The sequence below is a fragment of the Bubalus kerabau genome, chromosome 22 (assembly GCF_029407905.1).
Source record: "Bubalus kerabau isolate K-KA32 ecotype Philippines breed swamp buffalo chromosome 22, PCC_UOA_SB_1v2, whole genome shotgun sequence".
Classification (NCBI taxonomy): domain Eukaryota; kingdom Metazoa; phylum Chordata; class Mammalia; order Artiodactyla; family Bovidae; genus Bubalus; species Bubalus kerabau.
Window position 1 is genome coordinate 3,956,450 of NC_073645.1, and position 72,089 is coordinate 4,028,538.

The 72,089-nt window shown below is 38.0% G+C and overlaps 1 long non-coding RNA gene across 1 annotated transcript; it reads left to right on the top strand.

Annotated features, from left to right (window-relative positions):
• Positions 1 to 415: 415 nt before the first annotated feature.
• LOC129636535 (uncharacterized) lies at positions 416 to 30,004 on the top strand. The gene is made up of 3 exons (XR_008706985.1): positions 416 to 529; positions 23,374 to 23,505; positions 29,426 to 30,004. It is a non-coding gene; the product is annotated as an uncharacterized LOC129636535 (long non-coding RNA).
• Positions 30,005 to 72,089: the final 42,085 nt, after the last annotated feature.

The following is a 72,089-nucleotide window of genomic DNA, read 5'->3' on the forward strand; positions in this document are numbered from 1 at the left end:
CTGAAGCAACTTAGCACACATGCAGAGTAGAGTGAGCAGAGATTTTTTTCTGGGTGAGCAGAGAATTTTTTCTGAGTGAGGAAACTTTCCTCACTATAAATTAGAAGTTTTTGAGAGCTGAAATGCAGCATATTTTGTTTAAAAAAAGAGAGAGAAGGAAGTTGTAAATCGTCACAGTTTGTAGTGTCAAAGATGAATGAGTAGAAGACATCATGGACTATAGTACAAAGAAGCAGAATAGAGCACGATGAAATCTATGTAGCAAACATTCCGTAAGCTTTTACTGTGCACCTTACCTTTGCATTATTTCGATTCTTTTGGCAAGTTTCTGAAGTACTATTACAAAATTAATTTCATAGATGAGGAAACTTTGACTGGTTATGAATGTGCCAAAGCTATGAAGTGGGGAGAGGCTGATCAAGATGTGCAAGCATATTTAAGACTTCAACTCCATGCTCCTTGCTAGAGATCACACTGTGCTTCATGGTCAAAAAGACGTGTGTCTGGGAATGAGCTCATTGCTGGTGAGGTAAGTAAGTCATAGAAGGTTTAGTGTTGTTATCTTAAGATGTATCTTTTTAGGGGATTCTGTTCCACTGTTTTCTGAGTAACTAAATAGTAACCGTATATCTGGAATATCAAAGATATATGTACCATGATTCTTGTGAGAAATCATATGCAATATATTCCCATTGTGCTATTTATGTTTGCTTTATAATGTGTGTGATTTCTGTGGTTGAAATGAGTCTCATAAATTTCTCCCTACCCATTTTATTAGGGAGAGAGCAGAGCTGGGTCAGTACTCCTATCCCCAAGCTATTTTAGCTGCTCTTATGTGATTTACCCATTCTGGGCTGACCTTCATACTTTCGTCACCCCAGTGTCCCCAGTATAACAATTTTAGGGCCCATTATAATTTTAGTCTTTTTTGTTTATTTGTATCTTCCTAATCAATTCTTTACATATAGAAGGAATTTGAATATTTGTTGACTGAACAGATGAATGATTCATCTATAGAGGACTACTCAAATTTCAGTGCTGTTATTAACATGGAATTCACTGCCTTCTTATAATACAAATAGTAATGTTAACAACACATTGGTGAATGGCCACTTTTCTTTTTTTGACCAGTGCAGTAGGGTTAAAAACTTTCAGTTCAGTCACTCAGTCATGTCTGACTCTTTGCTACCCCATGGACTACTGCCAACTCCCAGAGCCTACTCAAACTCATGTCCATCAAGTCGGTGTTGCTATTCAACCATCTCCTCCTCTATCATCCCCTTCTCCTCCTGCCTCATAAACTTTGGATAAACATATTTTCAGGCTCTGCCTTATGGTAACAAGCTGAACATATGCATTTGAAATCCCAGTGGAATATTAGTAAAGAATCGGTGGTGTTTTAGTTGCTAAGTCATGTCCGTTTCTTGCAACCCCATGGTAGCCTGCCATGTTCCTCTGTCCATAGGATTTTCCAGGTAAGAATACTGGAGTGGGTTGCCATTTCCTTCTCTAGGGGATCTTCCTGACCCAGGAATTGAACCCAGGTCTCCTGCACTGCAGATAGATTCTTTACCAATGGAACTACCATAGAAGCCCAGTAAAAAATTACAAAAGATGATAAAATCTTTAATCATAAAGTATCAATAGTTGAAAGAGATGTTAATAGAACTTCTCTAAGACAAAAAGCTTATGAAGGCAGAAAAGTACTGCAGAGAACTGATTTTCCCAGGGAACCAGTGATGTGGTGGAGCCAGGTCTCAATGACCTGGAATTGTGATCATCTCTTCCTAACTGTGACTTCACAGATACCATGTGGGTAGCTTGAAATTGGCCGTACTGGGAGCACAAATCTGGGCTATTTTCCTTCTCATTAGCTACTGTACATTTACCAGTACATCATTGCAAAGAACCCCATAGAAAATTCATGATTTTGATAATCTGGTCCAAATGGTAAGAATGAGTGAAAGTCGCTCATTCGTGTCCAATGATTTGTGACCCCATGAACTATACAGTCCATGGAATTCTCCAGGCCAGAATACTGAAGTGGGTAGCCTTTCCCTTTTCCAGGGGATCTTCCCAACACAGGGATCGAACCCAGGTCTCCCACATTGTAGGTGGATTCTTTACCAGCTAAGCCACCAGGGAAGTCTAAGAATACTGGAGTAGTAGCCTATCCCTTCTCCAGAGGATCTTCCTAACCCAGGAATTGAACCAGGGTCTCCTGCATTGTAGGCAGATTCTCTACCAGCTGAGATACCAGGTAAGAATGAGGGTGTGCTAAAAAAAAAAAAGAGTAGAATTATTAAAGGTTTAGACCAGCTGTGACAAACATTTTACCTTATTTCTATCTTACCATAGTTCACATTTGTGTCAATGCCAAACCCTAGAGGGTTCTCTCTAAAGCAGTGGTTTTCAAACCCTAGTCTGCCTCATGATAACCTGGAGCCTTGTTCAAACACAGATCACTGTGCCTTGCTCTCAGTTTCTGATTTAGTAGCTCTGGAGTAGACAGCAAGAATTTACAGCTCTAACAAGTTCTAGGTGCTGCTGCTGCCACTGCTATTCTGAGGAGCATGCATTGAGAATCAGTGTTCTAAAGAAATTAAAGGAAAACCTTAGGGTGGGTGTTGGCATTGTGAAGTGAAGTACATCTCATTTGACCCATGTGGTTGTGTGGGGGAGTCTGTCCACTGACTTCTTGCTCTGCATCCTAAAGTTAGCCTCTCAGGCAACAAACCCTTTCCATTAGAGATAGCTCAAGTTGCTTTGCCATTCAGTTAATAGGCCGGTTGAGGAAACAAAACCAGATATTCTATAGCTTCTTAGAATCAACCTTATTTTTCCTGTAGTGAATGAATAATTTTATAGACCTGTCAATGTAACTTTTGTTTATTACCATTTTCAACTTTATGATCAACTTTTCATCAAAACATAGATAATGTAATTAAGCTTACAAAATAAAATGTATATGCTATTACTGTTAACAATGTGAAAACAGAAAAGGGCAGAAACTGGGAGATCACAGTTAGGAAGACAGGCAGGAAAAAAAGAATAGAAACAAAGATTTTGCATAGTGAACAACTTATTATTTAAAGTTGATATCCAAGTATAGAGTTTTTTATGTATAACACTCAACTTTACCAAGGCAAGCAATAGAAGAACTGAAAAATTTAATATCTCTCAAAAATAAAAAAGATTAAGAACAGGTATCCTAAAGAAATAAATCCTATTTTTTTTTATAGTAGGGAATAGATAGAGGGGTGAAAGTCAATGAAGAAATAAAAGGAGAGCTAAGGATATTATTTAGTGCTCTGAAGGTAACAATCAGAAGTAAAGACAAGTAGTTAAAGCAAAGAACTCTGATGACTGAATAGTTGGCTTGGCAACTAAGGAGAACATTGGTGCTTCTCATTGCAAAACTTGTGCTATCTTATAACTCAAATGGGCATGTGAATATACTGTCTTTAAAAATGTCATTTACATTAAGATGAATTCTTGGTATGGGCCATCTTGAGCATTTATAGTTTATAGCTTAGTTGGAAATGGACAATGGATACTGAGACTTTTTCAGATTGAAGTATAGTTTATTTACAGTGTTATAGTTTCAGAGAAATTAAGTTATATATTATTTTTCAGTTTCTTTCTCATTATAGGTTATTATAAGTTATTGAATATAGTTCCCTGTGGCACAATAAATCATTGTTTCTTATATATTTTATATATATAGTACGGGGTATCAGTTAATTTCAAACTCCTAGCTTATCACTTCCCTGCCCCTTTCCCCTTTGGTAGCCATAAGTTTGTTTTCTATTGTCTCCAAGTCTGTTTCTGTTTTGTAAATAAGTTCAATTGTATCATTGTTTAGATTTCACATTAAGTGATATATTTGTTTTTCTGTCTGACTTAACTTCACTTAATATGATAATCCCTAGATCTATTTATGTTGCTGCAAATGGTGTTATTTCATTCTTTTTTATTTCTGAGTAATATCGCATTTTGTGTGTGTGTGTGTGTGTGTGTGTGTGTGTGTGTGTGTATACCACATCTTTATCTGTTCATCTGTTGATGGAAGTTTAGGTTGCTTCTGTGTCTTGGCTATTATAAATAGTGCTGCTACAAATATTGGGGTAAATTTATCTTTTAGAATTTGAGTTTTCATCTTTTCCAGATATATGCCTAGGAGTGTAATTGCTGGATCATATGATACCTCTCAGAGAAGGCGATGGCACGCCACTCCAGTACTCTTGCCTGGAAAATCCCATGGATGGAGGAGTCTGGTAGGCTGCAGTCCATGGGGTCGCGAAGAGTTGGACGTGACTGAGTGACTTCATTTTCACTTTTCATTTTCATGCATTGGAGAAGGAAATGGCAACCCACTCCAGTGTTTTTGCCTGGAGAATTCCCGGGACAGGGGAGCCTGGTGGGCTGCCGTCTATGGGGTTGCACAGAGTCAGACACGACTGAAACAACTTAGCAGCAGCAGCATGATACCTCTATTCTTAGTTTTTTGAGGCACCTCCATACTGTTTTCCATAGTGATTGTACCAATTTATATTACCACTAGTGGTGTTGGAGGGTTTCCTTTTCTCTACATCCTCTCCAGCATTTATTATTTATAAACTTTCTGATGATGGCCATTATGACTGGTGTGAGTGGTGCCTCATTGTAGTTTTGATTTGCATTTCTCTAATAATTAGCAATATTGAGCATCTTTTCATGTTCCTGTTGGCCATTTGTATATCATCTTTAGAGAAATGTCTGTTTATATCTTCTGCTCATTTTTTGATTGAGCTATTTGATTTTTTTATATTAAACAGTAGGAGTTATTTGTGTATCTTGGAAATTAATCCCTTGTCAGTTGCACCATTTGCAAATAGTTTCTCCCATTCTGTAGGCTGTCTTTGGATTTCATAGTTTCTTTTGCTGTGCCAAAAGTTTTCAGTTTAATTAGGTCCTAATTGTTTATTTTGCTTTTATTTCTGTTACTCTAGGAGATGGATTCAAAAAATATAAATTGCCACAATTTATATCAAACAATGTTCTGCCAGTGTTTTCCTCTAGGAGTTCTATAGTTTCTGGTCTTACATGTAGATCTTTAATCCATTTTTGAGTTTATTTTTGTACATGATGTTGTGTGTGTGTGTGCTCAGTCGTGTTCAACTCTTTGGACTGTTTGTGACCCCACAGACTGTAGCATGCCAGGCTCCCCTGTCCATGAAAATTTTCAGGCAAGAATACTGGAGTGGGTTGCATTTCCTACTCCATGGGATCTTCCTGACCCAGGGATCGAACCTGCGTCTCCTGTGTCTCCTGCATTGGCAGGCAGATTCTTTACCACTGCACCACCTGGGAAGCACATATGATGTAGAGAATGTCTTAATTTTATTATTTGACATGTAGCTGTCCAGTTTTCCCAGCACCACTTATTGAAGTGACTGTCTCTTCTCCTTGCCATTATTGTTCATGTGCTCAGTCACGTCCAATTCTTTGTGATCCCATGGACTAGGGCCCACAAGGCTCCTCTGTCCATGGAATTATTCTCTCCTGGCAAGAATACTGGAGAGTGTTGCCATTTCCTACTCTGGAGGAATCTTCCTGACCAGGGATCAAACCCACGCCTCCTGTGTCTCTGGCATTACAGGCATATTCGTTACCCACTGAGCCATGACCGTGTCTTGGTTTAATGGACCTCAGTGCATAGGTTTACTTTTGGGCTCTGTATTTTATTCCATTGATCTATGTGTCTGTTTTTGTGCCAGTATCATACTGTTTGGATTACTGTAGTTTGAAGTTATGGAGTGTGAGTCCCCCAACTCTGTTTTTCTTAAGATTATTTTGCTAATTGTGGTCACACCTTTACTGAATTCATTGATGAGCTCTAGTGGTTTATGGTGGCATCATTAGAATTTTCTATATATAGTATAATGTTATCTGCAAACAGTGACACAGTTTTACGTCTTCCTTTCCAATTTGGATTCCTTTTATTTGTTTTTATTGTCTGAATCCTGTGGATAGGACTTCCAAAACTGTTGAATAAAAGAGGTAAAAGTGAGCATCTTTCTCTTGTTCCTGATATTAGAGGGGAATGCTTTCAGGTCTTCACCATTGGATATGATATTATCTGTGGGTTTGTCATATATGGTCTTTTTATTTTGAGATATGTTCAATCCATGCCTAGTTTCTGGACAATTTTTATCCTCAAGATTTTGTCAAAGCATTTTCTTCACCTATTAAAATTATAGTATGATTTGTGTTCTTTAATTTGCTAATGTAGTCTATCACATTGATTAATTTGTCAATATTGAAAAATCCTTGCATCCCTGGGATAAATCCCACTTGATCATGGTGTGTGATCCTTTAATGTATTATTAGATTTGGTCTACTGTTAATTTTGCAGAGGATTTCTTCATCTCTGTTCATCAGTGATTTTGGCTGTAATTTATTTCTTTGTGATATCTTTGTCTGGTTTTGGTGTCAGGGTAATGGTGGCCTCATAGAATGAGTTCAGGAGTATTCCTTCAACTTTTTATAGTAGTTTCAGAATCATAGATGTTGTCTTTCCACTCAGTATTAGGTAGAATTCATCTGTGAAGCCATCTGGTCCTGGACATTTGTTGGAAGTTTTGAAATTACTGATTCAATTTAAATACTGGTAATTCACCTGTCCATATATTCTATTTATTCCTGGCTCAGCACAAGATTTTTGAATGTAGAAATGGTGGCAGAAAATATGCTATTTTCTTGTAAGGAAAACAACGATTGCTCTGTTGAACTGAAATTATTATCAGTTGACTGATAATTAACTGAAAACTTTATTTTTCCCCCAGTTGTTTGTGTATCTCTGGAGATTGCAAGTAATAATAGAAGCAATCATTAATCTTTTTAATTTACTTGTATGTCAGTGGCTTAATACATAAAACCAGATTGTGAATGGAAAGCTGTTTAAAAACAGAACCTCACACATTGTCAGCTTTGAGGGGCATATGTCAATAATATGCTGCCCTGTAAACTCCTTATGATTTGTGGAAAATATTGTATTTTGGTCTGACAAATTCCAAGTTATAAAGAGAAGGATTCATTTAATGTCTTTCAAAGACTATAATGGTCTCTAGCTTTTAATTTTTCTTAATATTTGGCAGATGGTATTTTTTTCTTAGAACTTGGGGGGGATTAAAAGCTATGAAAATTAAATTCCACATAAAATTTCATCAAACTGTCTTTCAGTCAGGTGAATACATTTGTTTATTTTGTTCTTTAATAACAATTAATGATTAAAGAAAAATCACCTAGCTTTCATTTCATAGGTGCAGAATTCTCACATATATTTAGTTTGATGTCCTTCTTTTGTCCAAAATGTATTTATTCATCAACTTTATGAACTGATATTATCAGGAGTCAGTCATGCCACAGTATCTTTAGCTTTGGATATGAAATCAAGTGGGCCTTAGAAAGAATCACTATGAACAAAGATAGTGGAGGTGATGGAATTCCAGTTGAGCTAGTTCAAGTCCTGAAAGATGATGCTGTGAAACTGCTGCACTCAATATGCCAGCAAATTTGGAAAACTCAGCAGTGGCCACAGGACTGGAAAAGGTCAGTTTTCATCCCAATCCCAAAGAAAGGCAATGCCAAAGAATGCTCAAACTACCACACAATTGCACTCATCTCACACGCAAGTAAAGTAATGTTCAAAATTCTCCAAGCCAGGCTTCAGCAATATGTGAACCGTGAACTTCCAGATGTTCAAGCTGGTTTTAGAAAAGGCAGAGGACCCAGAGATCAAATTGCCAACATCTGCTGGATCATGGAAAAAGCAAGAGAGTTCCAGAAAAACATCTATTTCTGCTTTATTGACTATGCCAAAGCCTTTGACTATGTGGATCACAATAAACTGTGGAAAATTCTGAAAGAGATGGGAATACCAGACCACCTGACCTGCCTCTTGAGAAACCTGTATACAGGTAAGGAAGCAACAGTTAGAACTGGACATGGAACAATAGACTAGTTCCAAATAGGAAAATGAGTATGTCAAGGCTGTATATTGTCACCCTGCTTATTTAACTTCTATGCAGAGTACATCATGAGAAACACTGGGCTGAAAGAAGTACAAGCTGGAATCAAGATTGCCAGAAGAAATATCAATAACCTCAGATATGCAGATGACACCACCTTTATGGCAGAAAGTGAAGAGGAACTAAAAAGCCTCTTGATGAAAGTGAAAGAGGAGAGTGAAAAAGTTGGCTTAAAATTCAACATTCAGAAAACAAAGATCATGGCATCTGGTCCCATCACTGCATGGGAAATAGATGGGGAAACAGTGGAAACAGTGTCAGACTTTATTTTGGGGGGGTTCCAAAATCACTGCAGATGGTGACTGAAGCCATGAAATTAAAAGATGCTTACTCCTTGGAAGAAAAGTTATGACCAACCTAGATAGCATATTGAAAAGTAGAGACATTACTTTGCCCACAAAGGTCCTTCTAATCAAGGCTATGGTTTTTCCAGTAGTCATTATGGATGTGAGAGTTGGACTGTGAAGAAAGCTGAGGGCTGAAGAATTGATGCTTTTGAACTGTGGTGTTGGAGAAGACTCTTGCGAGTCCCTTGGACTGCAAGGAGATCCAACCACTCTATCCTAAAGGAGATCAGTCCTGGGTGTTCTTTGGAAGGAATGATGCTAAAGCTGAAACTCCAGTACTTTGGCCACCTCATGCGAAGAGTAGACTCATTGGAAAAGACTGATGATGGGAGGGATTGGGGGCAGGAGGAAAAGGGGATGACAGAGGATGAGATGGCTGGATGGTATCACTGACTCAATGGATCTGAGTTTGAGTGAACTTCAGGAGATGGTGATGGATAGGGAGGCCTGGCATACTGCAGTTCATGGGGTTGCAAAGAGTCGGACATGACTGAGCGACTGAACTGACTGACTCACTGACCCTGATGCAATCATAATCATTGCTTTTTTGCATTCTGGGTGGATGTTGTTTAACATGTAAGACCATTTACAATGAAGATGATGAAGAAAATTTTCTCTATCAATTGGGACAGCCTGACAGGCCAAGTGCTGGAAGTGGGTGCTTTATTTTTCTCTATTATTTAAGATAGAATATAGAGCTGTACATAGGAAACCTGAAGTATATTATTAGTAACTATCCCTATAACTAACACAGTAATTTTTTTCAATGAGCTTCTTGGTACAAGGTGGGAAGCTCCATGCATTTTATTATTTTGTCAATAGTAGGAGGCCTGAATAGAACTTTTCTTGTGTGAGAGATTGTGGAGGAACTTGGGGAAACTGCATTGAATTTCCTGTGTAATATAATAACTGAAACATTCCTTGAGTTATTATTAATCCTTTTTTGATGGGTTCTTTCACAGCATTTGTTTTTATTTCTAATTTTTGATGGCATTAAATGTTTATATATAGATCTCAAAGTCATTGATTCATTACAGTTGACTTTATTGAAGTAATTTCTGTATCAGCTCTCACTAAATACTCCCAATTTCATGTTTCTTATTGAATGAAGAGTAATGTTCTCTTTCTTATCTCCAGAAATGCTTCTTCCAAGTTTGAGTATTCCCAAAAAGATCTAGTAAAGTTGAGGGTGTAGAAGATTTTTGGTATAGAGTTGTTTGGTAAGATAGCAACAGAAAAGTAGAATTAATTACTTTTCAAACTAGATTTGTATGTGGCCTTGTACAAGCCAGTTAACTCCTGTCTCATTCCCAATTTTTATATGTGTGAAAGACTTATTTAGATGATTTCCAAAGGCTCTTTTGACTCTAAAAATCTAGAATTTGTCAAGAAATTAGATCATTGTATTAGTGAAGATAATTTTCTGAAATATATAGAGTTTGTTTATTAGTAGAGCCTAGAAATGAGCTTGATTCACCCTCTAATTTGTCAGTTTACAGGGGGCAAGCTTGGTTATTTTAATTTATCATTAGCTCTTTCCAGCATTTATCAAAACTTTTCTGCACAGTCAGTGCCTTGATTAATGTTATTTAGTGTACATTCAGACCCTCACGATGGCTTTAGTAACCTGTGAAATTGTTGTGTTGTGTATTTCCTATAGCATTAAGGGATACACAAGGCCACCAGGAAGAACGAGCATATTCTCTAGTCCTCTCTATATTTTTTAAGGACATGAAAAGTAAGATAAAGGGTGATAGAGCTACAGGATGAAATGCAAGTGGTGAGCTGTATAGTTACACTAGGGGTGCATGTGGTTACATAATAAGCTTTCAGATCCAGGTTTATTTGCATAAGGGTACTGACAGCCACAATGCTGTAGTTACTGAGAAAAAGCTGTGAAAAGACTGCTGTTAATCAAAATATGCAAGCAGGGCTCTTTTTGTGTCACTGAATTCCTTTGATCTTCACAACTTCATTCTTGCTAGTACCAGAGCAAAGAATTCCCTTGGCTTATCCCATACCTCAGAAATAATGGAGTATGCTGATCCTTGAAAATAGGATATCCAAATTCAACCATCCTTTTGTTCTTTGGGCTTTTATTTTAAAACTAAATAAATGGAGATGGATGCAAACAATCCATATTGATTTACTTTAAGAAAATATCATATAGTAGTTGTAAGGAAGGGAAGATTTTTCATAGCTTACATAAGGCAAAAGAAACTTTCTGGTGCGAGCAGACCAGAAGTTAGATTTTCCCTGACACAATGAGAATCCCATCAAGATGTTCAGTGGAATTTGTACATGTCATAAAGGTGATTATTCTGTGTCAAAGCTCTGGCAAGGTTAGACCTCAGATGCTGTCTTTAAGAAATGAGCATTGACAGCAGATAGGCTGGGTTTGAAGAAACTCATGTTTAAGCATTGAGGAAATTGTGTTTTGAGAGACGATTACAGGCAGTACAATTATGATGCAGAGATTCACTATAAATGAGTAGGAGTGAATGTGTTATATGGGAGCAGGTTAATATGTAGGGCAATGATATGGACCATAAGGCATAAATCATGAACAGTTAAGCTACTAAAGGCCTTTGATATGTTTATAAAAGTAAATTTAAAAGGATAATTATCAGGGCCAAAAGAGGGTGCTGTGTCTCTACCTATGCATTTTCATATCAACTGATTTGGTCCTATGAGACTATCAAAGTAAAGGCTAGTACATCCAGTATCGTGCATCGAACCTGGACTGGCAACTCGTTTCATATATGATATTTTACATGTTTCAATGCCATTCTCCCAAATCTTCCCACCCTCTCCCTCTCTCACAGAGTCCATAAGACTGTTCTATACATCAGTGTCTCTTTTGCTGTCTCGTACACAGGGTTATTGTTACCATCTTTCTAAATTCCATATATATGCATTAGTATACTGTATTGGTGTTTTTCTTTCTGGCTTACTTCACTCTGTATAATAGGCTCCAGTTTCATGATACTGGATGCTTGGGGCTGGTGCACTGGGACGACCCAGAGGGATGGAATGGGGAGGGAGGAGGGAGGAGGGTTCAGGATGGGGAACACATGTATACCTGTGGCGGATTCATTTTGATATTTGGCAAAACTAATACAGTTATGTAAAATTTAAAAATAAAATAAAATTAAAAAAAATTAGCAACTGGATAATAAAGGAGAGATAGAGGAGAGGGAATGTAAAATGTTGGTAAAAGAATCGTTCAAAATGTATTTATTAAATGGGCTTGTGTTTGGTTATTAAAAAAAAAATAAAGGCTAGTACATAAGAAGTTAATGTAATCCAAAATTCATTGGCAAAAAGAGTGAAAATTAGAAATCTCTCTCCCATAGATGGTGAAATATAGAGGACAAGATTTTGGGGTTTTATGGAGAAGGAGGGCACTGAGCATATCTCGGGGCTTTAAGATCAGGAAGGGGAAGAGATCCCGAAGTCGAGGCTGTGCAGGTGGTAGAAAAGTACTGGAGAAACTTAAATACAATTCATAGAAGTAGAGAGAAACTTGATACAAGAAATTTTTGATATTGAACTTTGAGAACAACTGTGGAACTCAGGTTAAATCTGGACTCAACATCAGTCCATAGATCTGCTCTATCAGTTCCCCACCGGGAACTTTTTAAAAAATATGTAAATCTCACAGCTTTACATGTGATATTTCTAGATCTTAGGTGAAGCCTAGAAATTAAAAAAAAAATTTTTTTCTGGTTTTTGATTCTAATGAGTGGTCAGGCTATGGAAACACCTCCTAGACCATTCATACAGTATAGGAATAGTTTATGATAATAGTATGTGATGAGAGAATGAGGACATGACCATGTAAATTCAAACTGTCAAAAGAGACTCACTTTAAATTTCCTGAGTTAAAAAGGCTTACAAAATGCAACACAAAACCCCCAAATTTCCCTGGTTGTATTATATTTTTTCTTGTTTTAATTATGATCTGAGTTAGTCTGAGGAGGCTCTGCTAATTAAACCAGTATTTACTCTGTGTGGTACAATTCCAGGTAAAATCAAGTCAAGTATATTTAAGACATAACAATATTAAAGAACCAGTTCCAAGATTCTCATGAATTGATTTCATTAAAACAAAGACTAGTTTGTCAAATATTTTATTGATCAAAAAAGAGCTATAAAAATAACACCATTCATAGATTTCCATCTGTTTGATCACCTTTATATAGTTAAAATTAGCAGGAACAGTTGTATGTTATTAAACATATTGATAAGCTAAATGCAACTCTGAGAATTCATTGTATATGAGGTGAAAAATAAGATTGATATACCGTTTAACTTTAATCTCCATGGAAAATAATTCAAGTAAGATAATTTAGATTAAGAAAAATATGGGAACAATTTTCTTGTTAAAGAACACAGCCATGCTATAAACCCAATTTGTGAGAAGGCAGTTTTAAAATACTTAATATAATTGACTTTGTCTTCATGAAAGGCTAAATTATTCTTAATATTGGAAAATAGACTTTTAGGAATGGTAAACTATTTTAGCTATAATTTGAGAGCTTTCCCCTTTGTACTTTTAACTTGAAATCTCAGCTTCTGAAGTCTGAGTTCTTTATACAATGAAATTTGATTTATAAATATATTTCCACAAAGTCAGTGAGGTCTAGAAACTGCTTTTAAAGGCTTATCTCAGAGTTAATTTTGTATTTTGCTATAGACAATCAGTTGCTCAATATCTATGCAGCATGTAACATACTGGCATACCCAAGTACAGAAGAAATAGAAAATCTTACAATCTAAGAGGGAATACATGTTATTGGTTGTCTTTTCTACTTCCCACTTTACATTTTTTGTGTGCCTTTTATAGATAGATTAAAACCTCTACTTTAATACCTCCTGTGGTAAGAAACTCACCACCTCACAGTGCTATTTCATTGTTAGCCTACATGAAATAAAAGATCCTCCTTATGTAGAGCATTTCTTAAATTCCACAAATTGATGCTAGTTCTATAAAACACCATATAAAATACTTACATTTCTGCATTTTACCCAGTTAATATCAGAAAAAGAGGACTGTTATCTTTGAGTTCTCTATTCCCTTGGCTGAAAATTTCCTGTTTCTGAATTCTTTTATGAAGTCTTACTTCCTACCTAGAGCAAAAAATTCCAAGTGTCTTAGCATGGCAGGGGCCTTAATCATCTAATTTCTGCTTGCTTCTTTTTGTTGTTGTTGTTTTTTAGTTTCACCTTCTGTCATTCTCTAAAACCTCTTCTATGTGCCAATCATTCCAGAATACCCATGGTTTACCAAATGAACCATGCTCTTTCACAGTGATGTATTCAGAGGTGTATTTCTTTCTATGTCTGAAGAACGTTTTTATCTTGCAAACTTCTATCATCTTTTAGGACTTGCCATAATGACACCTACTCTGAAAGTCCCCTTTGATACTTCCAGGGGAAGAAACTCTCCCTTAACCATCTGAAGATATCTCTGCCCTAGGTATATTCATGCATCTGTCTTTCAGAGATTACCTACTTCTTGAAAGCAGTGACTATTCTTTTCTTTATTGCTCTGGGTATTCTTGGGTTGTACATAATCATGCAATGGATTTTCAGCAAACATTCATGAATCCATGGCTTACAACTTTAATCTTAAATATTAGATCAGCCCTAAATCCATAAGTCCCTTGGTAATAATTACATTCTACCATGCTTATGAGCATAAATATAATTGAGGAAATATGACTACTTTTCAAGTCTCAGTCTCACTTCTTTGTCTCCAGAAATCTGTAAGTGCCAGAGCTAAGCTGCTTGGGCTACATGAGTCATTGGCTTTATCTCCTCTGATCCACAAGATTACATTTATTCATTTTTTAATTGAAGTATAATTGACATAGTACTATATTCAATATTAGTTTCAGATCTACCATGATTAGTGATGTTGAGCATTTTTTCATGTGCTGTTTGGTCATCAGTTCAGTTCAGTCGCTCAGTCGTGTCTGACTCTTTGCGACCCCATGAATTGTAGCATGTCAGCCCTCCCTGTCCATCACCAAGTCCCAGAGTTCACTGAGACTCACGTCCATCGAGTCAGTGATGCCATCCAGCCATCTCATCCTCTGTCGTCCCCTTCTGCTCCTGCCTCCAATCCCTCCCAGCATCTGAGTCTTTTCCAATGAGTCATCTCTTCACATGAGGTGGCCAAAGTACTGGACTTTCAGCTTTAGCATCATTCCTTCCAAAGAACACCCAGGACTGATCTCCTTTAGAATGGACTGGTTGGGTCTCCTTGCAGTCCAAGGGACTCTCAAGAGTCTTCTCCAACACCACAGTTCAAAAGCATCAATTCTTCAGTGCTCATCCTTCTTCACAGTCCAACTCTCACATCCATACATGACTACTGGAAAAACCATAGCCTTGGTCATACGTATGTCTAATTTGGAAAAATGTCTATTTAGGTCTTCTGCCCAATTCATATGGGTTATTTATATTTTATTTTTATTGACTGTTGTATGAGTTCTGTGTATATTTTGGACATTAACCCCTTATCAGATACATTGTTTGCAAATATCTACTCCCATTCAGTTGGTTACGTTTTTGTTTTGTTGATAGTTTCCTTTGCTGTGCAACAGCTTTTTGATGTATTCCTATTTGTTTATTTTTGCTTTTGCTTCCTTTGTGGGGGGAGACAGATTAGAAATAACATTCCTGAGATTGAAGTCAGCATGTACATTAGCTATGTTTTCTTAGAGTATTATGGTTTCATATCTTTTATTTATTTAATCCATTTTGAAATTTTATATGTATATGACATGAGAAAATAGTTCAGTTTAATTCTTTAGCACATAGCTGTCTATTTTGCTTTGAAGCTGTAGATAGCCTTGGGTAGTGTGGTCATTTTAAAAATACTTCTTTCAATCCATGAGCACAGTACCTCTTTCCATTTATTTGTGTTGTCTTTGTTTTTTTTTCATTAATGTCTTGTAGTTTTCCAAGTACAGTTATTTTACTTCCTTTGTTAGATTTATTTTTTTAATGCACTTGTAAATGGGATTGTTTCCTGAGTTCATTTTCTGATAGTTCATTGTTAGTGTATAGAAACACAACAGATTTCTGTATACTAATCTTGTATCCTGAAAGCGTGCTGAATTCTTTTAAGTTCTAATGGTTTTCTGGTGGCATCTTTAGTATTTCCTATATATAGTTATCATGTCATCTGCAAACATTGACAGATTTACTTCTTCTCATTTAGAGTCCCTTTATTTCCTTTTCTTGTCTGTGGGTGGGCAGGGCTTGGTCTCTGCATGGCTGTCTGCAGGGCCTGTCATGAGGTTTATTTGGACCCCACTGGTGGGCGTGGCCAGTTCCTGAGTCAGCTGGCTCTGGGGCCTAGCTACTGGGCCTAGTGATGGCGTGCTGGTAGGTGAGTAGGATCCCAGCATGGCTGGCTGTGTAACCCAGGGAACCTAGGGTTGGTGCCAGCCTGATGGTGGTTGTGGCTGGTCCTGGGCAGGTGGTTGTATGGTGTGGGTGGGCTGGGCTTGGTACAACTGGCCACACAGTCCCCAGAGTAGCTGGTGATGATTCAGGTGATTGTGGCTGGCTAGGTGAGCTGGCTAGGTGGGCTGTGGGATCATAGGTTTGGTGCCCACCTACTGTGGTGGTAAGGACTTAGTTCCAGGGTGGCTGGCTGTGGGCCACAGTGATTGCATTTGTTCTTTGTAATTTTTTCCATCTTGCCACTCTTGACTCCACTGTTTCTTTGTTTCCACTTTGGTCTCCACACTGTAGTAAGTACTGGGCATAAATATGGCAGTACATACAGTGAATTTAAGCAGTGAGCCAAGATAGGGATATCTCATAACTAGAAATCAAGCAAGAAGAATGGTTCTAGAATCAAAGAATCAGACTGAAAGGTAAGAACAAGTGTACCAGACAAAGCCATTAAGCAGGTCAATGTTCATATCAGATCAGATCAGTCGCTCAGTCGTGTCCAACTCTTTGCAACCCCATGAATCACAACATGCCAGGCCTCCCTGTCCATCACCAGCTCCCAGAGTTCACTGAGACTCACGTCCATCGAGTCACTGATGCCATCCAGCCATCTCATCCTCTGTCGTCCCCTTCTCCTCCTGACCCCAAATCCCTCCCAGCATCAGAGTCTTTTCCAATGAGTCAACTCTTGGCATGAGGTGGCCAAAGTACTGGAGTTTCAGCTTTAGCATCATTGCTTCCAAAGAAATCCCAGGGCTGATCTCCTTCAGAATGGACTGGTTGGATCTCCTTGCAGTCCAAGGGACTCTCAAGAGTCTTCTCCAACACCACAGTTCAAAACCATCAATTCTTCGGCGCTCAGCCTTCTTTACAGTCCAACTCTCACATCCATACATGACCACCGGAAAAACTATAGCCTTGACTAGATGGACCTTTGTTGGCAAAGTAATGTCTCTGCTATCTAGGTTGGTCATAACTTTCCTTCCAAGGAGTAAGCGTCTTTTAATTTCATGGCTGCAGTCACCATCTGCAGTGATTTTGGAGCCCAGAAAAATAAAGTTTGACACTGTTTCCACTGTTTCCCCATCTATTTCCTATGAAGTGGTGGGACTGGATGCCATGATCTTTGTTTTCTGAATGTTGAGCTTTAAGCCAACATTTTCACTCTCCTCTTTCACTTTCATCAAGAGGCTTTTTAGTTCCTCTTCACTCTGTGCCATAATGCTGGTGTCATCTGCATATCTGAGGTTATTGATATTTCTCCCGGCAATCTTGATTCCAGCGTGTGTTTTCCAGTCCAGCATTTCTCATGATGTACTCTGCATATAAGTTAAATAAACAGGGTGACAATATACAGCCTTGACGTACACCTTTTCCTATTTGGAACCAGTCTGTTGTTCCATGTCCATTTCTAACTGTTGCTTCCTGACCTGCATACAAATTTCTCAAGAGGTAGATCAGGTCGTCTGGTATTCCCATCTCTTTCAGAATTTTCCACAGTTTATTGTGATCCACATAGTCAAAGGCTTTGGCATAGTCAATAAAGCAGAAATAGATTTTTTTTTTTCTGGAACTCTCTTGCTTTCTCCATGATCCAGCAGATGTTGGCAATTTGATCTCTGGTTCCTCTGCCTTTTCTAAAACCAGCTTGAACATCAGGAAGTTCATGGTTCACATATTGCTGAAGCCTGGCTTGGAGAATTTTGAGCATTACTTTACTAGCGTTTGAGATGAGTGCAATTGTGTGGTAGTTTGAGCATTCTTTGGCATTGCCTTTCTTTGGGATTGGAATGAAAACACGTTTTCCAGTCCTGTGGTCACTGCTGAGTTTTCCAAATTTGCTGGTATATTGAGTGCAGCACTGTAGCAGCATCATCTTTCAGGATTTGGAATAGCTCAACTGGAATTCCATCACCTCCACTAGCTTTGTTCGTAGTGATGCTTTCTAAGGCCCACTTGACTTCACATTCCAGGATGTCTGGCTCTAGGTCAGTGATCAAACCATTGTGATTATCTGGGTCGTGAAGATCTTTTTTGTACAGTTCTACTGTGTATTCTTGCCATCTCTTCTTAATATCTTCTGCTTCTGTTAGGTCCATACCATTTCTGTCCTCTGTTCCCTTGGTATCTCTAATTTTCTTGAAGAGATCTCTAGTCTTTCCCATTCTGTTGTTTTCCTCTATTTCTTTGCATTGATCACTGAAGAAGGCTTTCTTATCTCTTCTTACTATTCTTTGGAACTCTGCATTCAGATGTTTATATCTTTCCTTTTCTCCTTTGCTTTTTGCTTCTCTTTTTTTCACAGCTATTTGTAAGGCCTCCCCAGACAGCCATTTTGCTAGGACTACACAAATCATGAGAATCAGAATCTACAGCAGGAGAAAAACCTAGGAGACTGTGACTAGAATAAGAACAGTATATAAGCTGGAAGGCTCACAGTGCTGTTGGTCAGGGCCCAAACAGATAACTTTTTACTGACTACATGTCTGGCTGGTACCATGTCGGGTATTATAAACACTGAAGGGTGAGCAAGGAAGTCAAGCCTATGCTCTTGGGTTGCATATAGTTGGCTTGGGGGACTCTTACAGAATAAACAGTTATGACTATTTTTGAGAAAAGTTGCGATAGTGGAAATATGGGATGCTATGAGAACACAGAGACCCCCAGATTGCTGCTCCCGTGCATTTGAGGGGAGCGTCTTTCTTAGTACCCTCAAATCTTAGATTTGCTTTCCCTTTCCTGTGACCACCTGAAGATTTTCCAATCCTGGGTCTCAGCAATCCCTTTTTATGCATTCTAGTCTCAGACTGCATTGTTGGACCATGTTATGACACTACTGCTCTCTCTCAGCTACTTAGCAATCCTTGTATTTATATCACGTTTCCTCCCTAATGCATCATTTGAGTGGCTACTCCAGTCCTGTCCCTTCCAATCAACCTCAAATATTTCATCCTCAGCACACGACCTTGTCTTCCATTTTCCTGAGCAGATTGAGGTCACTGAGTGAGAACTCCCTCATTCTTTCACCTGTTGCTACCTGCCAAAACAATATCCTTGCTATGTCTATTTCTGCATTTGTGTTTCCATATTTCTTTCTTTTCTCCTGACTTAGAGAAAAAAGTAACCTTCCTTCTGAGTTGGCCTGTTCCTCTCTGTGCTTCAGTCTTACTCCTTCTTCCCTACCCAGAATTTCTTCTGTTTCTTTCCCTTTCCTTGGCTGTTTCACTATCTCCGTCTGCACTCATTTCTTTTCCTGTTCCAGAATGTATACACAAGTGTTCAATTCAATCTAAAACTATCTTCCTTACCCACTATCCATTTCCTGGTATCCATAATTGTCAGAAATTTCTGGTTAAATCAAGTTCCTAATGTTGTGCTGTTAGGGAGAATTTTATTCTGTCATCCAAAGGTTATTTTGGCTGGTCACATAATCAAGTTGTTACAAAACAGATGAATAGAAGAGAAACCAAATTTAATTTTGTACACATGGAGACCACACATACATGAGAGGTTCAAAGACAGAAAGGTAAAATGAAGTATATGTGCCATTCTAATCTAAGGGATGGGATGGGGGCCTGGGGCTTCCAAGGACGGGGAGTGATTCACAGGAAAATAAGAAAAGGCACATGTTGACTAGTGAGATGTTTGCCTTGCCATACAGATGGCTCACTCAGATAAGAATTTTCTCTGAGAAAGACCTCCAATTTAAATTCTTCTAAGTAGTAATAGAGGGTAGAAGTCTTTCTTGAGCCTGCAGGAACTCAATTGACTTTAACTTAAAATAATTCATGTACTAAATGGCACATTTCAGGGAGGTTTGTTCTGAATAAATGTTTGTTCAGTGCTTCACACATAATGGGCCGCCAGGTACAGAAATGGCCAGCAAGATTAATGAGCCAAAACGAAGGGTTACAATCAAGTCTTTATTCACTTATACTGATTGCAGTGAGGTCAGAAGGCAAAAAAGAGGAGACACTGGTTCTCCAATATTCTGTTTCTCCCATGGAAGGCATCCGGAGAGGGTCAAATGGATGTAGCACAGACAAGAAAATTATTTCACAGCCTTCAAATACAATGTGTTTTATAAAACCTTGGTCTTGGGATAGAGGGAAAGGAAAGGGATGGGGGTGGAAAAATATGGATTCAGAGGGGAGAAAAAGTTATTCAGCCAAGGCCTGCTCCCTCATATGGCCACCTGGATTAGGAACTCAGGTAGGTGTATGAGTGTCACGAGTTCACTGCCCCTGCTTTCCAGGACCTTGACTGCTACTCCATCCAGAAAACTGCAATGAGGGAACTAGTAAGGTTTTAAAATCAGCAAGAGATTGTTTTAAAAGTTGGGAAAAATCAGCAATTTAGGAAGAATTTTATAAGAAAACTGCTTGCTTAGTTACCAAATTGGTTAACGTCAGTAGACATTACCTGTTCTGTCACCAAAATTATTTTCATCTCTGCTCGGCAAAATTCTTTAACCTTTGCCTCTCAGACTTTATTAAATTGCTCAGACAATAATAGACAAGTCTAGTATTACCCTGGGAAAAAAATAAGTAATCTATTTTAACAGTTCCTAAATTTCAGATACTTTTCTGACATTATAAATGTGGTCATTCTGACCTACCTCACAGGATTGTTGTCTTAAATAAGATGTTATATTCAGTTCATTTCAGTCGCTCAGTCGTGTCTGACTCATTGCAATCCCATGAACTGCAGCACACCAGGCCTCCCTGTTCATCACCAACTCCTGGAGTTACCAAAACTCATGTCCATTGAGTTGGTGATGCCATCCAGCCATCTCATCCTCTGTCATCCCCTTCCCCTCCTGCCCCCAATCCCTCCCAGCATCAGAGTCTTTTCTAAAGAGTCAGCTCTTTGCATGAGCTGGCCAAAGTATTGGAGTTTCAGCTTTAGCATCAGTCCTTCCAAAGAACACCCAGGACTGATCTTCTTTATAATGGACTGGTTGATCTCCTTGCAGTCCAAGGGACTCTCAAGAGTCTTCTCCAACACCACAGTTCAAAAACATCAATTCTTTGGTGCTCAGGCTTCTTCACAGTCCAATTTTCACATCCATACATGACCACTGGAAAAACCATAGCCTTGACTAGATGGACCTTTTTTGACAAAGTAATTTCTCTGCTTTTGAATATGCTATCTAGGTTGGTCATAACTTTCCTTCCAAGGAGTAAGCGTCTTTTAATTTCATGGCTGCAGTCACCATCTGCAGTGATTTTGGAGCCCAAAATGATAAAGTATGACACTGTTTCCCCATCTATTTCCCATGAAGTGATGGGACCAGATGCCATGATCTTCGTTTTCTGAGTGTTGAGCTTTAAGCCAACTTTTTCACTCTCCTCTTTCACTTTCATCAAGAGGCTTTTTAGTTCCTCTTCGCTTTCTGCCATAAGGGTGGTGTCATCTGCATATCTGAGGTTATTGATATTTCTCCCAGCAATCTTGATTCTAGCTTGTGCTTCTTCCAGCCCAGAATTTCTTAAGATGTACTCTGCATATAAGTTAAATAAGTAGGGTGACAATATACAGCCTTGATGTACTCCTTTTCCTATTTGGATCCAGTCTATTGTTCCATGTCCAGTTCTAACTGTTGCTTCCTGACCTGCATATAGGTTTCTCAAGAGGCAGATCAGGTGGTCTGTTATTCCCATCTCTTTCAGAATTTTCCACATTTTATTGTGATCCACACAGTCAAAGGCTTTGGCGTAGTCAATAAAGCAGAAATAGATGTTTTTCTGGAACTCTCTTGCTTTTTCCAAGATCCGGCGGATGTTGGCAATTTGATCTCTGGTTCCTCTGCCTTTTCTAAAACCAGCTTGAACATCTGCAATTTCACAGTTCACGTCTTGCTGAAGTCTGGCTTGGAGAATTTTGAACATTACTTTACTAGCGTGTGAGATAAGTACAATTGTGTGGTAGTTTGAGCATTCTTTCACATTGTCTTTCTTTGGGATTGGAATGAAAACTGACGTTTTCCATCCTGTGGCCACTGCTGAGTTTTCCAAATTTGCTGGCATATTGAGTGCAGCACTGTAGCAGCATCATCTTCCAGGATTTGAACTAGCTCAACTGGAATCACATCACCTCCACTAGCTTTGTTCGTAGTGATGCATTCTAAGGCCCACTTGACTTCACATTCCAGGATGTCTGGCTCTAGATGAGTGATCGCACCATTGTGATTATGTTGGTCATGAAGATTTTTTCTGTACAGTTCTTCTGTGTATTCTTGCCACCTCTTCTTAATGTCTTCTTCTCCATATCATTTCTGTCCTTTATTGAGCCAATCTTTGCATGAAATGTTCCCTTGGTATCTCTAATTTTCTTGAAGAAATCTGTAGTCTTTCCCATTCTGTTGTTTTCCTCTATTTCTTTGCATTGATCGCTGAGGAAGGCTTTCTTATCTCTCCTTGCTATTCTTTGCAACTCTGCATTCAGATGTTTATATCTTTACTTTTCTCCTTTGGTTTTTGCTTCTCTTCTTTTCACAGCTATTTGTAAGTCCTCCCCAGACAGCCATTTTGCTTTTTTGCATTTCTTTTCTATGGGGATGGTCTTGATCCCTGTCTCCTGTACAATGTCATGAACCTCATTCCATAGTTCATCAGGCACTCTATCTATCAGATCTAGGCCCTTAAATCTATGTCTCACTTCCACTATATAATCATAAGGGATTTGATTTAGGTCATACCTGAATGGTCTAGTGGTTTTCCCTACTTTCTTCAATTTAAGTCTGAATTTGGCAATAAGGAGTTCTTGATTTGAGCCACAGTCAGCTCCCAGTCTTGTTTTTGCTGACTGTACAGAGCTTGTCCATCTTTGGCTGCAAAGAATATAATCAATCTGATTTTGGTGTTGACCATCTGGTGATGTCCATGTGTAGAACCTTCTTGTGTTGTTGGAAGAGGGTGTTTGCTATGACCAGTGCCTTCTCTTGGCAAAATGCTATTAGTCTTTGCCCTGCTTCATTCTGTTTTCCAAGGCCAAATTTGTCTGTTACTCGAGGTTTTTCTTGACTTCCTTCTTTTTCATTCCAGTCCCCTATAATGAAAAAGACATCTTTTTTAGGTGTTAGTTCTAAAAGGTCTGGTAAGTCTTCATAGAACGGTTCAATTTCAGCTTCTTCAATGTTACTGGTTGGGGCATAGACTTGGATTACTGTGATATTGAATGGTTTACTTTGAAAACGAACAGAGATCATTCTGTCGTTTTTGAGATTGCATCCAAGTACTGCATTTTAGACTCTTTTGTTGACCATGATGGCTACTCCATTTCTTCTAAGGGATTCGTGCCCACATTAGTAAATATAATGGTCATCTGAGTTAAATTCACCCATTCCAGTCCATTGTAGTTCACTGATTCCTAGAATGTCGACGTTCACTCTTCCCATCTCCTGTTTGACTACTTCCAATTTGCCTTGATCCATGGACTTGACATTCCAGGTTCCTATGCAATATTTCTCTTTACAGCAATGGACCTTGCTTCTATCACCAGCCACATACACAACTGGGTATTGATTTTGGTTTGGATCCATCCCTTCATTCTTTCTGGAGTTATTTCTCCACTGAGCTCCTGTAGCATACTGGGCAGATACCGACCTGGTGAGTTCCTCTTTCAGTATCCTATCATTTTGCCTTTGCATACTGTTCATGGGGTTCTCAAGGCAAGAATACTGAAGTGGTTTGCCATTCCCTTCTGCAGTGGACCACATTCTGTCAGACCTGTCCACCATGACCCACCTGTCTTGGGTGGCCCCACATGGCATGGCTTAGTTTCATTGAGTTAGACAAGGCTGTGGTCCATGTGATTAGATTGACTAGTTTTCTGTGATTATGGTTTGTGTGTCTGCCCGCTGATGCCTCTCGCAACACCTACCATCTTACTTGGGTTTCTCTTACCTTGGACGTGGGATATTGCTTCATGGCTGCTTCAGCAAAGTGCAGCCGCTGCTCCTTACCTTGGACGAGGGGTATCTCCTCACAGCCGCCCCTCCTGACCTTGAACGTGGAGTATATTAAGCCCGTACAAATTATGTAATGATCACTCAGATGCTAGTTACTATTATTAAATTTTCATTATTCCTCCTCCATAACCTTTGCAATCTGATTATTCTACACTATTCAACTGAAATATTCTGTTGGAAGGAACATGCCATACCTAAGATAATTGGCCTATTTGTGGCTATCACTATTGTTAATCTCCCTAGAATTTGGTCCAGTTTACAATCTCCTACTTTTTGAAACTTTCTCCATCTTTGGTATCTTTTTCCTCATTCTACTTCCTTCTCACTAAGTCATTTTTCCTGATTCATGTTCCTCCTACTAGCTTTTAAATGTGAGCACCCCTGCAGTGCTTCAGCTTCCTTCAGGTCATTCTCTCCATGCTTTAGTATCTCATGCAGGTAACTCATATTCCCTCCTAACATAAGTTAGACATATTTTCAATTACATTTGGGAAATTTATACCTGTATATTTTATCAGCACTTACACCAAACACATCTTATTTTACTAACACAGTTCCTGGCTTCAGTATTATTGTTATTTGGTTTCTGAGAAGCAAGCCATATCCTAAGACATTCAGACTTGAAACTCTTCACTGTAACTTTTGGCTTATTGTTCTCCCTTATTTCCTATATTTAATCAGTTGCCTTAAAATAACTTCTCATACTGTGGTAGACTGCTACTTTGGCCGCCCCAAAGGAACTATGCATCTAATATTCATGCCTTTTATAGATGGGAGCCATCTGCCCTAGAATGCAGACTTTGTCTATAGAGAATTTAAAAATAATGATAAAATCAATTAAGGGTTGGCCTGCTTTCTGTTATCACCTTTCCTTCCATTTTAAACCATGTTAGCAATCACAAGCTTCTCCCTACTGGAGTGGACTCCTGTTGCTTCCCACTGGGTATGCACGTTTTTGTATTTACTCTGGGTTTAACTTTTCATGATGGATCATCAACCACCATGATGCATTCAAAGGCTTGTAACACCTACACACTAGACCTTGCCTTCCTGAAATGTTTGCTTTTGGCTGCTTCCTGTTATCACTTAGCCACCATGCTGTAAGAAGCCCAAGCCACATGATGATGCCATGTAGAAGGCAACCAAGGAGCTCTGGTCAACAGTCCCTCCTGAGTTCCCAGTGCTTTATAAATCTAATAGAGTCTCTTCTAGTTACATTGCAGACCCAGTAATGATCTCAAATTATGCATCCCTCCAAACAGTGTCTGTACAATAGTAAATAGAAACAGCATTGAAAACAACCAATATAGTTATGTTCTGAGAAATACAGCTGCAATAAACTAAATTTCTTTTAGGTCAATACCAGTTATCTTATGGAACAATGTAAAATGTTACTAGTAACTGGCAGGAAGAAAATGAGGGTTTTCTAAACTTTAACTTACTTCCTGAAATATATAGGCAGAAGTTAAAGTTTTCAAAATGATAATATTCTTCTTTTCTGATGTGGAATTCAAAATTTAGCATTTTGGAAGATCTACAAAGAAGTGAGTAAACTAGGTGACTTTAATACTACTTATGGTTTAAAAATTATAAATTTTGTTGATAAATAAAAATAACTTACACTCAAACATTCATAGATTTTAAACATCAATTAATGTAATATTGATTGAGCACTGAATTGAGTGCTGTGATATCAATGTATGAAGATAAAATAACATGAAGACCCTGCCCTCAAGAAGATTTTAGTCTTTGGGAAATTGAACATATGCACTTAAGAAGTTAATAATGTAAGTGATAAATAGTAACATGTAGTGAAAAGAAAAAAGATAATTCTCCAAATTATATGTTTAAGTGCCCAATAAAATATATGAAGAGAAGTGCCAACAACTTGGAAAGATGAATTTTAGGGGGGTGGTTCATGTGGAGAAATAGAGGTAAAGTATTGGAATGGTGTGAGTATACGTGAAATATCATGAACCCTTTCTGTTTATCTAACATATCAAAAATTCTAATTTTAACTGCGTAGCCATGTAAAACTAAAAAATCCGCATATTTTCATATTTAAATATATAAGCAGGCATTGTTTCCCCTTTTAATCAGAGTTTCAAGCAGTCCAGAAAGTTGCTTTAAATAGATCACTCATTCATTTTGCAGATTATTATTAATGGGTTCTTTCTATGTGATAATAAGCATTCTGTGAGGAGTGGGGAATGTAAGAGTAAGGGAGACAAATACACTTGCCCTCTTGGAGTCAAGACTCTAAAGATAAAATAATTAAAACTAGTCCTTGTAATACAATGGGCTATAATGGGGTAAGATATTACATAAGCAGAGAAAGGTAAAAACAGCTTTGATAAAGGAAGATCAGGGAAGGCTTGCTGAGAATGAGATAACAGAGACCTTAAGGTAATTGTAGAAGGAGAAGGGGATGACAGAAGATGAGATGGCTGGATGGCATCACCGACTTGATGGACATGAGTTTGAGTGAACTCCGGGAGTTGGTGATGGACAGGGAGGCCTGTCGTGCTGCGATTCATGGGGTCGCAAAGAGTCAGACACAACTGAGCGAGTGAACTGAACTGAACTGAAGGTAATTGGGGGTTAGTCAGAGAAGGAGATGCAGAGGAATTTTATGCAAGAGCCTAGAGATCAGAGAGAGAAAGAGAGTAATGAATAACTGAGGTAATCTTAGAACAATCTTAAAAAAAAAAAAAAAGCGAAACTATCCATATCAGTCTACCTAACTATCTTTCTATTGAGTTATATAAAAATTATATGACATTGTAGCTTGTTTAATCAAAAGTTGATGGTTGAGAAAGAGAAAGTATTATATGAATGGATATCATGCTCCAAGTCTGTAAACTTGCTCTGATTTGTCCAGTTCAATAGCTAAACTAGCATTTACTCAGAAAGTCAGTAATTGTGATTACTGCTTGGTGATAGGGATGTTGAGATAAAAAAGACACAGACCCAGTATCCAGTAGTGAAAGAGACACATCGTGGGTAAATACAACGTTGTGCTGAATGCCGTATGCGAAAAGCTTGTATACTGGATTCCGAACAAACAAAGCTGCAGAAGCACAGAGAAGGGCACTTCACTTGGCCTCAGAGGATAGGAATGACTTGCCAGAAGACTGATAATTGGGCTGGGCTGAGCCATGCAACTGCTCTGTTCAGTATTTTTTATTATGAAATCATATGAAAGCCTAGAAATACAAAGAGCAAGCTTTACAAGTGCCAGCAATGAATTAACCTGTATGATTAGCATACCTAAAACAGAAAACACTAAATATGTCTTGATTCAATGATTGAGACATTTTTATTATAATTATGAATGAAAGACAAAAATGTTAATATCAGTTAAAAAATTCACAGATTGGAATAACTCTCTTTAATAATAGGATATTTAATAGTGAAAAGTATAATAGGCTATACTGAGTTCATATAATCAAATGTTTAAGGACAAGAGGGAAAAGATCATATTAAAATGGCAACACCGTCTCAGAATGAGTTCACATATGTCATAAGTAAAGACGTTATTTAGATGGGAATAAGAGTGTTCAATGCAGTGCATGTGCACTCAGTCATACCCAGTTCTTTGCAACCCCAAGGACTGTAGCCCCCCACACGCCTCTGTCCATGGGATTATCCTACCAAGAACAGTATCTGACAATTCCACTGGTCTCATTGCATTTTTGGAATCTCTGGATAATTGTTTATGGTTCTTGGTGCAACATTTAAAAGAATGGCTATGACAAACTTGCCATTTCTCCATGTTTGGAGAAAGGCTGTCAAGGCAATAAAAGCTTAAAACTAATATTAAGAATGCAGTGCACTATTCTAGCTCTCAAATTATGTAGTTCTTTAATATTAGAAAGCTGATTTTTGTGATGGAGGAGCATTTTCCTCAAGAAGAAATTATTGTTAAAAAAAAAAAAAATTATTGTTAGATTATAGGTGCTGGCTTTGAGTTTGAGAATTCACTATATTTCTATAACTTATGACTTGGAAGGATAGGAAAGTGATGAAGAAAGTGTGAATATTGCTAAGATTTCACTTTATAAAGTATTTTCTTGTTTTCTATTTGGTTCAAATACTGATTTATTATATAATCATACATATTCATGCATTGATAGTATAATAATAAGTTTAAAGGTTTAATGTTACTACTTTATAAATTTTGAAGTTAATGGCAAAGACAATATACATGTTTGTATGACTTGAAGTCTCCCCTTCTCCCCAGAAAATGATGGGACATGCTAGATTGAAAAATAAGCTGTAATCCTTGCTTCTTCTTCTTGTTCAGTTGCTCAGTTGTGTCCAACTCTTTGCAACCCCATGGACTGCAGCATGTCAGGCTTATCCTTGCTTCTTAAAACACTTCAAGTGAAAGAGAAGCAGCATTGAGACTGCTCTGTTACTATTACTCTTTAAGGAATAGATGAGATAATATCCAAAGAATTTGTCCTGTAATAATGGGTCAGTGTGGCTATGTCTCTTTCTATATAGTAACTATCCATAACCAGTAAAAGTGTACAAGGAGTGATAGTAGAACAATCTGTCTGTGAATATTTAATGATAAACATTCTATTATAGATTAAGAATCTTATTCTTCTGAAGATAAAATCACAAACTTTAAAGCATCTTTTCTTTCTGTGATTTATTGAAACTATCAGGATATTATCAGAAGCAAAGTACCTGTATTTCCTTGAATTTTAAAATTTCCCTTATATACAAATCAAGCTAAGCTGAGAAAGTTAAACATGAGACTTATACAATAAAATTATTTAAAATCCTGAGTTCAATAGATTTGAGCATGCTTCAGGACACAGTGCATGACTTTCATTCCAAGACACAAATGAAATATATTTCATTTTATGGTCTATTTTACCTTGCTGCTAAGTCGCTTCAGTCGTGTCCTACTCTGTGCGACCCCATAAATGGCAGCCCACCAGGCTCCCCCGTCCCTGGGATTCTCCAGGCAAGAACACTGGAGTGGGTTGCCATTTCCTTCTCCAATGCATGAAAGTCAAAAGTGAAAGTAAAGTCACTCAATTAGGTCCAACTCTTAGCAACCCCATGGACTGCAGCCTACCAGGCTCCTCTGTCCATGGGATTTTCCAGGCAAGAGTACTGGAATGGGGTGCCACTGCCTTCTCCCATTTTACCTTGGAGATACATTAAAAAAATGTTATAGGGACCATGAGTATATATGGCAAGAAAATGAATACATAAATTAATGAGTAAGCAATTTAGAAAGGCATATAATTCTGGATTACCAAAGTGAAACTTTAACATTGATTAAATAAAAATTTTTGCCCTGCCTTGTATCTGTAACTATACTGTTTTAATATGACTGGTCAAAAACACACATTTCTTTTCTCATTTAAAATTCAGGACTACTAAACCTCAAGTTCACTTTCACTGCTGCTTAGAAATCCTACTTTAGTTCACTTACTCTACTATTTTACTTGATGATTTATGTTTCTCTTCTTTCAAAACTCTAATATTTCTTCTCCCATAATCATATACACAACGTTTTTGTGATTTTATCTCAGAATTTTCCAGTAGTCATGTATGGATGTAAGAGTTGGACTATAAAGAAAGCTGAGCACTGAAGAATTGATGTTTTTGAACTGTGGTGTTGGAGAAGACTCTTGAGAGTCCCTTGGACTGATGGAGATCCAACCAGTCCATTCTGAAGGAGATCAGTCCTGGGTATTCATTGGAAGGACTGATGTTGAAGCTCAATCTCCAATACTTTGGCCACCTGATGTGAAGAGCTGACTCATTGGAAAAGACCCTGATGCTGGGAATGATTGGGGACAAGAGGAGAAGGGGGCGACAGAGGATGAGATGATTGGATGGCATCACCGACACTGATCATCATATCATCAATGGACATGAGTTTGAGTAAACTCCGGGAGTTGACAGGGAGGCCTGGCATGCTGCAGTCCATGGGGTCACAAAGTGGTGGACATGAGTGAGCAACTGAACTGAACTGAAACCTTCCACTTCTACAAATACTACATCCTCTTGCTTTTGCCAGAAAGGCACTAGTTCTAGTAATTCTGTCTTCTTGTACTTAATCAAATATTACCTGTTTGTTGTATTTTTTCCTATTAGCATTAATATCCCACTAGAAACCCACATTTCTTCTTATTAATAAAAAAAATCCAACTTTTCTTTTAGCTTTGAAGTAAAAATACTTGAAATTGCCCTTCCATTACAAACAAAAAACAGAAAAACCTATAGAAAGCAAACATTTTCAGACATTAGAAAGCAAACAGCATGAAACTATGATTCCTGAGAAGGGGGAAGATGTTTATCGCTACATAATCTAGACTCTCCACCTGAAGGTAGTTTCCAGATTGTGAAGAAGAAAGACAGAACCCAAAGAGAAGATACAGCTGAATTCTGGAAGCCAACATAGGATTTTGAGAGCATAGTGCCCAACAGGAGAGGGGTGCATAGAGAAAGAATGCCAGAAAATTACATAGGGATTATTTTTTTTCCTGAGATTTTGGTTAAATACAAATCTGAGAATGTATAGGATAAAATCCTGTGAGGTTAGGAAAGAACAAATTCTATGGAAAACATCTGAACGCTGTACAGTTTATAGGTTTACAAAGGGCTGGTGATCATACAAGTTCTCACCAGCCAAAGTGGACAGATCTTATTGAATATATGTGGCATTATAATAGAGAATGTAAATGGGTTGTGACTAAGAAGTGGAATTAAATTAGTACAAGAGTAAAGATTTTTTTTTTTTTAGCTTTGCTGGAGGAAATTTGAAAAATAAGGCCTGAAAGGATCAAACTGGTCTGCAATAACTTCCTTCTAGAGAAAAAAACAAAACTCATACACTTGTAAGAAATACACAATCTGGCATTCCACAATGTAGATGTCTACCATTCAAAGAAAAATGTCTGGATATGTAAAGAAGCAGAAAATGTAACATAATGTGAATAACAAACAAAAACAGATACAAATTCAGAGATAATATTAAAAAAGAGAATATAGCAGCTATTATAAGTATGCTCTGTATGCTCAAAGCTGTGAGCAAATACATGAACATAATGAGGGAAGAATTAGAAAACATAAACAAGAACTAAATGGGACTTCCAGGGACAAAAAATACAGTATCTGAAGTAACATTTCTTTGGATAAAGTTAGCAGATATGGCATTGGATTTAAATTAACTGATTAAATCTGTTAATTTCAATGCATGCAATAGAAATTATCCAAAATGAAAACTAGAAAGTAATATAATTGGTAAAAAACACAGAGCCTTGATAAATGATGAGAAATTATCAAGCAGTTTCACATATGTGTTGATTGAAGTCCCAAAACAAGTCGGGTAGGGGAGGAAAATTATTCTTAGAAATAATAGCTGGAAATCTTCCACATATACAAAGCTTAGTGAACTCCAAGCAGGTCAAACACAACACTGAGGCACACTGTCAAATTGCTGCAATCCAGTGATAAATGAAAAAACTATTAAAAGCAGCTGGAGAAAAGAATGCATATGCAGAGAAAAAGGATAAGAAAAATTACAGATTTCTTTTTAGAAATTATGCAGGCCATTGGACAATGGAATGATATTTTAAAGTGCTAAAGGAAAAAAAAAATTAAACAGAGTTAGATGTTGCAGTACAGGTTAATAGGATGGCAGGTGGTGATGGCTCCATAAATTAATAGTCTAAAAAGCCAAAGAGTAAAGTTCTTGCTTCTCACTCTCCATTTCTTTTCAAAGCTGAAAGCCAGGTTGAGGTAGAGGATAGCTGGAATACAAGTAAGCCAGAAAGTGTCCTTGTTCTAATAGATTTGGGTTCCTCAGCACAAAGTTGCCCATCATTTTGTTAAATAACTGTCAATGTTTTCTAATTTTTAACTTTTAGAAGTAAAATGAATAATATTAAAAAAAAACCCAGAATATAAGCTTCTGGGGGTAGGTCTATTTATTCTCCACTTATTCACATCACTAAGAAGGTTGGAATGTTGAAACAAAAGTATTTGTTTTGAATGAATGAATAAAAGTAATACTATAGTTCTACCAAAAATATGTTTGTTACTATATTTTCTTAAAGAAGGTAAACATATTTCAAATGAAAGTAGTTTCTTTTAACAACCACTCTTGGTTTTAAATTCACTTCCATCTATTCATAGAGGTAATCTTATCATGAATATGGTATGTTTTCTTCTGGTCATTATTCTCTTACAGATATATAGCCATAAAGATAAATATATAAACATCACTATATATAGATATATGCTCAAATTTATCCTGTCTTTTGTCTATCTGCTATCATAAATATTCATTTTGCAAATCTCCATGAATGCTGTTTAAGGCACTGTGCAGTTCTGGGGGAAGTGATTCATGTAATGCTAATGTAGACATCATTGCTTTTATACTAGACATGTTCTGTCTTTCCATATATCTTTGTCAGTATTTACAAGGGCCAAATGTTAATTTTATCTATTTCTTTGTTGTAATGTAGTTTTTATGTAGTTCATGGCTTATCATTGCTATATTTCATTATATGAATAGACTGTATTTAATTTATCTATTCCCTGAGTGATAAACTTCTAAGTTGTTTTTGATTCTTCAGTGTAACAAAAAATGCTGTGGAAATATGTTTATATATCTTGCTCAAGGTTCTGTGGAAAAATTTCCTGAAGGATGTATTACTAGAGATGAAACTGATAGGTCATAGGATATATTTCTTTTTGATTTCATTAGACTTTGTAAAATTACTCCACAGGTCACAGCAGGTTGAACCATCTTATTGTCTTACTATCCATATAGGACAAAACTACTTTCCATATATCTTTGTCATTACTTACAAGGGCCAAATGTTAATTTTGCAAGTATGCCTTATGACCCAGCAATCCCACTGCTGGGCATACACACTGAGGAAACCAGAAGGGAAAGAGACACGTGTACCCCAATGTTCATCGCAGCACTGTTTATAATAGCCAGGGCATGGAAGCAACCTAGATGTCCATCAGCAGATGAATGGATAAGAAAGCTGTGGTACATATACACAATGGAGTATTACTCAGCCATTAAAAAGAATACATTTGAATCAGTTCTAATGAGGTGGATGAAACTGGAACCTATTATACAGAGTGAAGTAAGCCAGAAAGAAAAACACCAATACAGTATACTAACGCATATATATGGAATTTAGAAAGATGGTAACAATGACCCTGTGTACAAGACAGCAAAAGAGACACTGATGTATAGAACAGTCTTATGGACTCTGTGAGAGAGGGAGAGGGTGGGGAGATTTGGGAGAATGGCATTGAAACTTGTAAAATATCATGTATGAAACGAGTTGCCAGTCCAGGTTCGATGCACAATACTGGATGCTTGCGGCTGGTGCACTGGGATGACCCAGAGGGATGGAATGGGGAGGGAGGAGGGAGGAGGGTTCAGGATGGGGAACACATGTATACCTGTGGCGGATTCATTTTGATATTTGGCAAAACTAATACAATTATGTAAAGTTTAAAAATAAAATAAAATAAATAAATAAAAATAAAAAATAATAAATAAATAAAAATTAAATTAAAAAAAACATTCTGAAAGATGAAAAAAAAATTTTGCAAGTATGAAACATGAAAACTGTTACCTCATTATTGTTGAAATCCAATCCTTTAGTGATAATGAGGTTGAGCATGTTTTCCAAGGTCTGTTAGGTATCTCTCTTTTTGGGAAATTACATATCTGTACTTCATGGCATGTTTTTTTGTGATATACTTTGAATTCTTTTTAGAATGGGGACAAACTTCTGGATACATAGGGGAAATAAATAAATATTTGTTCATAATTAGGAAAAACATGTTCTGTTGATCTTTGAAGAAACTGTTATTTTCCTCCTCTTTTTATTTCAGTTTTTTTTTTTTTTTTAAGACTTGATTTTTAGAGCAGTTTAGGTTCATGGGAAAATTAAGAGTAAGGCAGAGAGATTTTTCATATTGCTCCTGCACCCCCACATGTGTAGCTTCCTCCATTTTCAGTGTCTCCCACCAGAATGGTACATTTGTTAAAACTGATCTTTGTGCTGATTTCTGAATCCTGAGTGTGGTTGGATGTGGGAGGCGGGATGGTTTAGTGCAAGAGCCTGTGCTTTGGAGTCAGAAGACGCTTACTCCTTGGAAGGAAAGTTATGACCAACCTAGATAGCATATTGAAAAGCAGAGACATTACTTTGCCAACAAAGGTTCGTCTAGTCAAGGCTATGGTTTTTCCTGTGGTCATGTATGGGTGTGAGAGTTGGACTGTGAAGAAGGCTGAGCACCGAAGAATTGATGCTTTTGAACTGTGATGTTGGAGAAGACTCTTGAGAGTCCCTGGGACTGCAAGGAGATCCAATCAGTCCATTCTACAGGAGATCAGCCCTGGGTGTTCATTGGAAGGAATGATGCTAAAGCTGAAACTGCAGTACTTTGGCCACCTCATGCGAAGAGTCGACTCATTGGAAAAGACTCTGATGCTGGGAGGGATTGGGGGCAGGAGGAGAAGGGGACGACAGAGGATGAGATGGCTGGATGGCATCACTGACTCAATGGACGTGAGTCTGAGTGAACTCTGGGAGTTGGTGATGGACAGGGAGGCCTGGTGTGCTGTGATTCATGGCGTCACAAAGAGTCGGACACGACTGAGTGACTGATCTGATCTGATCTGATTGGAGACTTGGGTTTGGGTCCTGGTTCTTTGATTCTATCATTAACATTGAAAATTTACTCAGACTTTCTGAAATTTAGATAATACTTAGTAACTCATAAAGTTCCAAGTATAAACTTGAGAAATAAGTTTAAAGCATTTAGTACAGTGACTATAAAGTAGAAAGTGCTTTATAATAATAATAAAAGTTCCTTTTTTCCCACACTCTTTATCTCAAACTGTGTATGTAAACATTGCTTTGGTGTGATAAGGTGTCCAGTTAATCTTTTTCATCAAATGTTGTATTAAAACCCCATCTAGATATTTGGAGGAGCTACTAGTATGCCTAATCTACAAATAAGTATATTTTTCTTTCTGGGAAAACTTGTCTTTACTGATTTACACTAAAAAAATCTAAACAACCAATCAAGATAAGTGTTGCATCTGTGGGTGAAATTTCTTTTTTATTTTTAGAGATTTTCATTCATTTATCTTCACTCATTAAACATTTATTTGTCATGTATTGTGCTAGATGTATCATGATCAAGAGAACTGAGTTGCTCTCACATATTCAATTCTGATTAAATAAATTTGGATGATCTAATGAAGAGGAAAAGAGGAAGGTGTTTGAAGAAGCTGGTTTGAAAGCCTAAGGTATTTTCTGTTTAGTTCAAATTTTAATTGAAAATTTGCAAATGAGGTTAATAAGGAAATATAGTTAAGGATGAATAGACAGAATGGCCTAAATCTGTTAAAAAAAAAAAAAAAAAAAAAAGCACAGGAACACCAAAGCCCAGTGAGTTGAGAATTGCAGACCTGCTGCTAAGGGCAAATAAAAGAGGTTTATAAATCATATTTAGAGGAAAAAAGGATAAAGAATTAGGTTCGGTGCTTGGGGCCAACTGTGTAATGTGAACAGGTGACAGAGTAGGCAGAACTCTGAGTCTGTTTTCTGTGTCAAGGAGGATGCTCTTCATACTGAAAAAGGTTAAACCAAAGTGGGTTGGAAGAAACTGGAGCTCACAATAGGTGAGAAGTGTGAGTGTCTATGATGTGCAGAAGTCATGATCATCTAGGCTACATGAATTATGTCCAGCATGCTCAGACAGCCCAGAATGAGTGGTTGAACAAATATTAGACATTTCTTAATATGCCCTTTTAAACTTAACATATTGAACTTTTTGTTATGTTGGTCAAAAAGTTCATTTGGGTTTTTCCATAACATCTTACATTGCAGTCTTAGCCATATACAATGGTAGCTGAGGATGGACAGCTGCGATGCCTGTGGCTTGTTTTCAGGGAGTTTTGAGGAAAAGAACTATTACATGCTGACACATCTGTCCTTCCTTTAAATTTTGTTGAATTATCGGTTTCTTGAGAACAAGAGTCATATTTTTAGATTTCATATTGGTTTCTAGCCTAGTGGTCTTTTCACTAGAAACTTACAGAATAGTCGGTAATGATGTAAAGCTTTCTCAGTGATCAGTGCAAAGAAATAGAGGAAAACAATACAATGGGAACATCTAAAGAGCTCCTCAAGAAAATTAGAGCTACCAAGGGAATATTCCATGCAAAGAGTGCACAATAAAGGACAGAAATAGTATCGACCTAACAGAAGCAGAAAATATTAAGAAGTGGCAAGAATATGCAGAAGAACTATACAAAACAGATCTTCATGACCCAGATAGCCATGATGGTGTGATCACCCACCTAAAGCCAGACATCCTGGAATGTGAAGTCAAGTGGGCCTTAGGAAGCATCACTACAAACAAAGGAGTGGAGGTGATGGAATTCCAGTTGAGCTATTTCAAATCCTAAAAGATGATGCTGTGAAAGCGCTGCACTCAATATGCCAGCAAATTTGGCAAACTCAGCAGTGGCCACAAAACTGGAAACAGTCAGTTTTCATTCCAGTCCCAAAGAAAGGCAACCCCAAAGAATGCTCAAACTACCGCACAATTGCACTCATCTCACACATTAAAGTAATGCTAAAATTTCCCAAGCCAGGCTTCAATAGTATGTGAATTATGAACTTCCAGAAGTTCAAGCCGGATTTAGAAAAGGCAGAGGAACCAGAGATCAAATTGACAACATCTGCTGGATCATCGAAAAAGCAAGAGAGTTCCAAAAAAGCATCTTAGATCAGATCAGATCAGATCAGTCTCTCAGTCGTGTCCAACTCTTTGCGACCCCATGAATCACAGCACGCCAGGCCTCCCTGTCCATCACCAACTCCCGGAGTTCACTCAGACTCACGACCATCGAGTCAGTGATGCCATCCAGCCATCTCATCCTCTGTCGTCCCCTTCTCCTCCTGCCCCCAATCCCTCCCAGCATCAGAGTCTTTTCCAATGAGTCAACTCTTCACATGAGGTGGCTTCTGCTTTATTGATGACACCAAAGCCTTTGACTGTGTGGATCACAACAAACTGGAAAATTCTTAAAGAGATGGGAATACCAGACTACCTGACCTGCCTCCTGAGAAATCTGTATGTAGGTCAGAAAGGAACAGTTAGAACTGCACGTGGAAAAACAGATTCCAAATCAGGAAAGGAGTACGTCAGGGCTGTGTATTGTCTCCCTGCTTATTTAACGTATATGCAGAGTACATCACGGAGAAGGCAATGGCGCCCCATTCCAGTACTTTTGCCTAAAAAAGTCCCATAGACGGAGGAGCCTGGTAGGCTGCAGTCCATGAGGTCGCTAGAGTCGGACACGACTGAGTGACTTCACTTTCACCTTTCACTTTCATGCATTGGAGAAGGAAATGGCAACCCACTCCAGTGTTCTTGCCTGGAGAATCCCAGGGACGGGGAAGACTGGTAGGCTGCCGTCTATGGGGTCGCACAGAGTAGGACATGACTGAAGCGACTTAGCAGCAGCAGCAGCAGAGTACATAATGAGAAACACTGGATTGGATGCAGCACAAGCTGGAATCAAGGTTGTCGGGAGAAATATCGATAACCTCAGATATGCAAATGACACCACCCTTATGGCAGAAAGCAAAGAAGAACTAAAGAGCCTCTTGATAAAAGTGAAAGAGGAGAGTGAAAAAGTTGGGTTAAAACTCAATATTCAGAAAACTAAGATCATGACATCTGGTCCCATCACTTCATAGCAAATAGATGGGGAAAAAATGGAAACAGTGACAGACTTTACCTTCTTGGGCTCCAAAATCACTGCAGATGGTGATTGCAGCCATGAAATTAAAAAATGCTTGCTCCTTGAAAAAAAAACCTATGACCAACCTAGGCAGCATATTAAAAAGCAGAGACATTACTTTGCCAACAAAAGTCCATCTAGTCAAAGCTATGGTTTTTCCAGTAGTCATGTATGGATGTAAGAGTTGGACTGTGAAGAAAGCTGAGTGCTGAAGAATTGATGCTTTAGAACTGTGGTGTTGGAGAAGACTCTTGAGAGTCCCTTGGACTGCAAGGAGATCCAACCAGTCCATTCTGAAGGAGATCAGTCCTGGGTGTTCCTTGGAATGAATGATGCTAAAGCTGAAACTCCAGTACTTTGACCACCTCATGTGAAGTGTTGACTCATTGAAAAATACTCTGATGCTGGCAGGGATTGGGGGCAGGAGGAAAAGGGGACGACAGAGGATGAGATGGCTGGATAGCCATCACCGACTTGATGGACGTGAGTTTGAGTGAACTCTGGGAGTTGGTGATGGACAGGGAGGCCTGGAGTTCTGTGATTCATGGGGTCACAGAGAGTCAAACACAACTGAGCAACTTAACTGAACTGAACTTAAAATAATCATATACATAGATTGCTATGTGTGGTGCTTATACATGTACATTTTGCAGAGTATATCATGCAAAATACCAGGCTGGATGAAGCAGAAGCTGGAATCAAGATTGCCAGGAGAAATATCAGTAATCTCATATATGCAGATGACACCACCCTAATGGCAGAAAGAGAAGAGAAACTAAAGAGCCTCTTGATAAAGGTAAAAAAGGAGACTGAAAAAACTGGCTTAAAACTCAACATTCAAAAAACAGAGATTATGGATCTGGTCCCATCACTTCATGACAGATAGTTGGGGGAAAATGAAAACAGTGACAGACTTTATTTTCTAGGGCTTCAAAATCACTGTGGATGGTGACTGCAACCATGAAATTAAAAGATGCTTGCTCCTTGGAAGGAAAGCTACCACAAACCTAGACAGCATATTAAAAAGCAGAGACATCTCTTTGCCCACAAAAGCCTGTATAATCAAAGCTATGGTTTTTCCAACAGTCATGTACAATTGTAAGAGTTGGAGTATAAAGAAGGCTGAGTGCTGAAGAATTGATGCTTTTTAATTGTGGTGCTGGAGAAAACTCTTGAGTCCATTGGACAGCAGGGAAATCAAGCCAGTCAATCCTAAAGGAAATCAATTCTGAGTTTTAATATATTCATTGGAAGGACTGAAGCTGAAGCTCCCGTACTTTGGCCATATGATATGAAAAGCTGACTCATTGGAAAAGACCTTGGTGCTGGGAAAGATTGAGAGCAGGAGAAGGGGGAGACACAAGGTGAGATGTTGGATGGCATCATTGACTCAATTGACATGAGCTTGAGCAAACTCCAGGAGATAGTGAAGGTCAGTGCTGCAGTCCAATGGGGGTTGCAAAGAGATGGTGCAACTCAGTGAACAACAACAACAGAGGGCGATGTATATGAAAAAGTTTCAGACAACTGCAGATAAATCTTAATTCTCTATACCTGAGATGATATTTGGATCATCTTGGAACATTAGCAGCTTTTTGCTCACACATTTATTAATGATTTCTTAGTGCATTCACCCACATGATTCACCATAACCTTCGACTGGTGTGTGTTCAAAGAACCATCTCAATTTCATGTACTTTGGGGCTAACTTGTGGCCTCACTTATGAATCTGATATTATGATTATTTTTATAGTTTATTTTTTTCTTTGAAGTATAGTTGATTTACAGTGTTTTATTAATTTCTATTGTGCAGCAAAGCAACTCAGTTATACACATATATGCATTCTTTTTTTTTTTTTTTTTTTGGATTATTTTCCATTATGCTTTATCCCAGGATACTGAATATATTTCTTTGTGCTATATAGTAGGACCTTGTTGTTTATCCATTCTCTATATAGTTTTTTTCTACTAATCCTGAATTCCCAGTCTATCCCTCTCTCGCCTGCTCTGCCCCCTGGCAATCACAAGTCTGTTCTCTATGTCTATGAGTCTGTTTTGTAGGTAGGTTAATTTGTGCCATATTTTAGATTACACATGTAAGCAATATTAGCATTTGTCTGTCTTAGTATGATAATCTCTAGTTGCATCCATGTTGCTACAAATGGCATTACTTTGTTCATTCTTATGGCTGAGTAGTATTCTGATAGTATTGAAGTAAACTGTTTTAACTTCTTTATAACTATAAGAAACATTTAAATATTATTGTTCTTTCTCCATGTTCCAACTACATTACATAAACCAGTTCAACTAGATGAGAATATATTCTACTTGAAAGAAGTATTTTTCAGGGAAGATAGCACAATTGTTCTCAAACCCACCTTTTTTCTTTTTTTTTTTTTTCCCCCTAAACCATTTCTAGAATGGAGGATAGAAAGCAGTAGCACTAACTGTGAGGAAATAAAAATACAACTGCTAATATTATAGGGAGAAACACAGTTTCAACTTAGTTTGGAGAAATACTTGATGAGTTGAAAAACTGCAGACAAATTTTGTCTTGGTTCTCATCACTTCCTGCTCATCCATTTTTAAAGTCAAGCAGGCAGCCATATGGGCCAGATGCAACCGATTGAGAGATTGATTACAAACCCATGTACTAAGGTGCTGATATTTCCTAAATATTCCTCAGAAGAGACCCTTAACTTCAGCTCAAGATCTGAAGACACACATTCGTGTAACTGAGCAATACACAAAAGAAGGATATAACTTGTCTTCATAGAATGAACTAGACATAGCTGTGGAATCCAATCAGGACGGGTAACAGTATTATATTCAAGAATGCTGACCTTACCACATTTTTATAAAATGAAACTAGAACAACTAGTTAAATGCCGGGAGCCGGCATATTGCATATTGAGTGCAGCACTTTCCACAGCATCATCTTTCAGGATCTGGAATAGCTCAACTGGAATTCTATCACTGCCGGGAGCCAGCGTGAGGCACTCCGCCCATGACAAAGGTCATGAGGAAGGAGGCTCGGCATACGCAAAGGCGGGATCGAGCCTCAGGAGTCCCCCTGGAAATTCTCGAGCATCTACCCCCAAAACCAGAGTCTGCCTACTTTCTGCTTTGTGCTTTCACCTACACCTCTGACTTTACGGGGGGCTGTCTCCCACTACCTCTCTCTGAAAAAAGAGTTAGCTTATTACTCCAGTTAATAATTCTTGGATGTGACAGTGTTTCAACCTACAAACTCCTTTGGAAATCCTCTAGCCTGCCTGAATGGGTTTTTCCGGCCACATGTGATTGTTCAGAGCCTCCCAACTGTGAGAGGCAGGAGATGTTCTAAACTGCCTAAACACAGATTCCTTTGAGTAGTTAAAAGATTGATTAGAAATTGTATTGGTGAAGGGTTTTTCACTTGTTGGGCCAATGTTTGCTGCTAAGTCTCCATACTCCTTACCTACTGTGTCCTTGGCAGTGTATTGATTGATATAATGGGTGTATAGAAATGTAAAATGCAGCTTTGTCCAATGCTTTTTGGGAGGCTGGTGCCTGACTTTGGAATAATCACCTTTAGAGAAAAATAAGTTTCTTAAAATGTTAACAGGCCTCCGGGCCAGAAGATGATGTCAATCACCTGAACTTTTGCATATGATAAGTTTGAAAGCCTGGCTTAGATTAGAACCAGGAACTGCTGTCCTTGCATGACTCAACCCCTTCCCCCATTATCCTCTATGCATACCTTAAGGTATAAAAATTACTTTGGAAAATAAAGTGCGGGCCTTGTTCACTGAAACTTGGTCTCCCCATGTCACTCTCTCTCCCAAATTCTAGCTGAGTCTCCATCTGGAGCGCGGAACCCACCATGCTTGCTAATTATGCCTGGGCTTCTAAGATCCGACCGGGGAGGCCTCAGTGTCTCCTCTCCTTCGGGAGAACGGAAGGAAGCCTGCGGCCTACGTAAGTGGTGCAAACTTCTTGTCTTGAAGTTTTATTGGTCTCCCGCGTAAACCAAGCTACTCAGCCTCTTTTCTCCACTGAATTTTCCTACTGAGCTATCCTTATTTCAGCCGCTTTTCTCCACTGAATTTCCTCACTGAGCTATCCTTATTCTATTACTCTTTGTATCCTTAATTAAAGTGTAATTAAGCAGTTGTTTCCTGACCCTCGCCTATGCCGTCTCTCCTTCGAATACCCTGGATCAGCTGGGGCTGGTCCCCGGCAGTTAAATGGTGTTGAGGATAATGTCAGAAATATAGCAAGGTCGGGTCCCTATATGTAAAATACCAGGCATAAAATGCAGAATAGATAAAATATTTGCATTTCAGAGGATTTTGAGTATAGAACAGTTAACATTTCCATTGAAATTCATGATGAACAATAGTGAGTAAAGGAGATTGATTTTATACATTGATATCCTCTTTACTTGAACTGGTGATCATGATTAGATATAATATTGATAAGATCAAGTGATGATATTTGTAAAAATTGAATCCTCATTGCACCATGGAAGAATTTCCAAAATGTCTAAAAAATGTTTTGTGCTCTCATGAATGGTGGATTCCTGAACTCAGATGTTTTTAATGAAAATTGACTCATTCACTTATTCATGTTTTCATTCATTCATTCAAAGCCCAGCCTATTCTAAATGCTTTGCTAGGTATTATTGGCAGATTCAAAGATGCCTAAGAAATAATCCATGTGCTGTAGGCATTTGTGCTCAGTTGTGTCCAAGTCTTTGTGACAGCATGGACTGGCTTTTATGACTTGATAATTTATTCTGTGGGGCTTCTCTGGTAAAGAATCCACCTACCAAGCAGGAAATGCTGGTTCCATTTCTGGATCGAGAAGAACCCCTGGAGAAGGAAATGGCAACCCACTCCAGTATTCTTGCCTGGGAAATCCCATGGACAGAGGAGCCTGGCAGGCAATAGTCCATGGGGTCACAAAGAATTGGAGATGACTTAGCAACTAAACAACAATAAATTAGTTATGTATCACTTACTAAGTAAGTACAGTTTACATTCATATTAAATTCATGCTAGAAGAGATGTATTAGTAACTTGTGCCTCAGAAGAGAGGACAATTAATTCTTCTTATCAGGGAGAGCTGCAGAGAGGAGGTGACTTTTTAACTGGGTATTCTAAGATAAATGGTATTTTAATAGCAGGGAAGGGTACAAAGGACATCCTTGGCTAAGAGAACAGTAATAACAAAGATACAGAGGAATGTTGCTGGTGTGCTCTGGCCTTTAGAGAAGAGTATTGTCTGAGTATTGTCATGCTCAGTAGGATATGAAATGTAGTGAGACAGGAGACAGTTAATAAGAAAATAGACCAATCTTTTATAAAAAGAGAAACTGAATTCATTTCTCTGACATTTACCAAACTGAATTTAATACTGAATCTATCAAAATAACTGAGAACAAAGTGTCCTACAAACAAATTCAATCTGGAGGTAATATTGGAGATTATCTGGGTTAATGTCTGTCTTTCTCTCTCTCCTCAAAACAGAGGCTCATAGAGAGATTAAGAATTCTTAATCAAGACCATCCAATCAAGTTGGTAAGGTATAAAATATCCCAGATTGCTGGAGTTGGTCAGTAGCCCTTTTGACCACAGTAGGTAGAGGAGAGTCTGCTGGGCTGTGAGGTGCAGTAGAGATCCAAAGTAGAGACATTTCACATTATTGAAGGTAGAAGGAATTAATTTCATAGTTTTGTAGGTAGATGGTGACCCAAATTTGATGTAGGTGACTCTTCAATATGGCAGATATACTGGGAGGAGCATATCTGGTTTTGGAGTTTCTGAATTAAACCGTTCATACACTAGGTAGAATCTAGTGCTGGGATTCTGACAAGCTACAGCCATTTGTAAGAGTTGGGGAAATGGTTTTGTCAGTAAAATGAGGGAGGAAAGAAAGAGGAGAAGGGAGTTATTGTGAAGACAGAAGGAGAGACAGTGAGGAATAGAAGCAGAACTTCAGTGGTACCCTTGCCCTGCTAAGTTTCCATGTTGCACAGTGATACCTTATTTCACTTTCTGTGTGACATCAGTGAGATCTGACATCTTTGAGAGACTTGCATGGACCTCTGTGATGTACAGGCAAAGCAGCTTTGATCTGAAAAATCATTTTACTGTATGACTTTTCAAACTCCAGATTGTGAATCATCCCTCTAGTTCCCTTTGAATTGTGTTTTCCCTTCTTTTCTTTAAAATAAAACTGAACAAAACCCCCTGGGAAAACTTGCCTTATCCAATTCGTTATTTAAGAGAAAATGCTTACTTCCTTCTCACTTACACCTACTAAGTCTGGATTACCTCGTCAAATTACCACCAAACAGTGGAAACTGTCTGAAACATTTAGTTTTTCATGCACAAGACCAATTGTGTGTTAGACAGAAAGGCTTGACTTGCCCCTAAACTGCTTGCATTCTTTCATCTGTTGCAAAATCACCTTTCAGTTGAATGAATAACTTGAAAATCTGAAGAACAGATGAGTTATCCTTAACGGTTTACTTTTCCATCTTAATCATAAATCAGTTGTCATTAAAGGGGGTAGTGGATCTTAACAGAAGTGGTGAAATGAGCACTTTCTATTATAAGGGGGAGAATGTGTGTAGACATGATGCTGGAGCAGCAGTCACAGAAATAGCTTGCTTACTGAGCTTCTGTCAGAATAAACCATTATAGATCTATAAACCATTATAGATCTCTCTAACTGGGACGAAAATGTATGTGTTTAACTAGTTGGAGACTATACAAACTCTAAAGAGTATATTTCAGTTTAAAATATACTTATTTTTATAAGCATTCATTTGTACATGTTATCAATATCTGTATTTATAATTTATTTGTGACTATTTTGGGCTTCCCTGGCGGCTCAGATGGTAAAGAATCTGCCTGGAATGTGGGTGACCCAGGTTCCATCCCTGGGTCAAAAAGATCCCCTGGAAAAGAAATGGCAACCCACTCTAGTATTCTTGCCTAGAGAATCCCAAGGACAGAGGAACCTGGCAAACTATAGTCCATGGGGGTCACAAAACATTACTCACAACTTAGTGACTAACACTTTTCATTCTCACTATGAATAATTTACTTACAAATTCTAAACATGAGTTTACAAGACACCTCTCAACCACCCCCAAAATCATTTTGCTCAGGAAATAGCACATGCTCTATGTTGAGGTCCATTTCCTTGGTTTACGCAGAAAACCAGTTAAGCCCCTGCACGGGGCTTGCTCTATTCACGAAGGCCTCAGACGCCCTCTTGATGGGGTGAAGGTGCAGAGTGTCTTCTTGAGAGGGTTTTAGAAGCCCAGGCAGGAAAGTGAACTCAGAGGGCCTCTGTGCTCCAAAGAAATAACTTGAAAGAGAGAGAGAAAGAAAAAAAGAAAGACACAGGGACCAGAGCTCTGATGGAGCAAAGGTGTTTTAATCAATATGGTGTGGGCATATATACTGTAGTTATTCTCAGCAAAGATAAAGATTAAAATTCCAGACTTACAAAACATAGGTGATCCATATTAAAGAGAGAGAGAGTTGTAAATAATCACTTTTACCATATGGTTCATAAAAAGGAAGAGGGTACTTATCACTGTATAGAAAAACTAACGAAGGAAATGCCTGATTCCTCAGCCCCGGGAGAGGCTTGCCTCTCCTCTTAATTCCTGAATATTCAGGAATTAATAAGGAACAGAGAATTCCTGACAGATCCAAAACAGCACACAGGAAGCCCCCTGTTAAATGCTTCCTGACAGTTCTATTTAGTAAGAATTTACTTTTCCTGCTGTTTTCTAAGGGCTTCCCTGCTGAGTCAGACAGTAAAGAAACTGCCTGCAATGCAGGAGACCTGGGTTCTATCCCTGGGTTGGGAAGATCCCCTGGAGAAGGGAATGGCTATTCACTCCAGTATTCTTGCCTGGAGAATTCCATGGACAGAGGAGCCTGGCAGGTTCTAAAAACAGTACTTTTGGGGGGCATTTTGTTGTTGTTGTTGATTTATTTATTTATTTTTAACTTTTTAAGGTTAGAGTATAGTACTCTTGCCTGGAAAATCCCATGGACTGAGGAGCCTGGTGGGCTGCAGTCCATTCACTTTTCACTTTCATGCATTGGAGAAGGAAATGGCAACCCACTCCAGTATTCTTGCCTGAAGAATCCTAGGGACAGAGGAGCCTAGTGGGCTGCCGTCTATGGGGTTGCACAGGTCGGACATGACTGAAGTGACTTAGCAGCAGCAGCAGCAGCAGCAGCAGCAGCATAGCTCTAACTATACTCTATGGAGTATAGCCAGTTAACAATGTTATTACTAGTTTCAGGTGGACAGCAAAGGAACTCTCCAGATAAATACATATAAGTATATATATAAATACATATATATATAAATATATTCATTCTCCCCCCAATTAAAAAGAGTGTTTTTGTATTTGTAAAACTTTAAGCATATTTATAAACAAACACACACATAGGAAAGAGCTTCAATTTGACAGGATTTTCAAGATGTTCATTAACTGGAATCCTATTGTAGACTTTCAGTAGAATTATAAAGACCAAGAAGCAATTTAATCCAGCCTTTAGGTCTTGGAAAGCATGAACCTTCTTGGAGAGATTAGTGCTGGAGTAGTGAAGGTATATGGAGCACTGTATACCCATATCCCCAACTCTAGCACATTTAATTCATGGTTCATCATGAAGTAATACTTAGATCTTTGTTTCTTTCTTTTCTATAAGGAAATAATCACCTACAAGTTTCATCCTCATTAAACTGCAGTCAATACCTACATATCAAGGACTATTTGTAGGTAGCTTGAATCAGGCAAAAAAAAAAAAAAAAAAGCAGCTTCTGTCTGAGGTATAGGGCTCAGCAGGTCCACTCACAATGCTGTTCGTGACTCTGTGTATGCTTAACTCTGAGCACTTGTTCATATTTTGTACATGGTACTGTATACATGTTAATGTTGCCCTCTCAATTCATCCCACCTTCTCCTTCCCACTCTGTGTCCCTAAGTCTGTTCTTTGCATCTGCGTCTCCATTCCTTCCTTAAAAATAGGTTCATCAGTACTATTTTTCTAGATTCCATATACATGTGTTAATATATTTTTCTCTTTCTGACTTATTTCACTCTGTGAAACAGGCTCATTTCATCCACCTCACTACAACTGATTCAAATTCATTCCTTTTTATGGCTGAATAATCATAACTGACCTCTTATGTTTTAGCAACAAGTCCTGAAATTTGATTCCTTGTCTCTTGGATCCTGTGGTATATGTAGAACGTCTGCTTTTTGAAAGCCTAGCTAGCCTCCTGAATTGAAAGCCTAGCTAGCCCCTCCTGACTAGCTGTCTCTCTAGTACCTTGTGCTATAGTTGAGGCACCAAGGAAGAGGAATTAGCTTTCAAATACTGATTTCTATGTATACCATTCCTTAGACAATTACTGCCCCCTTCTGATGTCTGTATCAGAAGTTTTCTCTATCTCTTTATAGTTTAATAAAACTTTATTACACAAAAGCTCTGAGCAACCAAGCCTCATAACTGGCCCCAGATTGAATTCTTCTCCTCTGGAGGCCAAGAATCCTGGCATCTTTGTGGTTCAACAGCAACCTTTCATCTTGGTGGCTCATCCGGGATTCTTTAGAACAAGGTAAGGATCCCTGGAGCTCTAGTTCTTTGTTCTCCTAGTGAACATGTTTTCTGCTATACTTTACTAACTCTACAGTGTGCTTCTGTGAATGTATGACATGCCCTGCGTGAAGCAAGTGAGGAGCCCTGCTCTGCAGTTCTGCAGTGACTTCATATGGCTTAAGCGGAAAGCCTGTCAGGGGTTTATACCAACCTACCAATGGACTTTGGAGAAGGCAATGGCACCTCACTCCAGTACTGTTACCTGGAGAATCCCATGGATGGAGGAGCCTGTTAGGCTGCAGTCCATGGGGTCTCTAAGAGTCAGACACAACTGAACGATTTCACTTTCACTTTCCACTTTCATGCGTTGGAGAAGGAAATGGTAACCCACTCCAGTGTTCTTGCCTGGAGAATCCCATGGACGGAGAAGCCTGGTAGGCTGCAGCCCATGGGGTCACACAGAGTTGGACAAGACTGAAGCGACTTAGCAGCAGCAGCAGCAGCCAATGGTCTTCCCTGGTGGCTCAGATGGTAAAGCATCTGCCTACAATGCGGAAGGCCTGGGTTCAATTCCTGGGTTGGGAAGATCTCCTGGAGAAGGAAATGGCAACCCACTCCAGTATTCTTGCCTGGAAAAGCCCAGGGATGGAGGAGCCTGGTAGGTTACAGTCCATGGGGTCACACAGAGTCGACTTCACTTTCACTGTCTAGACAATTACTTAATCTTTTATGTCTCATTGTCTTCATCTGTAAGATAGAGTGAGAACAGTGCTGAATAATTGTTTTAAGAAATAGGTTAACATTGTATTTGATGAACTGTATATGAAGTGCTTAAAAATTCTAGACATATGGCAAGAGTTTTGGAAAACAGTAGTAGAATCTTGCTTGCATGAGAAAATGGCTTTGGATTCTCAGTGTCAATTATTGTTATCAAACCATAATTAAAACACATAGATTTTAAAATTTGCTGAAGAACAAATGACAGCAGTATTGAAAATGTATGTGCAAACTACATCTCCTGCTTTAGGCCTTGATATAAATAATTATTTTAGGTTTTATGGAATACCCAAGACTAATCTGATAGAATAAACTTTCTAATATGAGACTTTAAAATGTTGGCTCAGCATTTTATCTTATTCTCCCTCCCTCCAATAATAGTTCTAAATACACACTGAAAATAAAAAATGTTATTAAGGGGAACATTGCAGCCCTGTGGTCTCTGTTCTTTCATAAAAGAAACATCTGCTTTTTATGCCTCCAGAATCACATCTCTTTAGTACTATAGTTATTGAGTACTAAAAAGCTATTTTTTTTTTTTGAGAGTGGGGGAAAATGAAAATTAAGATTATGAGTCTGTTAGCTTAAAGGAAATTGTTTATTCAAAATATGAAATGCTAAGAAAATAAATTTGTGTTAATTTAAAGCCACTTAGTTCTCACAGGGCTTTGACTGGGGTATAATTTAAGTGGTTTCTACACGTACATGAGCCGTCTTGCTGGATATGCCACAGGCCCAGGGTTATGACTATTGATAAAGTGATTTAAGAGAATAAATGTGCAGCATAGATAAGTTCTCAGAATTTGCTGTCCAGAATGGTTGTGACTAAGAGAAGAAAAATGGTCATTCCATTTATCTATCATCTTCCTTCACTTAGAGAATTAGGGTACTAAATACATACATCATAATGTCCCAGAGAGAACATGGTGTCCCATTTAGAGGAGTCTGGAGAATAGTACCACTGATCTCTGCACATCTTTGTCTCCTGGAATTGTGTATAAGTCATACAGGCATACCTTGTTTTATTGTACTTCACTTTATTGCATTTGAGGCTTCCCTCATGGCTCAAACAGTAAAAAACCTGCCTTCAATGTTAGAGATCTGGGTTTAATCCCTGGGTAGTGAAGATCCCCTGGAGAAGGGAATGGGTACCCACTCCAGTATCATCTCTTGCCTGGAAAATTCCATGGACAGAGGAGCCTGGTGGGCTACAATCCATGGGGTTGCAGAGAGTTGGGACATGACTGGGCTACTAACACTTTCACTAACACTGCATTTAGCAGATACTGTGATTTTTACAGAGTATAGGTTTGTGGTAACCCTGTGTCAGGCAAGTTTATTCTTATCATTTTTTTTTTCAACAGCATTTGCTCACTTGTGTCTCTGCATCACATTTTGATAATTCTTGTACTGTTTCAAGCTTTTTAATTATTATATTTCTTATGGTGATTGGTCATCATTGATCTTTGTTACTTCTGTGACTCACTGAAGGCTTAGATTGGTAAACCAATAAAGTGTTTTAAACTAAAATATGTATTTTTTTCGACATAATACTATTGTGCACTCAGTAGACTACATTATAATATAAGGATAACTTTCATGTGTACCAGGAAGCCAAATAAATTGTGTGGTTCACTTTATTGTGATATTTGTTCTTTTGTGGTAGTATGAAAATGAACTTGCAATATCCCAGGAATATACTTGTATTTATATTTAAGTTGCTGAGAAAATAAGGTTTTCCTTATCATTGTCAGAACCTTGAAAGTGTATTTAGGTTTGAACTCTAGCTCAAATTACTGTTATGGGTTGAATTATGTCTTCCCCACATTTGTATGTTCAAGTCCTAATCCTTAGTACATTATGATGGACTTTATTTGAAGTTAGCATCTGTACCGAGATAGTTAAGATGAGGTATGTTAGGATGGGCCCAAATCCAGTGCAACTGGTGTCCTTATGAAACGGGAAAATTTGAAGGCTGATACACATACAGTGAGAATGCCACGTGAACATGAAGATAATCTGCTACAAGTCAAGGAGAGAGGCCTGGAATAGAATCAACCCTCACAAGCCCTCAGAAGAACCAGTCCTGTGAACACCTCGATTTTGAACTTCTAGCCTCCAGAATTTCAAGACTATCTATTACATTTCTGCCACTGAGATTGTGGTACTCTGTTATGAAAGCCCTAGTAAACTAATACAATTACTTATTAGCTGTGTTACTTGGACAAATGACTTAACTCTTTTAAAAAAAGCTTGAGTTCTCCCCATTGCAAAGTTGGAATGATAAAAACAGAATTGTTGAAAAGAATGAGTTCTGAGGTGAGCCCTTGTGTTCATATTCCAACTCAACCATTTAATAGATGTATAACTTTGAGCAGGTTACTTAACCTCTCTGCCTCAGTGTTTAATGTATGTATGTATGTAGTATGAAGATAATTATCAGGGCTATCAGATAGCTATCAGGGCTTCCTTGATAGCTAAGTTGGTAAATAATCCGCCTGCAATGCAGGAGACCCTGGTTCAATTCCTGGGTTGGGAAGACCCACTGGAGAAGGGATAGGCTACCCACTCCAGTATTCCTGGGCTTCCCTTGTGGTTCAGCTGGTAAAGAATCCACCTGCACTATGCGAGACCGGGATTCAATCCCTGGGCTGGGAAGATCCCCTGGAGAAGGGAAAGGCTACCCACTCCTTCTGGCCTGGAGAATTCCATGGATTGTATAGTCCATGGGGTCACAAAGAGTCGGACATGACTGAGCGATTTTCACTTATGAAAATAGTAACAGTACCTATCTCATAGGTTTGATGTGAGGATTGAATGAGTTTATGTGTATAAAGCATTTAAAACTGTATCTGATATGTACTAAGTGCTCAATAAATGTCAACTAACATTGGCCACTTGGAGGTTAAAATAGTACATATAAAACACACTGCATGGTGCCTGATAAATAATAAAGTCCTAGTAAATGCTTATTATTATATTAATTTCTTCCTACTGATCATCTTAAGTTCTCCTAATGACATTAGAAAGAATTCAGAGGTCTCAAAAATATGTTTGAATAATTGAATTTATAGAAAAGTGAAAGTGAAAGTGAAGTCGTGTCTGACTCTTTGCGACCCCATGGACTGTAGCCTACTAGGCTCGTCCCTCCATGGGATTCTCCAGGCAAGAGTACTGGAGTGGGTTGCCATTTCCTTCTCCAGGGGATCTTCCTGACCCAAGGATCGAACCCAGGTCTCCCACATTCCAGGCAAATGCTTTAACCTCTGAGCCACCAGGGAAGCCTATGATTATTAATATAAACCTGAACATAGAATTTTATTTCAATTGATGATTTTGAACTGTGGTGTTGGAGAAGCGTCTTGAGAGTCCCTTGGACTGCAAGGAGATCCAACCAGTCCATTCTGAAGGAGATCAGCCCTGGGATTTCTTTGGAAGGAATGATGCTAAAGCTGAAACTCCAGTACTTTGGCCACCTCATGCGAAGAGTCGACTCATTGGAAAAGACTCTGATGCTGGGAGGGATTGGGGGCAGGAGGAGAAGGGGACGACAGAGGATGAGATGGCTGGATGGCATCACTGACTCGATGGACGTGAGTCTCAGTGAACTCCGGGAGTTGGTGATGGACAGGGAGGCCTGGCATGCTGCGATTCATGGGGTTGCATAGAGTCGGACACGACTGAGCAACTGATCTGATGTGATCTGATCTGATGTATCATATTGCCTGTAAGATTTTGAAAAGCTGTAATTTTTCATATTCAACAATACAAACATGTACTCATTTTTGAAGATTATTTTTTTAAATATGGTTCTTTGAATGTGTCATGGATTTTACATTTTCCTTCAGTAGATCTAGACCAGAATTTTCTATAACTAATATTTCACTTAGAATGTTTTTAATATTATGTTATATAGGAGGATGCTGGTTTCTTTTTCTTTCCTCTTTTCATTTTCCATCTTCTTCCCTAAAATAGCATTTAGTTGGAAATATATCTCTTACAGCTATACTTGATGAAATTAAGATATAAAGACTTCATGATTTATTAAAAAAATAATCTCTGTGATTAAGAAAAATTCTTAGTAAATGACTTCAACTATCAAAAACAACTGACTTTTGAACTGATTCATACAAAATAAAAAAGATAGTTCATGCTGACTAAAAGTATTTTCTTTTTTAATTCTCAATTCATATCTCAGTTAAGGAATCAAACTTTTTCTTCAGGGAGACATTTCTTACAATTCAGGCCTTTATGATTTAAAGTTAAACCAAGTGGATTGAAAAATAGTCTATTGGTGACTAGACTCAAGTGGGCACAAGTGTAGCTGTCAAACACAAGGAAGAATAGCAGATGATCATTGACTGCATAGTGGATATATCATGCTTACTATACTGTGGTGAGAAGCCATTTCACAGTGGACAGGTGATGTTTCCTTGTTTATTTCTGTTTTCTAAAATTAGGTATATCAGTCGAGGTCTCCTGTGAAATATAGATTTCTTATTTCCTCCTTACTGAATGTGAATATACATTTCACATTACCTTCACATACCTTACTTGGAGGATATGTGAAGAGGCAGAGAGTTTGTTTACAGAGATGTGGGAAGGAATAAGGGAATCAACATGAAACATAGGCTAGTAAAAGTGAAAAGCTGTTATCACTTCTAGGCATAAAATAGCAAGGATAGGGAACAGTTACCTGAACCTAAGGGAAATACAGCTCTGACAAGAACTGTGGCTTTAGACGAGAGGAAAGAACCACTACCACACAGCATCTGGGCAGAAGGGGAGTAAGGGGGAATGAATTCCTTGACCTGTATATGTTCCCACCTTCCGATCCCCTGCAGAATGGTTGAATGTGGGAAGCTAGAAAGCAAGGGAGTTTAGTGTTCAAAATTCTTGCAAGTCAGCCTCCTGCAGAACAAAATAGTGCACAGATGACTGAAAATGGATCTGGAAGGACAAACTGAGATAAAATACATGCAGAAGTTTTTTTTCCTAAGTCAAAATTGTATCCTAAATATGAGTGTTCATTACACATTGATTAGAATAGCAGAGATCATTTTTAAAATACTTAAATGGGACCTTGAATTCATTCTGTGAATTGGTTATTTTGAGGTATAAAAGAAAGTATTATTTGGTATATTCTGTTCAAATGTTTTCTTCCTGCTGGTGAGCTATTAATTATAAGTGAAATATTTGTCATCACTTAAAGCTTTACTGATTATTCACATGCATTTGTACCTAGAAGTTTAATGATACTGGGTGTGATGATCAACCTTGTATTGAAGATGAAAATGATGCTTTGCTGAAGAATGAGGCTGGCATGCTGATGAGTGACCAACTGAGCATTAATCTTGCCATAATTATTGGTGTTTGCTTAGTCATCACATCAAATAAGCACTCTAGTCTTAGTGATTTGATATTTAACTGCTCAGAGCACTTAAAAGCTAAGCCAACTATATGGTGAGTGATTAAGAGTGTAACTCTGGAGTTCTAATGCCAGTGTTTCATATGCAACTCAACAATGAGAAAGCATGGTTGAGTACTTAAATTTTTAAAGTTTATTTTTCTGGTTTATGAAATAGACTCGATAATATAATGCATATAATAAAATGATTATAAAGATTAAACAAAAATAAATGTAAAATATTTAACATAATGTCTTGTATGTGAAACAATGATGATCCCAAGAAAAACTGAATTTACCATATAGATAGAATCTGTGACAAATATAATTAATTAATCTAACTTAATAATGGGCCAACACTGTTCAGACGAGTGACCTCACTAATGTGAGATTATATACGCAATGGAAAACATGCCGTATTCTTGAGGAAGCATGAAGTATGGTAACAGAAATGTTAAGAAAAGGAACCAAAGGTAAGAGAATCTCCAAAATCTGAGAATTAAAATCACTTTCCTATATTTCAGAAGCTGAATTAATTGAACACTCAATGAAAATGTAGCAGAAATATTTTTCATTATAAGATTATACGATTTTGTTTAAAACATAAGATTATGTAGTTGAAATTCTTCTCAAAGCAGGCCATGAGATCGGCTGGAGTGTAAAGATTAACATGAAAAATATTTCTTCCTCTAGATATAGAAAATTTGGATCCTAGTTCTGTGATTACCTGTGATTTTGAATGAGTCATTTTCTGAAATTCAGTTTCATTTCATATATAGAATGAGTTGGATAGAACCAACAGTTTTCAAAATACCTTCCAGAGAAATTGGATTCATTAATTAAACAAGTTTGGAAGATAGTGGTTTTCTTTATCTCCCTCTCAGAAATACGTACAGCATGTCTCAGTTCAGTTCAGTTCAGTTGCTCAGTCGTGTCCGACTTTTTGCAAGGCCAGGAATAGCCGCACGCCAGCCCCCCCTCCCTCCCCGTCCATCACCAACACCCAGAGTTTACACAAACTCATGAACATCGAGTTGGTGATGCCATCCAGCCATCTCATCCTCTGTTGTTCCCTTTTCATCCTGCCCCCAATCCCTCCCAGCATCAGGGTCTTTCCCAATGAGTCAACTCTGCGCATGAGGTGGGCAGAGTTTCAGTTTCAGCATCAGTCCTTCCAATGAACACCCAGGACTGATCTCCTTGCAGTCCAAGGGACTCTCAAGAGTCTTCTCCAACACCACAGTTCAAAAGCATCAATTCTTCGGTGCTCAGCTTTCTTCACAGTCCAACACTTACATCCATACATGACTACAGGAAAAACCATAGCCTTGACTAGACGGACCTTTGTTGGCAAAGTAATGTCTCTGCTTTTAAATATGCTATCTAGGTTGGTCATAACTTTCCTTCCAAGGAGTAAGCGTCTTTTAATTTCATGGCTGCAGTCACCATCTGCAGTGATTTTGGAGCCCAAAAACTAAAGTCTGACACTGTTTCCACTGTTAACCCATCTAGTTCCCATGAAGTGGTGGGACCAGATGCCATGATCTTCGTTTTCTGAATGTTGAGCTTTAAGCCAACTTTTCCACTCTCCTCTTTCACTTTCCTCAGGAGGCTTTTTAGTTCCTCTTCACTTTCTGCCATAAGGTTGGTGTCATCTGCATATATGAGGTTATGGATATTTCTCCTGGCAGTCTTGAGTCCAGCTTGTGCTTCTTCCAGTCCAGCATTTCTCATGATGTACTCTGCATAAAAGTTAAATAAGCAGGGTGACAATATACAGCCTTGACGTACTCCTTTTCCTATTTGGAACCAGTCTGTTGTTCCATATCCACTCTACCTGCTGCATACAGTTTTCCTGACCTGCATACAGGTTTCTCAAGAGGCAGGTCAGGTGGTCTGGTATTCCCATCTCTTTCAGAATTTTTCACATTTTATTGTGATCCACACAGTCAAAGGCTTTGGCATAGTCAATAAAGCAGAAATAGATGTTTTTCTGGGACTCTCTTGCTTTTTCCATGATGCAGCGGATGTTGGCAATTTCATCTCTGGTTCCTCTGCCTTTTCTAAAAACAGCTTGAACATCTAGAAGTTCATGGTTCACATATTGCTGAAGCCTGGCTTGGAGAATTTGAGCACACTTTACTAGCATGTGAGATGAATGCAATTGTGCATTCTTTGGCATTGCCTTTTTTGGGATTGGAATGAAACTGACATTTTCCAGTCCTGTGGCCACTGCTGAGTTTTCCAAATTTGCTGGCATATTGAGTGCAGCACTTTCACAGCATCATCTTTCAGGATTTGAAATAGCTCAACTGGAATTCCATCACCTCCAGTAGCTTTGTTTGTAGTGATGCTTTCTAAGGCCCGCTTCACATTCCAGGATGTCTGGCTCTAGGTCAGTGATCACACCGTGATGATTATATGGGTTGTGAAGATCTTTTTTTGTACAGTTCTTCTGTGTATTCTTGCCACCTCTTCTTAATATCTTCTGCTTCTGTTAGGTCCATACCATTTCTGTTCTTTATCTAGCTCATCTTTGCATGAAATGTTCCCTTGGTATCTCTAATTTTCTTGAAGAGATCTCTAGTCTTTCCCATTCTGTTGTTTCCCTCTATTTCTTTGCATTGATCGCTGAGGAAGGCATTCATATCTCTCCTTGCTATTCTTTGCAACTCAGCATTCAGATGTTTATATCTTTCCTTTTCTCCTTTGCTTTTTGCTTCTCTTCTTTTCACAGCTATTTGTAAGGCCTCCCCAGACAACCATTTTGCCTTTTTTTTGCATTTCTTTTCCATGGGGATGGTCTTGATCCCTGTCTCTTGTACAATGTCACGAACCTCCTTCCATAGTTCATCAGGCACTCTATCTATCAGATGTAGTCCCTTAAATCTATTTCTCACTTCCATTGTATAATCATAAGGGATTTGATTTAGGTCATACCTGAATGGTCTAGTGGTTTTCCCTACTTTCTTCAATTTAAGTCTGAATTTGGCAATAAGGAGTTCTTTATCTGAGCCACAGTCAACTCCAGGTCTTGTTTTTGCTGACTGTATAGAGTTTCTCCATCTTTGGCTGCAAAGAATATAATCAATCTGATTTCGGTGTTGACCATCCATTGATGTCCATGTGTAGAGTCTTCTGTTGTGTTGTTGGAAGAGGGTGTTTGCTATGACCTGTGTGTTCTCTTGGCAAAACTCTATTAGCCTTTGCCCTACTTCATTCCATATTCCAAGGCCAAAATTGCCCATTACTCCAGGTGTTTCTTGACTTCCTACTTTTGCATTCTAGTCCCCTATGATGAAAAGAACATCTTTTTGGGTGCTAATTCTAAAAGGTCTTATAGCATGGACGACCCAGAGGGAAGATATGGGAAGGGAGGAGGGAGGAGGGTTCAGGATGGGGAACACAGGTATACCTGTGGTGGATTCATATCAATATTTGGCAAAACTAATACAATATTGTAAAGTTTAAAAATAAAATAAAATTAGAAAAATCAGATTTTTTGTTGTAAGGGGAAAAAGGTAGTTCAATTTTGTTTAACTTTATTTTAAGTTTATTCATATACAATTTCCCCCATATAACATCTATTAATATTTTACAAACTGCTAGTTAAATACTTTATTAGAGGACATTTTTCTCTATTACAAGTCTTAGAATATAATTCTTGAGCTGTTTCATGATGCAGTAACTACATAATAACTGTTAGGAAAGCTGATTGATTAAATATCTCACCTTGGTCTATGCAGGTTAAGAAAGAGAAGGATCCTGGACAGTTTTTTACTTCTGCCTGAGACTCAAAGTGAAGTGTATAGTTAAATCTGATCTCCCAGAATAAAATCAACAATTTTGTTGTTCATACTATACAATGTGAAGTTCTATGTGACAGAGTAGAGATGACTGGATGTATATGCATTTTAATGCACGTGATATGGAGCTCACTGAATATATAAATCTGTACTGAATATTTGCCATGTTGCTTTTAAAAAATCTACTTGTTAAATCCTAGTAAAATATAGCTATTATTTTACTGGTATAAGTATATAAAAGTATAAAAATAGAAGGCATGAGGGAACTGTTGATACTTATTTTGAATTTGGAAACAAACCTGTTTCCTAGCCATTCTAGAATACTATTTGCCTTCAGGAACTATAATATAAATTATCTTGGCTACTAACTGATCCTATGATTAGACCCAAATACTCAAAATGTTTGGAAATATGTTTAGGACAACAGCCTCTTCACTATTAAGCTCCAGAAATAGCTGCCGGGAGCATGCCTTACTACTTCAGTTCCACTCCATACTGAATTCTTGTTTCCGTTGATTGTCTTCTCATCACATAGAGCAGATAAGGTGTTCTCTACTTCTTAAAAGGGCAGAGTAAGTAAATTATAATGGCTACTTCTGCATGTTCATGATAATGAAATGCTGTTGGCTACCTTTTACTGAGTACCTCCCTTTTAGACACTAAACTTGCATGTATTATCTTGAATTCTTTTAGCAAGCTCTGAAGTAGGCATTATTACCATCCACGGTCTCTTATACAAGTTGAAGAGCTTGTGCAAAATTTAATATCTAGTAAATTCCTAAATCGTGATTCAAGTTCAGAACTGACTTAGGGTTCTCATTCTGGCATAACTGGCTAAACCATAATGACTATGTACATGGTCAGTCTGATACCACACATAGAGTAGCATGTGGTTTAGCAAATGGTATATTATAGATAATGTTTTATGTACATTTGCAAAAAAAGACATTGTGTGCTCTTTTGGGTAGAATATTCTACAAATGCCAGTTATATCAATCTGATATTGCTGTTCACGTCTGTAATGTTCTTACTGATATTATATCTAATTTTCTTTAAATTACTAAGAGAAGGGTATTGAAATATTCAGCCGTACATGTTGAATTCTCTATTTCTCTCTTCATTTCTGTAAGTTTTTGGAACTCAGTTGACACATGCATATACCTTTATAATTTTTATATTTTCCTGATATTTAGCATTATGAAATTATTCTTTGTTTCTACGGATGTTTCTTAAGGTCTGTTTAGCCTAGTATTAGCGTAATACTTCCAGCTCTTTTATCATTAGATTTTGCATTGTTTCCCCATTCATTTACTTCCACCTATTTGTGTGTATTTCTGTAGACAGCATATGTTGAATTATGCTTAGTTATTGTGTTTGGCAATCTCCATGTTTTGATTAGAGTGTTTTGTCCATTGGTATTTAATATAATTGCTATATTTGGACTCATATCTGCCATTTTATTGTTTTTTTTTTTGTTTCATGTAATTCTTTTTGCCTTTATTTTTTTTTATTAGTTTATTTTTTATTGAAGGATAATTGCTTTAAAGAATTTTGCTGTTTTCTGCCAAACCTCAACATGAATCAGCCATGGGCATACATATATCCCCTCCCTTTTGAACCTCTCTCCAATCTCTCTCCCCATCCCACCCCTATATATTGATACAGAGCCCCTGTTTGAGTTTCCTGAGCCATACAGCAAATTCCTGTTGGCTATCTATTTTATATATGGTAATGTAAGCTTCCATGTTACTCTTTCCGCACATTTCACCCTGTCCTCCCCTCTCCCCATGTCCATAAGTCTATTCTCTATGTCTGTCTTTCCATTGTCACCCTGTAAATAAATTCTTCATTACCATTTTTCTAGATTCGTATATATGTGTTAGAATATGGTATTTATCTTTCTTTTTCTGACTCACTTCACTCTGTATAATAGGTTCTAGGTTCATCCACCTCATTAGAATTGACTCAAATGTGTTCCTTTTTATGGCTGAGTAATATTCCATTGTGTATACTTACCACAGCTTCTTTGTCCATTCATTTGTCAATGGATATATAAGTTGTTCCCATGTTCTAGCTATTGTAAATAGTGCTGCAATGAAAATGGGATATGTGTGTATTTTTCAATTTTGGTTTCCTCAGGGTATATGTCTAGGAGTGGGATTTCTGGGTCATATCTTTTTGCCTTGCTTATAGTTTGCTTTGCTATGCAAAAGCTTTTTTTTTTTTTTTTTTTGAAAGTTAGAACATTTATCTTCTATTTATTAGAATTATTCATGATATTTATAGCATTTGTGCATATATTTTAATATGCCTAACACAACACTGGGTAAGGACTTCAAAAGTAGAAATATAGAACTAGGAAGGTCTTAAAATGGACCTACCATCATCTGTTCACATAGAAACTATGAGTTATTTCTCTTTATCATGTCACTCTTTTTACTTCTTTTCATTCCCCTGCCACTTCACCATTCTTTATCATCCGAATCACTCCAGTTTTATAGTTGTAGCACTTCCTGCCTTCAGTTGTGTCTTTCCATTATAAATAGTGCCCACTGCAGCTTAGCATCATTTTCCATCCAGCTCTGTCCTTGTTCTCCCCTGTCAATGTCTCCCAGTGCTTGCAGCATAGAATCCAACTTTTTCTTGCATCATAAAAAATAACCTCCACATTATGGTCCAGATAACCCACCTCCCCAGGTGCATGTGTCTCCACCCAAACATTGTCTTCTTTTCTCCTTTTCCATAGTTGTTTTTCAGTCACTAAGTCATGTCCAACTCTTTGTGGACTAATGGATTGCAGTAGACCATGCTCCTCCGCCCTCTACTGTCTTCTAAAGTTTGCACAAATTCATGTCCATTGTGCAATGATGCTATCTAGCCATCAAACCCTCGTCCTTTGCCTTTAATCTTTTCCAGGATCAGAGTCTCTTAGAATAAGTTAGCACTTTGCATCTAGTGGCCAAAATATTGGAGCTTCAGCTTTAGCAACAGTCTTTCTTAATAAATATTCAAGTAAATGCTTGATTTCCTTTAGGATTGACTGCTTTGATTTCGTTGCCATCCAGGTAACTCTCAAGAGTTGTCTCCAGCATCACATTTTGAAAGCATCAATTCTTTGGTGCTCAGCCATCTTTATGGTCTAACTCACACATCCGTACATGACTACTAGAAAAATCATAGCTTTGACTAACTGACCTTTGTCAGTTAGTGATGTCTTTGTTTTTTAATATGCTGTCTAGGTTTGTCATAGCTTTCCTTCCAAGAAGCAAGTGTTTTTTTAATTTCATCACTGCAGTCACCATCCGCAATGATTTGAGAACCCAAGAAAATAAAATCTGTCACTGTTTCCACTTTCCCCCATTTATTTGCTATGAAATTATGGGACTGCATGTAATGATCTTAGTTTTTTTAATGTTGAGTTTCAAGGCAGCTTTTTCACTCTCCTCTTTTACCCTCATCAAAAAGCCCTTTAGTTCCTCTTCACTTTCTGCCATTAGAGTGGTATCATCTGCATATCTGAGGTTGTTGATATTTCTCCCAGTAATCTTGATTCCAGCTTGTGGTTTTAATCAGGTCCCATTTCTTTACTTTTGTTTTTATTTCCGTTACTCTGGGAGGTGGACCATAGAAGATCTTGCTTTGATTTATGTCATCTAGTGTTCTGCCTATGTTTTCCTCTAATAGTTTTATAGTTTCTGGTCTTACAGTTAGGTCTTTAATCCATTTTGAGTTTATCTTTGTGTATGGTGTTAGGAAGTATTCTAGTTTCATTCTTTTACATGTAGCTGTCCAGTTTTCCTAGCACCATTTATTAAAGAGGCTGTCTTTGCCCCATTTTATATTTTTGCCTCCTTTGTCAAAAATAAGGTACCCATAGGTGTATGGGTTTATTTCTGGGCTTTTTATCTTGTTCCATTGGTCTATATTTCTGTTTTTGTGCCAGTACCATACTGTCTTGATGACTGTAGCTTTGTAGTATAATCTGAAGTCAAGAAGCTTGATTCCTCCAGCTCCACTTTTCTTTCTCAAGACTTCTTTGGCTCTTCAGGGTCTTTTGTGTTTCCATGTGAATTGTGAATTTTTTTGTTCTAGTTCTGTGGAAAATGCCATTGGTAATTTGATAGGGATTGCATTAAATCTGTAGATTGCATTTGGTTGTATAGTCATTTTCACAATACTGATTCTTCCTACCCAGGAACATGGAATATCTCGCCATCTGTTTATGTCATCTTTGATTTCTTTCATTAGTGTCTTATAATTTTCTGTGTACAGTTCTTTCATCTCCTTAGGTAAGTTTATTCCCATATATTTAATTCTTTTTGTTGCAATGGTGAATGGGATTAATCCCTTAATTGCTCTTTCTGATTTTTCATTGTTAGTATATAGAAATGCAAGTGATTTATGTGTATTGATTTTGTATCCTACAACTTTGCCAAATTCACTGATTAGCTCTAGTAATTTACAATCTTTAGGGTTTTCTATGTACAGTACTATGTCATCTGCAAACAGTGACAGCTTTACTTCTTTTCCAGTATGGATTCCCTTTATTTCTTTTTCTTCTCTGATTGCTGTAGCTAGGACTTCCAGAACTATGTTGAATAATAGTGGTGAAAGTGGACATCCTTGTCTTGTTCCTGATCTTAGGGGGAATGTTTTTAGTTTTTCACCATTGAGAGTAATGTTTGCTGTAGGCTTATCATTTATGGCCTTACTATATTGAGGTAGGTTCCTTCTATGCTCATTTTTTGAAGAGTTTTAATCATAAATGGGTGCTGAATTTTGTCAAAGGCTTTTTCTGCATCTATTGAGATGATCATATGATTTTTATCATTTGATTTGTTAATATGGTGTATCACATTGATTGATTTGAGTATATTGAAGAATCCTTGCATTCCTGGAATAAACCCAACTTGATCATGGTGTATGAGCTTTTTGATGTGTTGCTAAATTCTATTTGCTAAAAATTTTGATGAGGATTTTTGCATCTATGTTCATCAGTAATATTGGCCTATAGTTTTCTTGCCTGTGTTGTTTTTGTCTGGTTTTGGTTATTAGGGTGATGGTGGCCTCATAGAATGAATTTGGAAGTCTTCCTCCCTCTGCAATTTTTTGAGAGTTTTAGAAGGATAGGCTTTGGTCTTCTCTAAATGTTTGATAGCATTCTCCTGTGAAGCCATCTGGTCCTGGCCTTTTGTTTTTGGGGAGATATTTGATCACAGCTTCAATTTCAGTGCTTGTAACTGGGTTGTTCATAATTTATATTTCTTCCTGGTTCAGTCTTGGAAGATTGAACTTTTCTAAGAATCTGTCCATTTCTTCCAGGTTATCCATTTTATTTCATATAGTTGTTCATAATAGTCTCTTATAATTCTTTGTTTTTGTGCATTGTCTGATGTAACCTCTCCTTTTTCATTTCTAATTTTGTTGATTTGATTCTTCTCTTTTTTCCTTGATGAGTCTGGCTAAAAGCGTGTCAATTTTGTTTATCTTCTTAAAGAACCAGCTTTTAGCTTTATTAATCTTTACTATTGTTTCTTTCATTTCTTTTTTTTAAAATTTTATTTTATTTTTAAACTTTACATAACTGTATTAGTTTTGCCAAATATCAAAATGAATCCATCACAGGTATACATGTGTTCCCCATCCTGAACCCTCCTCCCTCCTCCCTCCCCATTCCATCCCTCTGGGTCGTCCCAGTGCACCAGCCCCAAGCATCCAGTATCATGCATCGAACCTGGACTGGCAACTCATTTCATACATTATATTTTACATGTTTCAATGCCATTCTCCCAAATCTTCCCGCCCTCTCCCTCTCCAACAGAGTCCATAAGACTGTTCTATACATCAGTGTCTCTTTTGCTGTCTTGTACACAGGGTTATTGTTACCATCTTTCTAAATTCCATATATATGCGTTAGTATACTGTATTGGCGTTTTTCTTTCTGGCTTACTTCACTCTGTATAATAGGCTCCAGTTTCATCCACCTCATTAGAACTGATGCAAATGTATTCTTTTTAATGGCTGAGTAATACTCCCATTTCTTTTTCATTTATTTCTGCTCAGATCTCTATGATTTCTTTCCTTCTACTAATTTTTTTTTAATTTTTCTTTTCCCAATTGCTTTAGGCATTAAGGTTAGGTTGTGTATTCGATGTTTTTCTTGTTTCTTGAGGTAGGATTGTATTGCTATAAACTTCCCTCTTAGAACTGCTTTTGCATCCCATAGGTTTTGAGTTGTGTTTTCACTGTCATTTGTTTCTAGAAATTTCTTCAGTAACCTGTTGGTTATTTAGAAACGTGTTGTTTAATCTCCATGTGTTTGTGTTTCCTACAGATTTTTCTTGTAATTAATATCTTGTCTCATAGCATTGTGGTTGAAGATGCTTGATACAATTTCAATTTTCTTATATTTACTGAGGTTTGATTTGTGACCCAAGCTGTGGTCTATCCTGGAGAATGTTCCATGTACATTTGAGAAGATAGTGTATTGTTCTGGATGGATGGAATTTGGATCCATTTGGATGGAATGTCCTGAAGATATCAACGAAATCCATCTCATTTAATGTATCTTTTAAGACTTGTGTTTCCTTATTAATTTTCTGTTTTGATGATCTGTCCATTGGTGTGAGTGGGGTGTTAAAGTCTCCTACTCTTATTGTGTTATTGTCAATTTCTCCTTTTATGTTTGTTAGTGTTTGTCTTATGTATTGAGGTTGCATTGTATGTTGTTGTATGTTGGGTATTTAAAATTGTTATGTCTTCCTCTTGGATTGATCCCTTGATCATTATGTAGTGTCCTTCCTTATTTCTTGTAATCTTCTTTATTTTAAGGTCTATTTTGTCTGATATGAGGATTGGTACTCCAGCTTTCTTTTGCTTCCCATTTGCATGGAATATATTTTTCCATCTTCTCACTTTCAGTCTATATGTCTTGAGGTCTGAAGTGGATTTCTTGTAGACAGCATATATATGGGTCTTGTTTTTGTATCCATTCAGCCAGTCTGTGTCTTTTGGTAGGAGCATTAAATCCATTTACATTTAAAGTAATTATTGATATATGTTCCTATTGCCATTTTCTAATTGTTCAGGGTTGATTTTGTAGATCCTTTTTCTCCTGTTGTATTTCTTGACTATATAAGTCTGTTTATCATTTGTTGTGAAGCTGGTTTGGTGGTACTGAATTCTCTTAACTTTTGCTTGTCTGAAAAGCTTTTTATTTCTCCATCAATTTTGAATGAGATCCTTGCTGGGTACAGTAATATTGGTTGTAGATTTTTCCCTTTCAGTACTTTAAATAGATCCTGCCATTCCCTTCTGGCCTGCAGAGTTTCTGCTGAAAGATCAGCTGTTAAATGTATGGGGTTTCTCTTGTATGTTACTAGCTGCTTCTCCCTTACTGCTTTTGATATTCTTTCTTTGTTTTTAGTCTTTGTTAATTTGATTAGTATGTGTCTTGGCATGTTTATCCTTGAGTTTATCCTGTATGGGACTCTCTGTGCCTCTTGGACTTGATTGGCTACTTCCTTCTCCATGTTGGGGAAAATTTCAACTATAATCTTTTCAAAAATTTTCTCATACCCTTTCTTTTTCTCTTCTTATTCTGGGACCCCTATTATTTGAATGTTGGTTTGTTTGATATGGTCCCTAAGGTCTCTGCGGCTGTCCTCAGCTCTTTTCATTATTTTTACTTTATTCTGCTTTTCAGAAGTTATTTCTACCATTTTATCTGCCAGCTCACTGATTCGTTCTTCTGCTTCAGATATTCTGCTATTGATTCTTTCTAGAGTATTTTTAATTTCAGTAGTTGTGTTGTTTGTCTCTGTATGCTTATTCTTTAATTCTTCTAGTTCTGTGTTAATTAATTCTTGGATTTGCTCCATTTTGTTTTCAAGGTAATTGATCATCTTTACTGTCATTATTCTGAATTGTTTTTCAGGTAATTTTCCTATTTCCTCTTCATTTATTTGGACTTCTGTGTTTCTAGTTTGTTCCTTCATTTGTGTAATATTTCTCTGCCTTTTCATTTTTTTTAAGTTATTGTGTTTGATGTCTCCTTTTCCCAGGCTTCAAAGAAAGTTGAATTTTTTCCTTGAAGAAGGTTGAATTCTTTCTTCCTTTTGTTTTCTTCCCTCCTATGGTTGGTCCAGTGGTTTGTGTGAGCTTCGTATAGGGTCAGATTTGTGCTGAGTTTTTGTTTTCCCTCTGATGGTCAAGGCTGCGTGAGGTGGTACTCCTGTCTGCTGATGATTGGGTTTGTATTTTTGTTTCCTCTGTTCTTTAGATGATGCATCCTGCACAGGGTGCTACTGGTGGTTGGGTAATGCCGGGTCTTCTATTCAAGTGGTTTCCTCTGGGTGCGTTCTCACTGATACTCCTGAGGGTCAGTTCTCTAGTAGTTTAGGGTCTTGGAGTCAGTGCTGCCACTCCAAAGGCTCAGGGTTTGATCTCTGGTCAGAAACAAAGATTCCACAAGTGGTTTGTTATGGCATTAAGGGAAAGTAAAACAAATACCCAAAAATGAGAAGCCAAAGATGAACCCCAGACAAATGGCAGTTACAAAATCAGGCAAGTAATAATTAAAATAATGGAATATACACATATACATATACACCCATGAGCAAAGTGAAAACAGTCCAACAAAGTACAGTAGAATGACCCAGTGAACAAAGGAAATCAAAAATTATATTTACCAGTTAAGAACAAAACTAACTTAAGCACTAACTGGAAAACAAAACTAAAGTAAGGTGCCAATTGGGGAATAAGGCAATGAAAATAAAGCTAACAAATATGTTGAGAGGAAAGGAGAGAAAGAAAAGAAAGAAAGAATAGATATGCAAAGTTAAATAGAGATAGATAAAGAAGGTATATGTGAAAGATTAACTGCAATGGAAAAAGAACAGTAGGAAAAGCAAACAAAGGCATAAATGTAGAAAAAATAATAGGTTTAAAAATTAAAATTAAAAAAAGAGAAAAACTCCACAGAACTTCAAAAGCCCAATGTAAAAGTAGAGAGGTTTGTAACAACAATAAAAAATGTGACTGAGGGAAAAGAATAAAAAAAAAGCTCAGAAGCTTAATTGGATTTCTTAGTGCCAATTGAATTAGTGCCAATTGACAACAACAACAGAGGGGGAGAAAAAGGAAAAGAAATCCAAAAGAATCTACAAAACAAGTAAAAAAATAAGAATAGTAAATGTTTTTCTTGAGTCACTGCTGTCAGAGTCCTTTCCCGCACTGAGAATCACAATCCACCTCACCTCCTTAGGATGCCCACCAAAACTGTGCTGATCTCTGGACCTGCTGTGGGGACTGCTCAGATTCTAATCTGGTCCTACTGCTGTGTGTTCTTGCCTCCAATGTCCATAGCTATCAGAGCTAGTGTGTTTTCTTTTGTGGGAGCTCTCAGTGGCCTTTTATATAATACATAGACACAGAGTCTGCTTAGTTGATCGTGTGGATTTGTGTTGTTCATGTTGATCTGTGCAGCTTGCACAGCTGGTGGGAAGGTTTTGGGTCTTCTTCTTTAGCCACACTGCCCCTGAGTTTCAATTGTGGTTTTATTTCCACCTCTACATGTGGGTCATCCACTGGGGTTTAGCTCCTGAGGACTTGGGTTTGCCCCTGTGAGGGCAGATGTGGAAGTGGTGCAGGTGCTTGGTTCTCAGGAGTTCTGGCAGCACCAGGTACTCAGGGGCTTGGCAGCTAGGGCAGCAGGAAATATAGTGCTCTAGAAGGGTATGGTAACCAATATTGGCCAATATGCTCCAGTATTCTTGCCTGGAGAACCCCGACTCTGACAGAGAAGCCTGGCAGGCCATAGTCTACAGGGTCGCAAAGAGTCAGACTGGACTGAAGCGACCCTGCACGCATAAACACAAGACTTGTATTTTTTTTTTTTTTTTTTTTTTTTTTGCCTGTGGCAACTCTGTCCCAGTGAGAGTTGAGCTTGAAGGTGGCGCAGCTGCTTGGCTTTCGGGGACCCTGGTGGCGCCAAGTGCTCAGGGACACAGACTGCCTCTGCAGCAGGTGTCATGGCCCTATCAGAGTCTTTTTTTCAAGCCTCTTGTAGCTGGTGATCAGAAGACCTTTTTGGCTACTGTTTATCCATAGCTCTGCCTATTCAGGCACTTAGAGAGATCCCTTGCCTGGGGTCCTTCTGTGTTGCTCAGCGTGTCAGGCACATAGAGGGGTCCCCCCTGACTGGGGTCCTCCTCTGTAGATCAGCTTATCAGTCACTGAAAGGCGCATCTTGAGTGGGGTCCTACTTTGTAGTTCAGTGCATCAGGCATTTGATGGGCCAGTCTCTCTACTGTTCAGCTACTGATGCTTGTGTGTGGAGAGAGAAAGGTTATGGTGATGGCTCTGGTCTACGCATGACTTAGAAGTATCACCTTGCTTTCATGGCTGCCTGGCTTTCTTTCACAGGCATTTCCCACCACGATCCCCTCCCTCACATCCCCTTGCTATGTCTCTCTGCAGTCAACAGCAGCCCTCACCCTGGGTTTGTTCCACAATCCCTAACCTCCAGTTCCCAGCCACCGCACCTTCCAGGAGACCCGCATTCCTGCCTGGTATATGTATGGCTGTGGCAAGGACTGTCTGATTCTCATTCCATTTAGGTTGCCACAGATCAGCTGTTTCACTCCCGGTCTTAAATATTTCTCCTCTGACTCAGACAATTGCTCTGCTGTGGGGATCAGACCCCTGCTTCAGTTCCGCAACCCGCCGAGGACAGGTCCAGTCCTACTAACACTCCTGTTTTCTCCCCTAGTTCCTTTGTCCTGCAGTGTTTTGCATGGTTCTTTCTATTCTTTTCCACTGGTCAGGTATTCCTGTCTGCTCTCAACTAGTGTTCTGCATGCACTTCTGTGTCTGAAGGTGTATTCCTGATGTATCCATGGAGAGAGATGTACTCCACGTCCACCTGCTCCTTCACCATCTTGTTCTTTCCTCTCCTTACTTTAATATCATCTTTTTTTTGCTTGTTTGCTTAACAGATGCTTTTCTTTGTATCATTTCATTCCTCTGATTTTTAAATATATTTTTAGAGTTGTTTATTTGCTGATTGCTCTAGAGATTATAATATGCAATCTTATCAGAAGTTTCTTCAGGCTAATACTAATGTAATTCTGGTATAAAACATAGCAACTTTGCTCTAATATAGCTCCATTTTCTGTCCCCCCACCCCATTCTTAGTGCTAATATTAACATATATTACACTTTTATATTTTGTAAGCCTAATCTAAGAGTACTATAATTATTACTTTTTAATAAACATGTTTTTTAGAGAAACTAAGAAAAGATATATATATATATATATATATATATATATATATATATATATATATATTAGTGTCTTAATTCAGTCGGCTGCATGAGTACCATAGAGCAGGTGGCTTGTAAGTAAACATTTATTTCTCACAATTCTGGAAGCTGAGATGTCCTAAATCAAAGCAGTGGCAGATTTATTGTTTGCTGAGGGCTTGCTTCCTGGTTCATGATAGTTGTCTTTTTGCTGTGTCCCCACATGGTGGAAAGAGAAAGAGAGCCCCTGGGGTCTCTTTTATAAGGGCACTTACCCTTTCATGAGGGGGCCATCCTCACGATTTACTTCCCCAAAGCACCACCTGCTAATACTGTCATATGGGGGTTAGAATCTCAACATGTGAATTTGGGAGGTGGACATAATTCATAATACATAGTCTTTTATATTTACTCACCTGTTTCCCATTTCTTATGCTCTTCGTTTTTTGTGTGTGTATTAAAGTTGCTGTTTGTGTCATTTTCTTTCAGCCTAAAAGACTTCCTTTAGTATTTCTTGTAAGGCAGTTTTGCTAGAAATGAATTATTTCACTTTTTATTTATATATCACTGTCTTTGTTTCACCTTCATCTTTGAAAGATAGTTTTACTTGTTGACAGTTTTTTGTTTTTTTGTTTTTTTTTTTTTTTTTCTCTAGCACTTTGAATATGTCATTCATCTGCCTTCTGGCCACCATTGTCTCTGATGAGAAGTTAGCCATTAATCATATTGTTAGTCCCTGGTGTGTCATGAGTCATTTTTCTCTTGCTGCTTTTAAGACTTTCTTTCTTGCTTTAGTGTCTTGACTGTGATGTGTCTGGGTATGTATCTTTTTGTGTTTATCTTTTAGGTTCCTTGAAATTTTTGCATCTATATAATAATATTTAAAAATACAATATGGGGAATTTCCAGCGATTATTATCTTAAACAATTTTCTTTTTTTTCTTGTCAGTCTAGGACTACTGTTATGCGTATATTAGTACATTGAAATTTTGCCTACAGTTTTTTGATTACTTTATTCAATTTTATTCCAACTTTTCTATTTTCTGTTCTTTAGATTGGACAGTTTCTTTTGACATATCTGCATGAGTGCAAAGTTACAAAGTAAATTTGACAGTGCAGATGATATCTTGATTTTCTTCTCATCTGGCCTCAATTTCTTAATCTAAATAACACTGGCAAAGTCCTATGAATTTCTGAATAGGAGATAAATGTAGGTAGCAGAGGTACCTCGACCCCTAAAACTAACTGGAGTGAAAGGGAGTAGTGTGGCTAATCAGGTTAGCTTTGGGTCAAAATTTGCCTACACCATCAGGAAAACCAGAGCCCTCAGTTAATATGACCCATCCTCTTGAAATGGTAATTTGTTATCATTTATTCTTTTTTAAAGTAAATCTTGCATGTGACTGTGTTTGGTTCAGGAGGGAATGTAATCTCAGTAATCTCATTTCCTACACCAGGTGAATGATAAGAGTGTTCTCTCCAGAAACAAAGAACAATTGCTCTGGAAGGAGTTCTGGCAAATTCAGCATTCTTTCTTTTGTTGGACATGTTATTTATCTTGTGACTGTTTCCTATCATCTGTAAATGGGGATAATAGATGATTGTAATGATTAAATAAGTTAACATATGTAAATATTTTAGAAAAGTGTCTGGCACATAGCAAGCACTCACTATGGATTGGCCATTATTATGATCATTTAATAACATTTCTGTGGTATTCAGAACCTCAGGTGTATTGGAACACCAGATGAAATGTCACCCCAGGTCATTTCTTAATGTAACCCCAGGTCACTTTCATTTCTCTTGAACTTGTGTTGCTTACGTGAATAGATGATTCCAATGATAAGTGATTTGAAGAATTACCAGGACAATACTTATCAGATGTGAAATTCATAATTTCCCTTAAATGTTGTTTTTACATGGTAGTAGAATCAGTCAGTGATGAAGGTTTTATTCCATTTTGGTTATTTTCAAAAGAGAAAAGTCAAGTCAATCATATGAAAGTTTTGTTGTTGTGAACATTGCCTTCATCAATCAGATCCTGATTAAAAAAAAAAAAATTGTATGGATTAGAGCCGATTAACAATGTTGTGATAGTTTTGGGTGAACACAAAAGGGACTCAACCATACACATACATGTATCCATTCTCCTCCAAACTTCCCTCCCATACAGGATGCCACATAATATTGAGTGAGTTCCATGTGTTATACAGTAGGTCCCTGTTTGGTTATCCAAAGCAGTGTACATAGCAGTGTGTACATATCCCTCCCAAACTCCCTAACTGTAGCAATGTGTACATGTCCATCCGAAACTCCCTAATTCTACCTGGCAACCATAAGTTTGTTCTCTAAGTCTGCGAATCTCTTTCTGTTTTGTAAGTAAGTTAATTTGTATCATTTCTTTTTAGACTCCACATACAAGGGATGTTATATATTTCTCCTATGACTTACTTCACTCAGTATGACAATATCTAGGTCCATCTGTGTTGCTGCAAATGGCATTATTTTATTATTTTTAATGTCTGAGTCATATTCCACTCTGTGTGTGTGTGTGTGTGTGTGTATGTATATATGTATGTGCCACAGCTTCTTTTTATCCCAAACTTTAAATTTTTTATTTTGTATTGGGGTATAGCTGATTTCTTTGGAAGGAATGATGCTAAAGCTGAAAGTCCAGTACTTTGGTCACCTCATGCAAAGAGTTGACTCATTGGAAAAGACTCTGATGCTGGGAGGGACTGGGGGCAGGAGGAGAAGGGGACGACAGAGAATGAGATGGCTGGATGGCATCACTGACTCGATGGACATGAGTCTGAGTGAACTCCGGGGACAGGGAGGCCTGGCGTGCTGCAATTCGTGGGGTTGCAAAGAGTCGGACACGACTGAGTGACTGAACTGAACTGACTGATAGCTAATTAACAATGTTGTGGTAGTTTCAAGTGAACAGTGAAGGAACTCAGCCATATATATACATGTATCCATTCTCCCTCAAATCCCCCTCCCATCCAGGATGCCACATAACACTGAGCAGAGTTCCATGTGCCATATAATAGGTCCTTGTTAGTTATCCATTTTATGTACCACAGCTTTTTTATCCATTGCTCTGTCAATGGACATTTAGGTTGCTTCCATGTCTTGGCTATTGTAAACAGTGTTGCAATGAACATTGGGGTGCATGGATCCTTTTGGATCATGATTTTCTCCAGATATTTGCTAAGACATGGGACAGTAGAGTCATATGTTAACTCTAGTTTTAGTTTTTTAAGAAACTTCCGTGCTATTTTCCATAGTGGCTGTACCAATTTACATTCCCACCAACACAGTGGGAGGGTTCTCTTCTCTTCACACCCTCTCCAGCATTTACTCTGTGAATTTTTTGATGATAGCCATTCTGGCTGGTGTGAGGTAGTATCTCATTGTAGTTCTAATTTGCATTTCTCTAATAATTAGCAATGTTGAACATCTTTT